A 72089-nucleotide genomic window follows, 5' to 3' on the forward strand; every position below is an offset into this window, starting at 1 on the left:
CATCTCCTTCATAATAATTTTATTATAGGCAGGGAAAGGCAAGGAAGGCTATTTTTTTATTTTTATTTTTTTTGGTGTCTCTTCTTTGTACGAAGCAATTTATTTTTATGGATAGTAAAAGGAAATAAATTTCTTTGAAATGGCTCCTTGGTGAATTGGGGTCTATGTCGCTCATTCTACATTTATAGATAAGCAAAAGGTCAATTGAATGTTATATCTTTTATTGCACAGCATGCTAAGTTGCCATATAACAGGAGGGAAATGATACAGCTGATCTACCCTTCCTCTCTAGGAGCTTGGTTTGAGGGGAGGCTTCTGCTTGTGAGGAATTACTGATCAGTCACCTGTGACCAGGTGTTTGTCTTGATTGTGAGTTTTGATAGAGTGTAAGGGTATGTTTACACTACAGCGCTAATTCGAACTAACTTAGTTCAAATTAGTTAATTCGAACTAAGCTAATTCGAACTAACGGATCCAGACTAAAAAACTAGTTCGAATTAGCGTTTTGCTAATTCGAACTAGCATGTCCACATTAAGTGGACCCTGAACCGGGGTTAAGGATGGCCGGAAGCAGCGCCGGCAGCGTATCAGAGGAGGACTTAGAGCGTGGAGCTGCTGTCTCAAGCTAGCCAAGGGCTGCGCTTAAAGGGACCCGACCCCCACCCCGGACAGACAGTTCTCAAGGGTGCCCCGCTTGCAAAGCAGTCCTGGCTTGGAGTGCCCTGAGTACCCACACTGGGCACATCACAGCACTCGGCCATCAGACCGGCTGCACTTGCCGCAGGCTGCCATCTGGGGAGAGGGGACAATTGGGGGGCTGCAGGAGAGCTTCCACCCCCAGAAGCCCGCAGAGCCAGCCCAGTCCTCCCCATCGGGGACTCGTGCCCCATTCCTCCCTCACCTCCTTCCACTTACTCCTCCCTAGCCCCCCTTCCTGATGTACAAAATAAAGGACATTATCTCCATAGTTAGGGATCAATGACTAACAAAGGGTAATAACACCAGCCTGCTAGAGATAGGGTGAAAACCTTTAAAGTACTTCCCCAGTAATGTTCAAGAGATTTAGGGCCTGCTCCTAAAGGAAACAACCGGAAAAATGTTATCTTCATTGGCTGCAAGACTAGACCCTTGTAGTGCAGATCAGTTCCAGCACAGTCTCTTGAGAATGCGTGCACTTTTGATGCTGCAGTCTTTTCTCCTAGACTTTGATTATCTTCCCTCCAAAGACAGGACAAAGGCCATGTCGTGCTGCAGATATACACAGGGCCTAGCCCAATGGGGGCATGATCTTGGCCGGCCTCCAATACAAATATTAATAATCAGACTACTATTGTATTCATCGTGTCGGAAAAGGTATGCGTTTCCTTGATCAGCGTCAATTTCTACAACCATCTCACAAAAAGAAAGGGGTCCTAAAAAGCAACAAGAAGCAGCACACTGTTGGCAATTAAATATTTAATACTGAGCCAAAACCTTAGTTAATCAAGCATAGTCACCATTCACTCCAATATAAATTCTCCCGTCTCCTTTCCTTACTAGCCCCTTGATATTCTTTCCCCATGCTACCCTCAATTTTTCAATCTCTCTCATATTCCTTTGTCCCAGTCTACCCCTTTCTCCATCTATAACCTAATGCACAGCAATAGGGGAGTATCCCTTTCAGTAGCCTTTCGTGTTGGGCACCGTGTGCTATGTTTTAGAATCTGCAGAAAACAAGTCAGAGGTGCTGGAAACAAAAAATCAGCCCAGTCAGTAACCATACCACGATTTCCATTCAGAACAAACTGTCCAAGTTGAACCAAGTTCTGCAGAACTTCCATGGCGGACTAACTTCTTTGGTAGATCAACGTTTACCTTTTATGTATGATCAAGCCAGTAGTGGCCTGCAGCCCGCACTATATTCCTGTCCCATTCAGTGTTCGACATGTGAATTGGCCACCATTTATTCTTCTGAATCATGATATGAAAAAAAATAACCTTTCCTCCCTCTAGTGAAGGAGCTGCAGGCCTTGGACATAACTCATTTAACCATCACCCCCAATGAGCTGCGCGTAATTGAAATGCATGTACTGAGCAGCAGCCTGGTGTGCTCTTCATTTATCTTTACATTAAAACCTAGCCTGGCCCTTTGATGTATTATAGATGATTTAATCAGACAGTACATGATGTAAATGAGGACTGGTAACTCAGAGGATGTTACAATTATCTCCTTACTGGCGCATGCCTTTAATTAAACCACAGCCACCTTGAAGGATTACCAGTCAGAGGGTAGCCCACATGTGGGTCTAGCTTGAAATGATTATTTCTGCATCTTCCGTGCATTTGACTGTGAAAACTATGATGCCCAGTAAGAGCTAGCTAAGAGATTGTATTTACCTGTCCATGCAGCTACAAGAGAATTGAGATGAGCCTGAAATTCTTAGCAGAACAGCAGATAGGGATTCCCACTGACTTTGCCAAGTTAGCTGTATTCAGTACAAAGGGCTGCCTAGATGTTCAAGCTTCACAGGTGTTTTTAAAAGTGTTACACAAGCAGCTGAGGTTTCACCACTTAGGGCCCTGGAAATTGTATTCCTGAGATAGTCAACTGTACTCCATAACACTCCATGACTACGTCTACACTGGCATGATTTTCCGAAAATGCTTTTAACGGAAAACTTTTCCGTTAAAAGCATTTTCGGAAAAATCGCATCTAGATTGGCAGGATGCTTTTCCGCAAAAGTACTTTTTACGGAAAAGCGTCTGTGGCCAATCTAGACGCGGTTTTCCGCAAAAAAGCCCCAATCACCATTTTCACGATCGGGACTTTTTTGCGGAAAACAGTACTATGTTGTCTACACTGGCCCTTTTGCACAAAAGACTTTCGGAAAAAGACTTTTGTCCAAATGGGAGCAGCATAGTATTTCCAGAAAAGCACTGATGATTTTACATGAGATCGTCAGTGCTTTTGCGGAAATTCAAGCGGCCAGTGTAGACAGCTGGCAAGTTTTTCCACAAAATCACATGATTTTGCGGAAAATCTGGCCAGTCTAGACACAGCCCATGTGTTTACAACCAACCTTATCTTGATAAAAAATGGCTCTGAGTCTAATAGGTCTGTTGGGGTGAGCCATTGTCCCTGGGTTGCCAGGTAGCAGCCAGGGCCATAGTATCTTTCTGTGTCTATGGACACCCTGGGGACTGCAGATTTTCTGCTCCCTAAGACAGGCCTCAGAACAATCACAATGACTTGGCCATGGGCAAGCTAGATTACCACAAAGCATAATACTTAGGCTACTCTCAAAGCCAACTGGAGGAAGCTTCATGAATCATGGAAGATGGGGTATGGAAGAGACCTCAAGAGGTCATTTAATTCAAACCCCTGCTCCAGGCAGGACCAACCACAACTAAATCACCCCGGCCAGGTCTTTGTCAGGCTTAGCCTTAAAAACCTCTCAAAATGGAGATTCCACCACCTCCCTAGGTAACCCATTCCAGTGCTCCACCACGCAGGAACTGCTTTCCAAGAGTGTGAGGAAGATACACACAACCCTGGTGCTCAGGGATCTGTTCTGGCTTCCTCTTCATTTCTGGGGTGCCTTTAAAGTTCCAAGTGGCCTAGGACACAGTTATTTAAGAGGTGCCTCTCATCCTATACTCTGTCATAGCAAAGAAGAAGCCAAGAAGCTCTCACTGTGGCATGTTTGGCCCTTCCCTTTCAAGAAGCTGGCGCAAGGTCCAGACATACCCAAAGCAGGTTGAAGGATACAGAGCTGTGTTTCAAGGTACCTTTCAGCTGCAGGGCTTTCAGTTGAGGGACCCTGGCTCTTGTCGGAGCAGCAGTGGTTGTGTTGCTCTGCAGGGAAGTTAACTTCAGAAACATACTCACTCATGGAGCCTGCAGGAGCCAATGCACTCATGCCTAACGGTTGGGGGGAAGACAGGGAGTATGTGACTCATGTGCACTCTCTGCCCAGTACTTAAAGGGGCATTGACAAACTTCCACAGAAGCTGAAGAATAAGAGGTGAGAGCTGTGGACACTTGCATAGCCACAGGAAATAACTGTGTGTCAGGCCCAGCCTCTATCTTGGCATTTGGCAAACAGGCAGTTCCTTGAAGTTCACCCTTTATGTCTGAGTTCTCACTGCCCATCCCCAGCCTATCACATTATCCAGAAGTGGCACATTCAATTATTCTTTTTATGATGGGTTTAATTCCATAAAAATTATTCTGTGGCAATAGGAAGTAATAAGAAATGTAATGCAGAAGTTATGGAAATACCATTCATTAACTGTATTAACTCACTGTGCATAAAATTCCATAAATGTGGTCATTGTCATTGCAACACACTAAAATAATTCTCAGAATCATAGAAAATGGAGAGAGGAAAGATGTATTTGATCATCCAAGACAACCTCCTGCCGCTATCGGATAAATTCTTCATCACTTTGTCCAGTCCACTTTTAAATGACTCATGAATAGGTCCCGGCCTAAGCAAGCATACATTTCTCTTCAGGCTCCGGAGAGTAGGGGCATGTCTACACAGCAGGGTTAAACACGAAATAAGCTACACAACTTCAGCTATGTCAATAGCTTATTTCGGCTTTTGGTGCTGTCTACAGAGCAGGAAGTCCGAGAAAGAGCACTCTTCCTCCGACTTCCCTTACTCCTCATAAAATGGGGGTTACAGGAGTAAGAGTAGGAAGTCCTCCAGCATAACATTATGTCGAAATAACTGCTTGCTGTGTGGATGCAGACTATGTTATTTCAGAGTAACATCAGCTATTCCGAAATAATGCTGCTGTGTAGACATAGCCTAGGAGAGTGAGCCCGGCAGATGGCCAGGACAAATCTGAGTGGTATCATGTCCTTATGTGCAAGGATGCCATGGCCCGGCCTGGGAGTTAAGTCCAGTCCTGGCAGAACAGTAGCTGCCACTGCAGGTAAGTTCAGGGAATGCTGGGATTTGAGTTGTGGTACCAGGGGCAGAGGGTGAATTGCGAAAACATCAACATCCAGTAGGTGGTTCACCTTAGCAAAATGTTTGGGAACCACTGTTTTAATATAAACCAATAAAACCACATATTACTTTAATTAGCCGTACTCCTGATTACTTTAGCCCTTCTAGCAAGGTATTGGCATCAGACCTTGCATTTTCCTCAGTTTCCCCTCATCCAATTTTTGGCTACTGAACAAGGTCACTTATCCCATCAGCTGTGTAACAGAAGAGTCCACCACTCTCTTCCAGAGTGAACCAGAAATCCAAACAATCCAAATCTTCCACCCTGATCTCACTTGGCACAGCCCTTCCTCTCCAAGGATCTTCCTTCTCTCAGCAGTATTCTAGCCTCCTGGGCAATAATGAGTCCCTTCTCCCTACCTTTGTTTGGAGGGGTCACTGTGCCCACAAGGTAAATAGTCTCTGTGCTCTCCCTATAAACATTGTCAGCTGAACCCTCCCTCACAGGATGGCAGCAGAGGGAGAACCTACTCTTATCCTCTGATGTAGGGTCTCAGCCTTGGGAATCTGGACAACCAGGCTATCTGCCTCCATAACCTCAATTTAATCTACTTTTTCTCTGAGCCCCTTATCCTCTCTCAGCCTAGGCCTCCTTCTAAGCCCTTTCCTGGCTAGTCTCCCAAGGGGCCTCTCCCTAATCCACCGCCCCTTTCCCCACAAACTGCTCTTACTCCCTCAGCAGGTCTGGCTTAGTAACAGCACAACTCTTAATTCCCTTCACCTGCTAAGCTTGGCCCAGATACAGATAAACCCAAGTCAGCTTAAAGAGCATGCTGTGACAGTCTCAATCCTGGGAAGGTTTATGCATCATAAGCAGTTCTAGTGAAGTCAATGGGACCACTTGCAGTGAGTAAAAAGAAGCATATGTGTGAGTCTTTTGCAGGGCTGGGACTTTTGCTTGTGTAAGAGGGGGAATGGTCCTGCTATTGTGGGGAACTTTCCTGGCTTCTATACTACCCCGGTGAATGGACCAGCGAAAGGATCTGAGTCCCCGCTCCCACTTCCTTTACCCCACGGTCTCCCTGATCCTGAGGGCTCCCCTTCCACTCTCCTGAGTAGCAGAGTCCTCGAAACCCAACAAGGCTGGGCCCAGGTTTCCTGGGGCTTAATCTCCGACCTTGTAGTCACTTGGGGCAGGGTTAGGGTGCCCCCACTCCGGGATGCTCTCTTCACACTGCATGCTTTCTTGGCCCAGTGATCATTTCATAAAGTTCAAAGCAAATACAATTTATTAAACATCAACTGATTAAAGAGAAAAGAAAAAATGAGAATGGTTAAATGAGAACACACAGCCCTGCTCTGCAGCATGGGGACATCAAAACAGCAGTCTGCAGAGTGTAAGGACAGTTCTCAGTCTGTTCCTTATAGGTCCCTTATAGATCCTGGCTGTGCTGTAGGGGGGGGCCGCAGGCTGGACACGCTTGCTCTGGCAGTGACCACACAGCCTCAGGCTCTAGGTAACAGGACACCTCTCCCAGTCTGGCCTGCAGTGCCTCTTGGCTGGTGGTGTCTCCCTGCCCAGAGCCTCTCCCCCCCACTTTTCTGGTCCCAGCTGCTCACCACACCCAGCTGAAGGCTGTGGTGCTTTGCCAGTCTCCAGCTCCTTTTATTGCTTCTCTGTCCCCTTTGGCTCTCTGATCTCTGCCAGTCTGCTGCTCAACACAGGGTCTGCGCTCCTTGGCCTGTGTGTACCTGGTTCTGTTGCTGCAGGACTGCCTCTGTACACGGCTTACTCCTCTTAGCTCTCTCTTCTTGCTCAGAGAGACCCAGAAAAATCCCAGCTCACACGGAGTACGAGGCCTGGCCTCTTACTTTCCTCACTAGCCTGTCCAACCTGTCAGTCGGGCCAAGCTAGAGTGTTGGCTGCTTTCCATTGTCTCTGGGGTCTGTCAGTCTCAGGGCCCTGATTTCTCATAGACCCTTCCCCTTTTGATACTGGGAGCTGGCAAACCAAAAACTCCCACAGCGTTTTAGTGAGGGGCTAACAGTCCCCTTACACTTGTACTTTGTATGCCTTCCCTCGGTCTCTCTAAGCTGTATGTTCTTTAGGTCGGGGCCTGTGCTTTCCTTTGTGTTTCAAAAGCTCCTCGAGCACCCTGCGTGTTGCTGTAATCTAAATAGACTGAGAACATCAAGGCTGTGTCTAGACTGGCCAGTTTTTCTGGAAAATCAGCTGCTTTTCCGGAAAAACTTGCCAGCTGTCTACACTGGCCGCTTGAATTTCCGCAAAAGCACTGACTTCCTACTGTAAGAAATCAGTGCTTTTTGCGGAAATACTATGCTGCTTCCATTCGGGCAAAAGTCTCTTTTGCGCAAAACTTTTGCGCAAAAGGGCCAGTGTAGACAGCTCAAATTTGTTTTGCGCAAAAAAGCTCTGATCGCGAAAATGGCGATCGGGGCTTTTTTGCGCAAAAGCGCGTCTAGATTGACACGGACGCTTTTCCGCAAAAAGTGCTTTTGCGGAAAAGTATCCCGTGCCAATCTAGACGCTCTTTTCCGAAAATGCTTTTAACGGAAAACTTTTCTGTTAAAAGCATTTCCGGAAAATCATGCCAGTCTAGATGTAGTCCAAGAGTAGTGACAACAACACAGGGAGGAAAGTGCTGCAGAGTACAGACTGAGATGAGGGTCTGGACTTCCAAGGGTTAGGCACCCAGATGAGGGCCAGATTTAAAAAAAAAAAAAAAAAAAACAGAAAACAGAAAACCCAGCTCCCATTTAGACTCCTAAATAAGGACTGGGTTTTCCAGAGCATCCAACCCACACCAACATGACAAGCTCTTGGGATGATTAGGCCCTAGCTGCGGAAGCCAGAAAATTGAAAATTCTGGCTGAAGACAAATGTTAAACTGAGTTGGGGAAGGAGGAGTGTGGATGGCTAGAGAGGAATTCCAAAGCAATAATAAATGCTGTTTATGTCCCATATACTCAGGGAACCTGTGAGCCTCAAGCCTGGTTTCTGAGAGGACTTTTCAGCTCCTCATGCACAGCACAAATCAAATAATTTCCTTGTTTTCAAAGTTCTGGCCTTATGGCAAAGGACCAGCTTATGTATGCTCTCGGGGACGTGGTATAGTCTATGTATTAGCAAACTGGGACTTTACTGAAGCAGAAGTGTGCCAGGTACCAACTTCTGCTTTGACCAGCTCAGGAATATGATCCCTGAATAGAACAGCAAAATGATCACTGCCTTTGGGTGTTTGGGACCAAAGTTTTCAGGTATGGAGAAGAGGTCCTACACCTACTGCTTGGTGAAAGAAGAGGGTCATTTTTACCTCAAACAAGCAGTAAGCAGAAGGAATGTTGGAGCTCCCAATTGGTTGCCTGTGAATTTACTTTCCTAATTCCTCATTGATATTGGTTGCACTGAAATATTATATAGTGCTATGCAAATGATACTAGAATCTTTTCCTTTACAGCCATTTTTCAAAAAAAAAGTCATCTACGTCCATGCTGCAATTGCATTCTTTTGAAAGAAAATCGAAAGAACGCAGGGGTTTTTCTGACATTGATAAGCCTCATTCTATGAGGAAGAATGCCTTTTCTGAAAGAGCTCTTTCAGAAAAGGGCGTGTGTGGATGCAGAAGAGGGAATTTTTTCGAAAGAAGAGACCACCAGGAAAAAACACAGGTGCCCTGGTGGCCATTCCGCCCAGAATAATCACAACTTACATGCGAGAGAGCATCCAATGAGTGTGGACGCTCTCTTTCAAAAAAGCAGATTGCTTTTTTGATGCGTTTTTGAATCGTGGATGCTCTCTTTCAGAAGTTTTTTTGGAAGATCTCTTCCAAAAAAGCTTCTTTTGAAAGAAGCCTGCGATCTAGGGGTATGTCTAAACTACATGGCTCCGTCGATGGAGCCATGTAGATTTGTTTGTTCGGCAAAGGGAAATGAAGCCGCAATTTAAATAATCGCGACTTCATTTAAATTTAAATGGCTGCCCCGCTCTGCTGATCAGCTGTTTGCCGGCAGATCGGGGCAGTCTGGAGGCTCCCCTGCTGACATGAAAGCCCTTTATCGACCTCCCCGGTAAACCTCATCCTACGAGGCATAACGGGGAGGTCGATAAAGGGCTTTCAGGTTGGCGCGGGAGCGTCCAGAGTAACACGCTGAGCCGACAAACAGCTGATCAGCTGTTTGTCGGCTCAGAGCGGCAGCCATTTAAATTTAAATGAAGCCGCAATTATTTAAATCGCGGCTTCATTTCCCTTTGCCGATCAGCCTAATCTACATGGCTCCATCAATGGAGCCATGTAGTTTAGACACACCCTTCACGTACCCGATAGGTTGGATTCTGTGCCACTGACAGAAATTAGAAATAACAGCACTGAAGTCAATGGATTTATTCTCACCAGTGTCACTGAGCTCAGAATCTGTTATCTTACAAGAGTGGACACTATGGGTGCGTCTATACTACAGAGGAAGATCAAAGCTGCCATGGTTGATCTTCCAGGGTTCAAATTAGCGGTCTATTTAAGACAGCTAATTCAAAGTGAGAGGGGCACACGTCAATGCCAGTAACCCTGCTTTCATGAGGAGTAAGAGAAGTCGAAGGAAGAGTGTTCTTCCTTCAACTTCCTGAACGTAGACAGCACCAAAAGTCAAGTTAAGCTACTTTGACATCAGCTATGCAATTAACATAGATGAAGTTGCTTTTCTTAATTTGACCTTGTCCTGTAGTGTAGACATACACTATGGGTGCGTCTAGACTAGCAAGTTTTTGCGCAAAAGCAGCTTCTTTTGTGCAAAAACTTGCCAGCTGTCTACACTGGCCACTTGAATTTGCGCAATAGCACTGACTTTGTAATGTACAAAATCAGTGCTTCTTGCGCAAATACTTTCATGCTCCCACTCAGGAAAAAGCCCTCTTCCGCAAGAATACTTGTGCAAGAGGACCAGTGTAAGCAAGGGAAGAACTGTTTTGCACAAAAAAGCCACGATGGCTAAAATGGCGTTCGGGGCTTTCTTGCACAAAATCGCATCTAGACTGGCCATGGATGCTTTTGCACAAAAGCACTTTTTGCTCAAAAGCATCCGTGCCAATCGAGACACGCTTTTGCGGAAATACTTTTAACGGAAAAACTTTTCCGTTAAAAGTATTTCCGCAAAATCATGCCAGTCTAGATGCAGCCTATGTGACTTAAACATGCCTCCGGGTAGCCCTTTTAAAAGTGTCTATTCCAAATGAAGAGCTCACATTTAAAAACTCTTCCCAGTGCCTTTCCATAACCAATTGCACACAGCTGAATAAGGAGACAAACCCCAGACTTTGCACATGACAAATCTATGTTGTGCAACTTGCACGTGCAACTTCACAGGATATTACGGTTCTTATATATAAAAAGCCACCAAAATTGTTTTTTCCTGCCTTACATAGTATTTTTTCCAGAGCAGAAGGAACATAAAAAGGAGAGGAACTGGAGACAAAAAATTATTTTGACAAAAAGCTCTATTACAGAGATTGCCAAGATTCAAGTCAGCAAATACTATACATAAACAAGTTGAATTTTCATCCACCTTCTTTAAGTAGACATCTGGACCCATATCATCTGAGACATTAGCATCGCCAGATGTGCACAATTCTTCTGGCTTAGAGAAGGATGTTTAATTCATTCGCTTTGCATAAAAAAACCTATGCAGGGAGAGTCAGGAAGTAGAGTGGTTGTCAAATGACCTGTATAAATCAAACTTGACAGGCAATGTACATTGTCCATGCCACTCTCAGCCAGCACAGATCTTTCCTCAGATCAATATAAGTTTCTAAACATTTAATGCAAATGTAAGTACAGTCTTTCCACTACTATGAACACTGCTATTGCTTTTTTTTTCCTGAGTCCATTTGGATGGCGCTATTGTGGAACCCCTCCCATTTGATACTCAACTTTCCAGAGTGTTCTGTCAATGCTTGATTAATGGTTTGGATTCTTTGCACATTTGCTGGCAATATGGAATACTCTGCTTGGCTCAGACTGTGCGAAGCACATTCTCTGTCTCCGATAAGCTGTTTGCAATTCCACAGGATAGTTTCATGCTTAGCTTTCTGAGAAACCTGTGAAATTTTACCCAGCAGTCAAACAACAAGTTGAGATATTTTTCATGGCAGGAAGCCCAACTTTGTTATTGTTAAATTGCATGATGTGAGTGGAACCATGTTGGTCATGATTCGGACTTGTGGGGGGAAAAGCTTGTTCCCATGGTGATGGAGTTTCACTTCAAAGTATGCACACAGAAAAGCACATGAGCCTATATTCGTCATTTATGTAACACCATCTTATCTTGGTATGGATTTATGTTGGTGCTCAAATTCTGTGGAGATACACTAGGGATGAATTTGGCCATAGGTCTATATTTTAATACTCAGACTATTAAATAAGATGAATCATTGCTTTTGTAAAGAAAAATAAAACAGAAAACAGCATTCAAAAGAACAATTTAGCACAGTTGTGCATGCATTATGCCTGCTGAGTCCTAAAATAAGCAAGAAGTTTGTTCTAGGTTCTCATGAGATGCCCAGGACTTTCTGATTTTGGTCAGGTCAGAAATACAGGGAGTAGGAATCACTTCTGAAGATTGTATCATGAGTTTCCATGGGCAAAACCTGCTCTGCTCATCTGGGGAAGTGGGTTTTGCCCACGAAAGTTCATGACATATATATATATATATATATTACCTCTAAGGTCGCTAAGGTACTACAGAACTATTAGTTTTTAAAGTTACAGACTAACATGGCTACCTCTCTGAGACTTCTATAGAGTGGTGTAGGTTCTTCTGGCTATGAGCAAAGGCATACAGCACCTTTCATTCAAGGATCTCAGATGGCTTTATAAACGAGTTCAGCTTTGCAACTGTGATGGATGCTCTCTTAGGTAACATAACGGATTGTACCAAGGAGCTCCAGAGTTAAAACCATGAACTTCTGCGACTTGAACACAGGAGTCATGTTTTGCTAGCCAGGCCTATAACAGACTCATATTCCCCGTGGATTGGCACAGAGTGGAACCTTTAACACACACTCCCCAGTGGGTTAAACAATACGCCTGGGCAGGAGAGAAACAGAAGTATTAGCCCTACATTCTGGTTGAAGTCAGAGAGAGAGTGTAGAAATAAAATCCAAAGCCCCTCTGTCCTGGTGGCCTCTTCTTTAAAAGTTACCTGGAGGAAAAGGGAAAACATACTTTTGTGGAGCTTCTTTTATTTGTGTAAAATTATCTTTAACTTACCCTTTATTGTTTACTATGAAAACATCAGAAACACCAGGTCTTGTCTCCTGTGTTTTTTGCTTTGATAATGAGAGAACTAGAGGAGGAGTTCTCAGTCCTGAATTGTGGTAGGTGTAGGATGCTGAATTTGTTCAAAATTAGCTTTTTTTCTTTTTTTTCTATATCCAACATGTTTTAGACAGCCTGACTACAAATCTGTTCTATTCTGATCTGCCTGGGTACTCATTAATGGATCTCAAAGTCACCATGTTGTTTCAGGACAATTCCACAAGCCAAATACACAGGGAAACTTAACGTCATTTACAAGTTTGATTCCTATCAGAGAGGAAAGAATAAAGACATTGGCTGGCTCTCACACTACCTTCCACATCCTAATAATTTAACCAACCAAACAATGGGTACTTATTGAGGAGCAAATTGTTCTTATCAGCTTCTTGTAACTTGAACAATCAAATTCACTATTTTTTAATCTTTTTTTTTTTCTTCCCCCGACCTCCCTTTGACTTCCCTTATTTATTCTTGGATCTGGACTTTCAATACTCCAGTTATCTGAAGAAGTGGGTTGTGCCCATGAAAGCTACATGTTTCGTTAGTCATTAAGGTGCTGCTAGACTATTCATTGTTTACGTTTTTTCTAGATATGTTTGTGAAGCTTTATCAGTTCTCCAGTCCTTCAAAGAGTCATCCAAAGAAAACAGATAAGTTAAGTCCCGATGTTTCTAAGGTTTAAAACCAAGTAGTATATTGAACAAAACACATACATTTCAGGCCTTCTTTATACATCCTAAAGAAGCATATAAGGACATGTATGTATATTGTTACTTTGAAAGTCATCTTTAATCAGGATGCAAACTTTCATGAGAACACTTACACTTCACAGAATGTTTCCTCACTTAATGGATCCACCAGTGCCTTTCCCCACTCTGTGTTATACTGAAATAGGTTTTTTTAGTCTCTGTTAACAGACAGAGATATATCTGACAGTTGTAATGTTATTTTTTAACTTTCAGGTGGTTTTGATTGTTGTGGTTGTTTCTGATGATTTTCTATTGATAGTCTTGGAATGGTGCAAGGCCCCAGTCATAACAAATCCTGCATTCTTTTCTTATTCCTTACTAATTAAAATCAATGGGGAGTTATCCTGAATAAGAATAAGTATTTAGGCACCTAACACATTAAATACCTTTAGAAAATACAGCAAGGCATGGCACTTCACCACCAAATAACATTTTTAAATGGTGTTTTGTTTTTGTTTTCTTAAACAAGTCTTATTCCAGAAATGTCCAGGTTTCTTCAGTTCAAACCTCTAATTTTTCCCATCCTACAATCCAGAAATTCACCTACAGTGAATGTTTCCAACATGAGAGCTGGGGGATATTTGTCAGCTGTCATCAGGGTGTGATTTACCAACCAGATTCACCTGGGTTTGCAGTCTGGTGAGACCTTCATGTCTGATAGTTTCAGCTTGAAGCATAACTCATCCCAGTTTTGCACAAAAGGCCCATGAACATTGGTGAAGGCTGGCTGAGAGTTCAGGATTTGTAATAAAAATTTTCTTGACCTCAGTAAATATTCCTAAATATTAATGACTGGCTTCAGGAGAAGGATTCAGACATGACAACCCCTAATCCTTGGAGTATAGAATTTGAACCTCAGTCTAAATCTGAATTGTCTCAGTAGTGTTTACCTCCACAAATTTGAACTTGCCCACACTCCAGAGCATTTGGAGAAGAGAGAGGTGGAAATCTGGAGCCAGATATAAGTCAGGCTCAACTCTTTTCAGAAATTAGATTCATAATAGAAATAGTAGCACCAGGTTCACTAGGGCCAATGGCACATGCTGTCCTAAGAATGCTATGGGATTCTGGTGCTGTAAAACTATTACCTAGAATGTAGGTAGGGCTGGACAAATAATTCAGACAAAAAATGAATGCAGGTCCAAAAAAAAAAAAAAGCCCAGTTTGAACACATTGAAGTGGTCTTGAAAGATGTAGTATGATAAGGGCCCTACCAAATTCACAGTCCATTTTTTGCCAATTTCACAATCATAGGATTTAAAAATTGTAATGTTCATTATTTCAGCCATTTAAATCTGAAATGTCACGGTGTTGTAATTGTAGTCCTCTTGATCCAAAAAGCTAGCTCTGTGTGTGTGTGTGTGTGTGTGTGTGTGTGTGTGTGTGTGTGTGTGTGTGTGGGAGGGAGGGAGGGGTTGCAAGGTCATTGTAGGGAGGGTTGTGAGACTCCAACCCTTATTTTTGTACTGGTACCTTCTAAGCTGAGGAGCTAGACAGTGGCAGCTGCTGGCAGGGAGCCCAGCTCTGAATGCAGAGCTACCACCAGCAACAGTGAAGAAGTAAGGATGGCATGGTACGGCATTGCCACCTTTACTTTTGTGCTGCTGCTGGCAGGTGGCTGCCTTCAGAGCTGGGCACCTGGCCAACAGCCACCTCTCTGTGGCCACCCAGCTCTGAAGGCAGCACAGAAGTAAGGATGACAATACCACAACTACCCAGCAACTCCCTTTCAGGTCAGGACCCCCAATTTGGACAACACTGTTCTCCCAAATAAAATCGGTATAGGTAGGGTAAAAACACACAAGACCAGATTTCACAGGGAGAGATCAGATTTCATAATCTGTGACATGTTTTTCATGGCTGTGAATTTGGTAGGGTTCTAATAATGACAAATATGATGATGACGTTTCAATTCAAATTCATCATTCCTGTTGAGAAACTGGCCTCAAAAGAACCCATATTCTGTGCCCCCAAAACACTGGAGCCCTAGGCCCTCTTCTGCCACATGCGCTCTATCTTTGGAGTGGGATCCCTACTGTTTTGGTACCCTGATGTGTACACACTTCATCATGTGGTCATCAGACTTTGCACAGTTCCTAGCACAACAGGTCTTGTCTTGGCATGCTACCATAACATTAATATGTAAGGGTATATCTACACTTGCTCCCTAGTTCGAGGTAGGGATGCAAATGTAGGAGACCGAAATTGCTAATGAAGTGGAGATTTAAATATCCCGCGCTTCATTAGCATGATCTCGCTGGTGCGTTACTCTGCTCAACAGCTGATTTGAACCAGGAAGTGCGTACCGGGACACATTAGTTTGAACCAAACCCCTTGATTCGAACTAACATTACTCCTCATTTTTGGGGAATATTTAAATCCCCGCTTCATTAGCAATTTTGGTTGCCTTCATTTGCATCCCTAGCTCGAACTAGGGAGCAAGCATTGATGTACCCTCATAGACTAATACTGAGTTGAGACAGTCCCTGGCCAAAGAGACCTAAGCAGATAAGACAAATGAGCCAGAGAAAAGTTAAATGTTATCACAGGATCATCTTTTTTTCTCAAACCCAAACTCTTCTAGTCCCCACCCCCTCCTCTAGTCATGATGTATAGAAAAGGCATTTCTCGGATGCACAGGGTTATAAATCATGGTAGGTAATTCAGCCCCACCTATAGTAATATGACCCTTTCATTTACGTTGGGGTAAGCTCATTGAAATCAAAGCAGATTGTTGCCGGCTGGCCAGCCGAAAGCAAGCAAGCAAGCAAGAAAGAACTGATGAGAATCTTGGTCTACAACTCAAATCAAATCCAAAGCAATTCTTTCTGGAAATTCAAAGGATTTCTGGTTAATTTGCTTGCCTCTTTTAATGTTCATGATCCTCTACACTTCCAAATTCCTTACAGAATCAGAAATAGAAATGCCATAAAATTGAGAGGGCTATTCTTGCAATCTGTATTTCTCACTTGTCTAGAAGCAGAAAGTGACAAATATCCTAAGATAGCCTCTTTGTAAGAAATCTCCCACTTACCCTTGATGATCCATTCAAATTTACATCCAAACTAGTAGGTATTTATCTAAACCAAACTATTAAACCTTGTGAAGTTTACTCATCCCTATGAAATAATACTATGTGAGTTTCTTGGTTTAACAGCAGAAAAATGAAATAGTGATGACAAAAATACTCTTCAAATTAAGGATCTATTAATATTCAAAAGACTTGACATTTGTGCAGAAATTTTGTGCTAAGCTAATAGAACATGATGAGATTTAACCTTGAGATTTTGTGCTTTTACTGTGTGAACAAGTTTAATGCTTTTAAACCCTTATCAGCCTCTTTTCCATGTTTGCGTTTAGAACGTAATCTCCATCAAATGCTGTGGAACACGTCCTCCAAGTGACCTTTTCGGCAATCAGAAATATGCATATGCTCAGATCTGAAGAGCACTACAACCCAGTTTATAGACTCAGAAGAAGATGGCCATTGAAACCAAACAGAATTATTGCTGAGGATCCCCAGGGAGCAAAATGTCTCAGTCATCTCACGGCTAAACAAAAACTTGATTAGATCTCATCTTTGAAAAAAAGAAAGTGCAGGCTTATCCATTTGAATAAGTGCCCTATTCCTGTTACTTTGAAGGGGGAAGCAACAAGAAGTGCTGCATGCATGAACATTAGAATTTGAAGAAAGCAGCTGTGAAGATTTTCAAGGACTAGGAGCCTCAGGGGGACTAGAAATAGAGTTGGATCCTCTCTTCTTGAGGTCCCCAGTGTAAATGCTGAAATATTTGAGGGATGGTTTATTACAATATCATGTGAGTTTACATTCACTAACCTTGTGTTCCAATCTATGGCTGGTTGGTAGTGTATATGAAATGAGTTGGAGGGTTCTCAGTCCCGTTCCTAATGGACAGAAGCCCAAATAATTAAAATAATCTACACAATTGGCACCCACTTGTTGACTGTTTCAGAAGTAGGACCAAGGATTGAATCAAGACAGAGCATCAAGAGGAATATAGCACTGCCACTGCCCTACCCCTGCACTGCACCTCTCCTGTGTGGGGGCAAAAGAGAATTCTGATCTCCAGAGCTGTCTGCTGACCACCTTTCACTAGAGAAGTCATCAACAAAGCAAAACCTCGGGCTATATATACATTAGCATCTTTTGAAAACTTTCTGAAGCTTGCTGTGGAGGGAAAGTAATATCCCTCCCTGCACTCCTCATCCAGCACTTATGCAAATAAACCCATCTTTGACATGAAGATCTCTCTAATCCTTTTTTTCTCCCTGCAGTCTTAAGATTCCCTTCCATCCTCCCCACCAGAGAAAATCAGTGATAGAACTATTTTCTTAAGTGGTCTTATTATTTACTTGACAAACCTTAGCTCGTGATTGAACAATGCTGATTTGGAGCATGGAGCTTCCATTCATATTCTGTTTAGATGGATGTTGTCTATCGTGGGAATGAAAATGATATTTGCTCATAGTCTTAAAGGTGATATGCAAAGGGAAAGTAAATGTCCCCTGTTTCATTATAAATTATAAGGCCTGGAAGGAAGTGCTTTCTGTTCTGTTTTCAGGTTGGAAATATTCTGTTTTTCTTGACACGGAAATAGCAGGAATATCATCTTGTCTCTCCTGTTTATACTTTAGAGGACTGGAAAGATGTACAGGAAAGGAAGCTCACTCCGCCCCCATAGACTGATTGATTTTAAGGCCAGAAGTGACATTTATTATAATCTGTGCTGACCTCCTGCATAACAGGAGGCCAAAGAATCTCAACCAGTAACTTCTGCACTGAGCCCATGATTTCAACTGGAGCCGCAGCATCACTTTTAGAAACTTTAGAAGATTCCAAGTGATGGAGAATCCACTGTGTCCCCAAGTAACTGTTCCAGTGTGTAAGTACCTTCCCTGTGGAAAAATGCCTGTGATTTCTAGTCTATATTTGTTCTAGCTTTACTGTGCAAACATTGGAACTCATTATGTGCCTTTTTCTTTTTTAAAAAAAGATTAGAGTGCTGTCTGCAGCCGGAAATCTCTTCCCCATCTAGATACTGTATTTTACTTTATGTGAAATCTTGTCTTTTGCATGCTTTTATCTTATAATCTACAGCCAAGGAGGCCATCAGGCGGGGGGGGGGGGGGGGAAGGGGTTAGAGGAAGGAGGGGGTTGATATGTACTCCCAGAAGGGGTGGGGCCTCAGGCAGAAGGGGTGGGGAAGGGCTCAGCCAGCAGATCACCCCCAATCCTCAGTGCCACGAATAGCATGCCACACCCCACTCCCTCCTCCCCCCGCCAGTCTTCAGAGCTGCCTGGAGCACCATGAGGCATTCGAGTGACAATTATAAGGGCCCAGGGCTCCTGCTGCCCCTGCTCCTATAGTAGCAATAGTGCTGGCCAGAAGTCCTGGGCCCTTTTAAATCACTGGGCCCCAGGGCAACTGTCACCTTTGCCCCACTGTCTCATTAGCAGGCCTGTCTTCAGCTGACAAAATGCATTTTTTAATCTTCACCAAAATTGACTGTGAATTTGGTAAGGCCCTATTGTAAGCCCTCAAAATAGGGCTGAAGGAAGGAAGTCTGACTAAAATTCCTCCCTTTCATAGTGTGCTGAGGTTTCATGCTTTTGACTCTTGGGATGTGACTCGCAGGGTGCGTCTACACAGCACCCTAAACTCGAAATAAGATACACAATTTGCGCTATGCAAATTGTGTATTTATTTCAAATCTATTTTGAAATTTGGTGCATCTACACAGCACCAAATTTCAAAATAACGTGCTATTTTTAGCCATTCCTTATCCTTTGTGCAACAAAGTTTACCAGGATGATGAAATATTTTGAAATAATGGGTGGCTAGTGTAGAAACAGGGTAGCTCTTTTGGGATACCTCCAGTATCCCAAAATAGACGTGCTGTGTAGACATGTGCTCAGGTTCTTCAGCTCTCCAAAGATACTTCCCACAAAAGCAGGAAAACCAAGACAACATATTTCTGTTGTTAAAAACACATGCCAAGAAGTGCTTTTTGGGAATTCTTTATTCAGCATTTTAAAAGATATGATATATAGAATCATAGAATACTAGAACTGGAAGGGACCCTGAGAGATCATCAAGTCCAGTCGACTGCCTGAATGGCAGGACCAAGCATCATTTAGATCATCCCTGATAGATATCTATTCAAACTGCTCTTAAATATCTCCAGTGATGGAGATCCCAAAACCTCCTTAGTCAATTTATTCCGGTGTTTAACCACCCAGACAGTTAGGAAGTTTTTCCTAATGTTCAACCTAAACCTCCTTTGCTCCAATTTGTAACACTTATTAGATATTTGAAAACTGCTGTCATGTCCCCTCATAGTCTTCTCTTTTTTTAAACTAAACAAGCCCAATTCTTTCAGACTTCCTTCATAGCTCATGTTTTCTAGGCCTTTAATCATTTTCGTTGCTCTTCTCTGGACCTTCTCCAATTTCTCCACATCTTTCTTGAAATGTGGTGCCCAGAATTGGACACAATACTCCAATTGAGGCCTAATCAGTGCAGAGTAGAACGGAAGAATGACTTCTTGTGTCTTGCTCACAACACTCCTGTTAATGCATCCAAGAATCATGTTGGCTTTTTTTGCAACAGCATCATACTGTTAACTTGTATTTAGCTTGTGGTTCACTATAACCCCTAGATTCCTTTCTGCCGTACTCCTTCCTAAATAGTCACTTCCCATTCTATATATGTGAAACTGATTGTTCCTTCCTAAGTAGATTACTTTGCATTTGTCCTTATTAAACTTCATCCTGTTTACCTCAGACCATTTCTCTAGTTTGTCTAGATCATTTTAAATTATGATCCTATCCTCCAAAGCACTTGCAGTCCCTCCCATATCATATATCATATTATATGAATTTCCTTTGAAGGTAACTTTTTAAACCATCTCAAGCCTTAGGATATGTCTACACTGCACTCTTATTTCAAAATAAGCTATTCTGGAATAGTTATTCTGAAAATACCTTATTTTGAAATAGCACCTCTACACTGCAGGGAAGCCTCAAAATTAGTCTAAGGCTGGCTTCCCTAATGTAGACATGCTATCTCGATTTAGAGCCCCAGGAGGTACGTGGGAGGAATAACTTAGAATGTCCCTGGTGAGGGGCTATTTGGAAATAGCAGCAGGGGAGCATCTACACACACCTTATTTTGGAATAGCTCTTTTGGAATAGGTTTGTATGAGGTTTACAGATTTCGGAATAAGCCGTCAATTATTTCAAAATTCTAACAGAATAGCTGTGTAGACCTTCACATTGTTATTTCAAAATAATGCTAGTTATCTCGAAATAACGATGCAGTGTAGACACACCCACCGAAAATTATTCCAAGTGCCTCACAACAGAGATGCAGTGTATGACATTGCATCCCCCCCCCCCCCCATTTCTGTATGGAAATATATCTAACTTGAATATGCTTTATGTAGAACGTGGCATGTACTCTGTCCCTAAAAAGCTTGTAGTCTGCTGAATGTGTATATTCTTTTTGTGTGCCTGTATCATTCCTATATTTGAGGTTAGAAACCTGTTTATATATCTAGATATGCTAATGAAGGAGTTTAATGGCCCAGTGCGCATGACAATGATTTGTGAATAGTCTTGTTTCTCCACTTTTTTTGTAAGCCTGAACTATGTTTGGTCCTGCCAAGACATGTTGCAAGGTCAACTGATGCTGGAGCCCATGTTGGATGCTGTACTTGTCTGGCTCAACAGGACAGGATGTTAGGTGGACTCAGTGGCATGATCTGGCCATTAGGTGACAGTCTCAAATGGATCTCTGTGACCAAACCCATCACATTGTGTGCCTGCTCAGAGATGTTCCAATACAACCAGTGTCACTTGAAACTCCAATGGGCTGAAATCTGCTTTTTCTGACTGACCAAAACATTAAGCAGTCTGATATGTTGTGAGCCATCTGGAGTTTCACTTGTAAGTGAAACTATCCATATATGTTGGATATGTATTCCTGTGCTCAGACAAATATATTCACAAATCTTCCAGGTATTCAAAATGAAATTACAGAGGAGAGAAAAATCCTCTGAACACAATATGCCATTTACATATTTGCAAGTGACTTCAGGGTGCCAGGTATTTTATTATTATTTTGGGTAGTGGTGAACAATGGCTGGTTTATCACAACTGCCTTCTATTGTCACCTGAAAGACAGCTGTCAGATTTAGAACAAACCCAACAATTTAACCTGAGTTGCAAGATCTTGCTATCACCACGTGAGAACCACAGTTTATCCTAGAAAATCAGGGTTCCAGCATATGGATATTCATGTTGATGGAGTTGTGTGAATATTTTAATGTTCTGTCAAATTACTGGTCTTCAGAACATTCCTGGCAGCAAGCCTGGTCGTTTGAGTATTTGCAGAAAGTGAACACAAAAGGATTGTGAATATAGTTGGGGCAAATCCATTTAAAAATGCATCAGTGTGTTGACCAACTCATTTGGAGCAACCTGGAGTTATTTATCCCTTTCCTTGACTTGGGCTTTACAAAAACTGAAGATGAGGAGTTGCTTCCAGAATGAAAAAAAGTTATGCATAGGGTGAGATGATTCGATGGCTCCCTTACTTTAATGAGTGCACACTGCTCCAAGAAGAGACTCCTTTCATTATAGCTACCTGTCACATTGCCATTTATCACACAAAAGCCCTTGGCATGGGGCTTGTGTACACCAGCAGGCAGAGTGAATTACTCATGGGGTGCGGTGGAGAACAATCATCCATTGTAGCGGCAGTTGTCTGAAAAGAGTTGCTTTTGACAAGGTCACTGAATACCATCAGTAAATAAATAATACTGGGGTGGTGGAATGATCAGGACGAGGAGGAGGCACTGTGGGGACAGGGTGGGCTAAGCCTGAATCAGCTCCTTGTATTGCCCATCTCAACTTCCCACTCCACAGAGAGCATGCATGTGTCACCTTGTGGCTGGGAGGTGGTTAAACTACGGTAGGTGGTTTTGGCTGGTGCTGCTGGCATAGCAGAGAGAAGAACTGAGGAAAGAGATCGGAAACCCGCCCACAAATAACATATTCCAGGTAACACATGTAGGTGATTATAGATCTGCTCTGGGCAATGGAGGAGCCATGGTCATGTGCAGCATGATAGGCAAGCTGAAAGTGGGGATTGCAGTGGAACCTTCTAACTTCACCTGCATCCAAGTCTTATCTGGTTTCTGTGGGTTGAGACTACACTAAAAACCTGGTGCTTTTACCTCTCCAAGTGTAAATCACTGGTGAGATGCTTGGAGAATCTCAAGAAAAAAAATCTTTACACATGAAAAGTATCAATTCATGATTAATAAACTAGTGTATTCTTTGTCTCTTTCAGCAATCGCTACCTGGACTTGGTGTGCATCAAACACTCCTGGCTAAAAGCTGCTGTCCATTCCTTTTCTAGGCAGGTTATAGCCAGACCAAGACCATCTTCAGAGATTATTGTGTGTTGCAGTGTTTTCTTCTATTGAATACATCTTGGGACCATAATAATACATTGTACCAATACAGAGCCTTCTGAATTTTTCAGCTAAAATTAGGAAGCAAGGTCAGATCACATTTCAGTTTAATCCATACTGCTCATTCCATGAATGGGAGGTAGGGTCTTAACTAGACATAAGCAAAGAAATACAAACATTTGTTTGAACAGAAGCTACGGACCCACTTTGACAGAACTTGAGACTTTTTTTTCACGTTCCATGAATGCTGTATTTTGTGAAACCTTGGAAACATTTCTGCAAGTGTATTTGCATGAACAGTGACATGACAAGAGTTCAGATAGCCATCTGCAAATATTTTTCTAGGTTGAGGAATCATCCAGTCTAGGACTAGGAACACAAACAAGTGTTGTTCATGTGACAGCAATAATCATGAGGAATAGTTTGCCAGATTTATGTGTTCATGTAAAATCCTGGGTACATGAGTATTGCTCTAATGGACCCTGATCCAGTAAAGCACGTAAGTACATTTTTGCTTAAAGCATGTTCTGAAGTTTTCACCCATTCATCAAAGCATATGTTTGAATTTAAGCACAAAGATTTTAATGAGATTTAAGTGCTATTGGAATTTGGTGAATCAAGATCCTCCATAAATATATAGTCATAAAAGTGTGAAGCACTGGGATCGCTCATCTGCTTAAAGTTACTCATCTGCTTCAATGCTTTACTGGACTGGGCCCTTAAAGACTTCAACATGTAGCTCTATATAATTTAAGAATAAAATTAACATTTTTTAAAATGCATCCAAAAAGACTGACCACTTTGAAAGGCTAAAGTTGAAACTAGATAAGTTCAAAGATCTGCAGCCTCTTTGAATCTGAAAAAAATCAAATTATCTTTTGCATTTATCAGATAAATAATTCTGTCAAGTCTCCTACATCAGTAGCATCCCCAGCAGTCTTTGCAGACTAGTTGCCGAATAAGTGGTTAAATAAATCTGTTACAATTATTCTGATAACAAAAAACTAAAGTGACATTATGTCTTCTCCAATGTAAAGTAAAATCCTCTTTCTTGCTGCTTTTTTGGTGATATTGTATTTCGATACTAGCCAAGAATTTATTTGTGGGGTGTAATTGCAGGGCCCAAAATAGTTCTAGCTTCTTTTCAGAGATAGGATCTTAAAAAGCCAACATTCATATGACAGTGTCTTATCATAATGTGACATTTCACTTAAGGAAATACAAGACTCAATCATCCCTAAATTTATAGACTCTTTGTGCACTAAGAAACAGACATGAGCTCAGACTTTGTCTATAATGAATAGGAGCAGGAGTTTGAACACCCAGCTATTTATAAGAAGGTCTTGTCTCCACAAAAGACTGCAAGGTCTTTGGGTCAAGCTCTCTACCAGCTGACAATAATGTCTCTTTGCCTTCTATTAGAAATAGGATTAAACCACAGCAAGGTGCAAAATACAGCAATGAAACTCAACTGTTCAGTAGCCCCATGACATGCAACACATTCCAGACAGCCTCCAACCAATTGTTTGAAAGAGGAAGAAATGTTAGAATGTCCAGAAGGAAGAGAAAAAAACATAGGAATTCCAATATTATACAATGTAGGCTGTTCCATCAGAGTACCCAGGCTAATGAGAAGAGTTAGGCACAGATATCTTTCGCTTGGGTATCAAATTTCAAATCTTGGCTACTTGAATAAAACCTCACCGCAAAGCCATTGTGACTAGATCGGGGACTGAAATCTGCCCAAAAAAAAGTATTTGTTGAACATTTTTGGATAATAAACAACCACAAAAAATTGTGATCTGCTCATGGACAATTCACAGGGTGAGAAAAGAGTTCTAAATCCCATGGATGAATATCTGTGCTGTCACAGACAAAGGCTACTGTCCCATGAACAGCTTTACTTGAACTGGAAGTCTCTTGAAGTGCTCTAGTTAGGGTCTCGCAGTAATCCAGGAACACAAGGTTTTTGCATAGTAATGCCTATCTACACTAACCTTTGCAGTCAATCTAATCTACATGACTCCAGGTACATAAATAGCGCAGCTGAAGTCGACATATTTACTGTGGCATCTTGTGTGTAATAAGGTTGCCGGAAGCTGTTCTCCTATCAATGCCAGTCACTCTTCTCATCCTGGTGGAGTACCAGCATTGACAGGAGAGCACTCAGAGATCGATTTATCATGTCTAAGCAGCTGTGATAAGTCAACGGCCAGTGGATTGATAATTTCAGTGTCAATCCCAGGTATAGTGGAAACAAGCCTAGAGGGTGATATCCTGGCCCTATTCAAGCCAATAGCAAAACTTCCATCAACTTCTTTGGGGCCTGGATGCCATGGAGATCCAGCAAAAGGTTTATGAATATCTGATAAAATATTTTCAGATGCTGAAAAGAGATGGTAAATTGATCAAAGGAGAGTCTTGGCTATAAGGGGTTTGTGGGGGGTGGGTTTCCATCTTTTGTCTTCTGGAGGAAAGGCAGAGCTGGAGATCTTACTGCAGAGTATAAATACACTAACAAGCACATTCTCTTCATGCATAGGGTAAGGATCTGCTTAAATTCAGTGTAAAGATCCTTAGATGGTTAAAACAAAACAAGCCTAAGTTTGGGGAAATTGGCAATGGAGGTTTTTTTTTATTGTCTTTTTTCCCCTTCTTCCAAAGGTAATCGATGTCAATGTGGTGGGGTGGGAACTAGTCCTGATGTAAATTAAAATACGAACACAATATTCTATACAGGAAACTCTGAAACTATTGTAAATGAATTGAGGGGTTAGAGACATCATTTGTTGTGAATGGATAATGTAAAGCTGAGGGGAAGAGGAAAGAATAGAGTTTGTACATTTGCCAGAATACGGAAGGGGCACAATATGAAAATGTAACTAGATAGATTTGAAAGGTAGCAGAATTCCACTCTGGAGGTGGCTGAATTTCTCTGAGGAATGAACTAATTATTGTATACATACACACACACACACACACACACACACACACACACGCTACAGTACACTCACATAAGATGCACAGAGACACGCACAGTTTCTAAATCCCTTTGTAATAAAAGGCACTGTCTATAAATATAACATTGTTATTGTGTATGCAAGATTTAATTCATGAATGGTTTTGCAAATAGAGCTAATTCCCACAAAGATGCAACTTCATTTCAAGAAGAGCTTCCTGATGAAATTTCAAACAAAAGCTTCTGAGAGGATAACATCACCTCAGTTGGCATCGTGTTGAAACACATCCTTTTCAGAAAAAGAGAAATCAAAGCAAGTGCCCAGCCCCAGAGGAGGTAGCAGATATCAGTGAACGGCACACTGCTGGTGATATAAAATGGTGTATAAAATGTCACCCAGCACTGAATGCCCCAAAGTGTTCTTGTGTAGAGAGAAAGACATGGAGGGCAAAATGTCTCAAATTGTGAGAAAATTTCTGTTCGGACTGAAAGCCAATGTCACCTTCCAAAGAAAAGGTATGGAAAGATGCTTTTCTTTTTTCTAACGGGAGGCAAAGTTTTCCTGTGATCACAGTGAGGCTCTGGGACACAAGTGACATGATCTTGATTCTGCTGCTGATTTAGTTTGTGAGTTTAGCAAGACACTTGCTTCTCCATTGCTCAGTTTCCCCATCTTTAGAATAGCCATCCAGTTCCACAAATGAGAGGGATAAAAAATAAGCAAGACCTTTTATTATGCTGTATGCATAATTATATCACACTCCTAGGAGCTCGTCCAAAGTGCACTGAAATCAGTGGATAGACTCTCCCTGAATTCGACATTGCCTCAAACCTCTAATCTATGTATTTTGAAATGACTAAAATGAAATGCAGATAGATGGCTCCATAATCATAGTGAAGATATTAATGACCCTTTTCAAGCTGAGTATGTTACACTAGTGGACAGCCACTAATTTGGACTATTGCAGGTCTAATGCCTAGTAACAAGCAGAAAAGTGGGCTGTATTTTATTCACTAGCAGCAGTTGTAGTGGGATACTAAACTATTATTCAGTGCAACCAATAGGGCAACATCTACACTGCAGGCTTTTTGCGCTTTCATAAAAACTTGCAGAGTGTCTACACTGCACGCGTGTTTTTGTGTAAGTAAATTTACAGTATAGCGTAGGAAAACAGGGCTTCTTCTGGAAGAGTTATTCCTCTCCCCCACGAGGAATATGCCCTCTTGCGCAAGAGCTCTTCCACAAGAAGGCAGTATAGACAGGCAACATGAATTTCTCGCGTAAGAAAGCCCTATGGCTAAAATGGCCATCAGAGCTTTCTTGCGCAAGAGAGCATCCACACTACCATGGACACCCTTGCACAAAAGCACATTTCTTGCGCAAAAGCACTTGGAAGTATGGACACACTCTTGTGGAAGACCTTCTGCACAAGAACTCTTGTGCAAAACAGTTCTTGCTCAAGAAGCCTGCAGTGTAGACATAGCCTAGGTGTGTAAAATGCCTTATTTACATTAACCTCAGCCATGAGGTAGAGCACTAAAGGATCTTATGATTACTTTTGGTGTGTATAATAAACAATCCTTTAGAGTAGTCCATATCTGACACAGAAATGCATGACATGGTGTCAGGAATAAACAAAGAAGAAAAACAGAAGGAAAACAGAAAAGGGCTCCTAGGATGATCGAGGAATGAAAATCCAAACTTCTAAAAGGAAACCTAAAGAGCTTAGCTTGCTCAGCCAAGCCAAAACAAGGCTGAAGGGAGATATGATTGCTGTTGATAAATAGATCCAAAGGGAGGGAGAGGAGTTATTTAAATTAAACCTGTTGATGGTCAGTTGATAGCCATCTGTTCTTGTGTGCACACTAGCACTTAAGTTGAACATTAGGCAAAGTTTTCTAACCACTAGAGGAATGAAGATTTGGACCAGACTTCTAAGGAGAGTAGTGTGGGCTAAAAACCTAACTGGCTTCAGAACTGAGCTTGATAGCTTTATGGAGAGGATAGTATGATGAGACTGCCCACAATGGCATGTATTCAATCTGTGACTTCTAGCAGCAAATATCTCCAAAAGCCAGTGATGGAACACTAGATGAGGAGAGCTCTGAGTTACTACCAAGAATTCTTCTCCAGGCATCTGGCTGGTGGGGCTTGCCCATGTGCTCAGGGTCTAACTGATCACCATATGTAGATCTGGTAGGAATTTTCCCCTTGTTCAGACTGGCAGAGATCCTGTGGTTTTTTGTTTGTTTGTTTGTTTGTTTTCATCTGTAGCATGGGGCAGAGGTCACTTGCAAGTTTAAACTAGTGCAAGTGGTGGGTTCTCTGTAATTTGAAGTTTTTAAATGAAGTTTTGAGGACTTCAGTGACTCAGCCAGAGGTTATGGGTCTATTATATGAGTGGGTGGGTGAAGTTCTATTGCCTGCAACCAGCAAGGGGTCAGACTAAATGATCATAATAATCCCTTCTAGCCCAAATGTCTCTGAGGTCTATGAATTGCATTAATGGTTGCAGACACAAGAAATGACAACAGACGTTGCAGGATCTCACCAACATGCCACTCTTAATACCCCCAAAGACCTTCAGCTTTGACAAACTTTTAGAATGGACAGATTGGAAACAGAATCTTGCAAGATTTTGCATAGCTATCAAGCTGCACAAAGAAACTAGAGATATGCAGACATTGCTTTAATTTATTCTGTGGAGAAGCAAGCACAGCATATCTTTAAATCTTTTGACTTTACTGAAGACTGTCGCAAAGATGACTGTGCAATGGCTATGTTTGATACATAATTTATACCTCAGAAAAATTTGGTTTATGAAAATGCATGTCTCCACCACAGAATTCAAGAACCAGGGGAAAATATTAAATGCTTTATAAACACTCTGCATATGCTGGCTGAACACACTGATTTTTGGAAAAGCAAAACATGAAGGCTGTGTCTAGACTGCATCCCTTTTCCGTAAAAGGGATGCAAATTAGACATATCACAATTACAAATGAAGCGGGGATTAAAATCTCCCCCCTTCATTAGCATAAAAATGGCTGCCGCTTTTTTCCGGCTCAGAGCTTTGCCAGAAAAAAGCACCAGTCTAGACACGGATCTTTTGGAAAATAAAGCCTTTTCCGAAAGATCCCTTATCCCTCTTAAAATAATTAAAGATTTAAATCCCCGCTTCATTTGCAATTGCGATATGTCTAATTTGCATCCCTTTTACGGAAAAGGGATGCAGTCTAGACACAGCCAAAATTATTAGACAGGTGGGTTATTGGATTAACAGATTAAAAACCTTTCACAGCAGCTACAACCAAAAAGAGCTTTAACCTGAGCTACAGATATACAGATACCAAATAGAATTAGTTAACAGGAAAAAGGCAGGGGCAATTGAAACTAGCTTAGAAGCTATATGCAAGGTAGTAGTAGCTGTGTTGGTCCCAGGACATTAGCGTAACAAGGCAGATGAGGTAATATCTCTCCACCAACAGAAATTGATCTAATAAAGGATATTACCTCACCCACCTTGTCTCTTCAGAGGCTATAAACAGACATTAGAGTGTTAAAAATCATTATTATAAAACTCTGAGGGAAGGGGAGAGAAATCCCAGGGAATTCCAGCCTGCATGCCCAAGGTGTGGAAAAAGTTACATCCACAAAATGATGTATGTCCCGCCAGAAACACACTGTGTAATACATGCAAAAAATATGCACATTTTGCAGCTGTTTGCCGCACCAAAGAAGTCAGGGAATTGACTCATATTACAGACAATCAAGAGCCATTGTTTCTGGGATCTATCACTTGGGATGAGATAGAATCTGTCTGGAGAGTGAAATTGAATATTCATGGCAAGGCTATTGACTTTAAAATTGATTCAGAAGCTGATGTCACAGTCATCTTGGAAGGGATTTACAGTCATCTTCATCCATCCAAGAGCTGAAGTCACCTGAGATAGCTCCGACTAGCCCTAGAGATACTCTGAACTACATGGATCATTCATCACAGAAACATATTACAAAGACAAAAGCTATGCATTCAGAGTGCATGTGATCAAAGGATTAAAGACCAACAACTTTCTCAGAAGCAGCATGGTAACCATGATGGAGCTGTGAGAAAGGTGGAAGAACTCAAGGGACGACTTGATGATAGAGCACGTTTTAGAGGTAATCCAGAAGAAATTACAGCCGGTCCCCAAGTTGCGAATGGTCGACTTACAACCGTTCACAGTTACAACCAAAGTGGTCGTAAATGGCGAATCCTGAGTTACGAACGCAATCCGCACTTACGAAAAGTGCGGTCGAGTGTAACTTAATGGGGTCCGACTTACGAACGAACTGAGTTTCGACCAATTGCATGGTGCGTAACCAGTTTGTAAGTTGGGAACAGGCTGTAATTTAAGAGACAATGCTGAATCATGCCGTGTTCACACACTTTTACCAGACAGGCTTTGGAAGAGACCAACAGCAGATGTATGTGAAATCAGAGGACATTGTTACCTGGCCATCATGAACTGGTTTCCCATGTATATAGAAATAATATATTTGACAGACATGACACCATTTCAGTGGTATGAAGAAACTGAAGGGCACTTTGCACATTTCAGCATTCCAGAAAAATTACTGATGGACAACCGACCACAATTCACTACAGCAGAATTTAAGTCATCTCAAATGAAATCTGATTTTGATCATATTACTAGCAATCCACATTATCCACACGTGAAAAAGAGAGATGGAGGCAGCTGTACAAACAGCCAATAAAATCCTGTAGCAGGAAGATCCATTCCTTGCTCTTCTGAGTTACAGAGCAACACCATTAGCGGCCACTGGATACAGTCTAGCAAACCTCCAAACCACTTTACCAGTTTTGGAAAGGGAACAGTCTCTGAAGCAGCCACAGATGAAGACAGTATAAAAAATGAATCAAAAGACTAAAAGAGTTTATGGCCATTTTTACAAGAGACGTCACTCCACTAGGGAACTGCTACATCTAGAACCTAGTGACCAAGTTTATCTCAAATTGGATGGAGAAAAAAGGATAGACGGCTCTAGCTGTTGTAGGAAAAAAAAAATCAGTGTCCAAATCAGATGTGATCAAGTCTGACAGTGGAGAGTTCAACAGAAGCCGTTGATATCTACAATGTGTTTTTCAGAAAGAACAATGACTGGAGCAAACTCTAAGATGACTGATGAAGAAGACAACTCCAGGATTCCAAAATAACCCCAGCCGGTCTTTGCAGTGAATGGACAATTAGATGACCAAGTGTTACATGTTCTGGTCATGTAATTAGAAAACTAATACAACTCAGAGACACTTAACAGACTGATACATACTGAACTTCAAAGACAGCATGCTAGTGTACTATTGTAAATGGTAGGAATGTAGGTTTTAAAGGGGGAGATGCAGTGGGATGCTAAATTGCTTTATACTGTTAAGCCACTAAGCGGCACTGTGTAAAATACCTTATTTAAAAGAACCTCAGTTATACCTGGCAGGCCATGAAAGGATTTTACAATAAGCGCAGCTGGTGTATACAAAGAGGCTTTGTGACCAGTCCATATCTGGTACAGAAGTACATGACAGCAGCAGCAATGCTTTAATATAAGGTGGTTTCTTTGCTCAGTCATAGCATAAATTTAGTCCTTGTCAAAATGGACAATTACATAATCTCATGTTACTTCTTGCGGTAATTCCCTCACACACAGCATTAATATTTCTGGGTAAATATAGCAAAATGCAATCCATTCCTAGAAATACGTTGTTCTTCGGTTTTCATTTCCTGGATAAAGATTTTTGCAGTTTAACCACCTAGGCAAACTATCTGGCTTGATGACCTTTTGTCTTTTGCCTGTAAGATAGTAAGCAACAGAAAGGATCACAAACACTGATTAATACTGTGGTTTCATTTAAATATTTGGAGGAAACCAGAGCTTATTAGAACAGACATGGCTCTGATGAAAGTTCCATTTGTTGCCTTTTCCAAGCATGCTATTTTAAATTTATCATCAACAATGTTTGGCTGCTTTATTTCCCCTGTCTGCTGAGTCATAATTAAATTGCCCACATCAGAGACTATTAAATGAGTGCAGCTTTCCCTGATTTCCTAATAATCTTTCAGAATTGTCAGCTTTCAAATTGAACAGTCTCTTTCTGTCCACCACCTGCTACCATCATTACCTTCTTCCTTCTCCAGACTATTTCGCTGACTCTAAATAGCTACAACTCTAAGGTACATCTACATTGCAAGCTTATTTTGGAAAAAGCTATTCTGGAAGATAACTTCCAGAATAGCTTATTTCGAAATAGAGCGTCCACACTACAGAGAAGCCTCATAATTAGTCTGAGGCAGGCACCTCCAATGTGAATGTGCTATCTCGATATAGAATCCCAGGAGGCACTGGGGAGGAATAACTTTAGAATGGCCCTGGTGAGGAGCTATTTCAACATAGCAGCAGTGGAGTGTCCACACACCCCCTTTTCCAAAAGCTTTTTTGGAAGAGGCATTATTCCTCACGGAATGAGGTTTACCAACGTCAGAAAAAGCCCTCGTTATTTTGATTTTCTTTCGTAATAACGCAATTGCTGTGTAGACACTAGTATTGTTTTTCCAGAATAATGGTCGTTATTCTGGAAAAATGATGCAGTGTAGACGCACCCTCACTCCACTTGCAAAAGGGTCATTATTCCTAAAGCTTTGTAAGGAAGCACACCACAGAATAGAACATAACACTTGAAGGAACTTTGAGAGGTCATCAAGTCCAAACCCATGCACTCATGGCAGAACCAAGTACCATCTATACAAGGGGTGGGGAACCTTTTCAGTCAGAGACCACTGACATACAGGAAAATCAGTTGGGTAAAAAACCCCTTTACTACTCATCTGCTCCCAAGTGAGAAGCAAAATAAAAATAAAAAAGACAACAACTGACTCTTACTACTTATCTGCTCCTGATGCTTCTAAGATGGGAAAGAAAATGACACAACACCCCCTAGTCACATGTGACTTGGAGTATACCACACTTCAACCCCACAGAGTGTGAGAGGGGCATCAAAGCTCATGGCTTCTGGTGATGCAGTGACTGGCCACCAGCCAAACTAAATTGAGCTGGCAGCCAGATCAGGCCTGTGGGCTTTAAGTTCCCCACCCCTGATCTAGAGCATCCCTGACAGGTATTTGTCTAACCTGCTCTTAAAATTTTCCAATCATAGAGATTGTACAACCTCCCTAGGCAATATATTTCAGTGCTTATTCACCCTGACAGGAAGTTTTTCCTAATATCCAACCTAAACTTCCCTTGCTTCTTTTCCTATCCTCCCTCTTCCTCGTAAAAACCTTTTAGGTATTTGAAAACTCTTATGTCCCATCTCAGTCTTTTCTTATGTAGACTAAACAAACCCAGTCCTTTCAATCTGTCCTCATAAGTCATGTTTTCTAGACCTTTAATCATTTTTGTTGCTCTTCTCAGGACTTTCTTCAGTTTCTCCACATCTTTTCTGATATGTAGTGTTCTGAACTGGACACAGTACTCCAGCTGAGGCCTAATCAATGTGGAGTAGAGTAGAAGAATTGCGTCTCATGTGTTGCTTACAACACTCCTGCTAATATGGTACAATCCTTCTAGCTTTTCTGTTATGCCAAATGATGATATCTTCTGGCAGCTCTTGAACTGGGAAAGAGAATTTAGATAAATAATGGAAGCATTGACAGTAGGGTAGATCGTTCATATGTCATAAACCTATATTAGGCCTGATTTGGCAGCGCATTGCTTCAGTTTTACTCGGGTATAACTTATGATTCGGGTGTAAAACTGGAGTGAAAGAGTAGTGAATCAAGTCCATTGTTTCTTAAAAGCTAACCTTTTCCACAAAAGGAAGAGCTGGTGAAGACCTACAGTGTTAGATACTGGATCAACTCTCAACTGTTTATTTCTACTGCTCAGAGTGTAACTAAATTGTAAACAAAAGGGGCATTTATTGATTGGTTTAAAATATTTCCCCAGGAAAGCAGCTCATTTCCAAGTCTGTCATCCCGGGAGACTTGCAAACCAGACTACAGCGATCAATCAGTTTACAATTCTATAAGCTGCTGTGCACATCCACAACACACAACACCTTCAAAGAGTGGGATCTGTCAGGATGGGCAGAGCCGTTCTGGAAATTCAAAACCAAGTTAAATCTTGGCCCATTCCTGAAACTTTTGAATCTGAATCTTTTTGAGATCCAAGTAAATTCTTTCCCCCTTTTATTATGCTTCAATGCAGCCTTTGAAATTCCCATTTCCTGTTTCCATCAGGGAAAAAAAGGCAAAGTTGTTGTCATCTCTTATTAGCAATGTGGTAGCAAATAGAGGCTCCAAAATCAAAGATCCGGCATTGAACGCATAACAAAAAGATGGTCCCCATGCTCCAAAGAGCATGCAAGCCAAACATGAGGCAAAGCCAAAAGCTGGATGGAACAAATAGACCAAAAGGAACATTGTATAATAGAGGTGACAGTGGTTAGAGCAGTAAGCAGTGGCCATTGTGCCAAATACCATGAGGTTTCTGATTCCAATTAGACCAGTGATGTGTTGAGACGTCTCATGAGGAAGTCCTGCTATTCAGACCCAGGAGGATTGACAGGCCTGAGAAGAACCTAAAGGTTTAGCCATTTTCCAGCATTGAAGCAGGTTCTCCATAGCAGCCTCTCTCATCTCAGTGACTTTTCCCTTTCATGTGGCCGCTTTCCTACAGTTCAATTAGTTTAAACTAGAGACAGGCACATTACCCACTATTTTATTCATCGTATTTACAGCTGTGGTCATTTCAGATAAGTTCAGGATTAGCAGTCTGGTTAAGAGTCAACAGTTGCAAAAATGATCATTGTGAGATTCTGATTTTGTTTTCTCTTTGGATTGTAGGGTTGCCAGTTTGGATTGGACATACTGCCGGAGGTTTCATCACATGACATATTTCTTGATTAAAAATTAATCTTTAATTCCTGGAGACTCTCGGGCAATCCTGGAGGTTTGGCAACACAAACAGGTTGTACTCAGTAATTCTTTGTATCACCCTACTGCTCACACCAGGAACATGGTACAACACCTACTTGTTTGCTAGCTTCTGGAACTCCAGACTGCATCTTTACAGGATCCCACCCTTTGGACTACAACACTAATGGCTACCAGTCTAGAGACCTCTAGCACCACTTCCCACTAGGCTCAGCGTTAGGAACTGGGACAGAATGGGCCAGAAACTCCTGCTGAAGCTTATGGATGGACTTGATATGGCCAATGGACTTGATATGGCTGAGCCAATGATCAGACTGGGCTGCTTAGCCCCTTAGTGGAGGGATCAACCTGATCCACAGACAAGGAGACTAGTTTAGTTTCAGTGCTGAGCTTTGGTTTTGGAACTGAAATCAAAGTAAGCCTCCTCCCCACAAAGAGATTCAATGAACTGGTCTGGAATCTAGTGCATGGGCCATGCAGCCCCAGCTCTGCAGGGACCAGCATCTGGAGTGGCAGAGATCCAACCCAAGAGCCAACCGAGACCTCCATGGGACTCCGAGCCAGGAGAGAGTGATGACGCAATCGGGGGCATTTTAAATTAAGATGGCCAACCTTACAAGTGCTGAAGCACTCATCTCAGGGCTCGGCCCGAGCATACCATTTCTCTGGGAAGATGCCAGGAAGCATGTTGGGCTAGAGTCAAAAGCTCACTCTAATGCAGTCAGTAATAATCTAAAAAGTCTCTTTGGTTTTGAGACATATTCATCTTTACTGTCCACATGTTCCATGAGAAGGTGGCCATGGATCAAAACAACCTCTTTCCTTGGTTGTATTTTACATCTGCTCTCTCTTTCTGCGTCAACAAGTCCCATATTGCTGTCAACCAAAAGATGACGGCCATTTGACCAGGGTTCATCCAGTATGCGCTTGTGATGGGGCACTTTGCTTCCACATGCTAATTCATTTTCCCTGTCTGAGATTCTCAGACCATGCTGCTGCCTAAAGGCCATAGAGAGCCTGAGATTTTAATGTTGCATGGGAGACATTTAAAAAAATGGTGTATAGGACAATCTGAAGGCCTGTAATCCATGATTATAAACTTTTCATGGGTATGGTCCAAACACCATTAAAATCAGTAGGCACCTTGACATTGATTTCAGTAGATTTTGGATTAGGCTTCCACTGAGAAATGCATATTAATTTGCATAAGGGCAGAGATGAAAATATTGAGGGCAAGGAGATAGTTGAATCCCAAATTTGTAGGCTCCCAAATGTATAGAAAAGCCAAGAAAGATGACATGGTAGTGGATTATTTATTAACAATAGGACATGAGCTATTTTAGGAGCATATATTTAGCCACCATTAATGAGAGTAATTTACTCTCCAAAGTGCCTTTTCAGGAAACAGTAGGAGCTAAGTAAACCCCATATATCACTTAGAGGCAGGAACCATTTTCATTGTTTTCTTTCCTAAAAATATTTCCTTCCTTTGTCACTACATCATCAATGTGGAAGCAAAGTAACAGATCTGATTGCTAATTAAAAAAAAAAGTCTAACTGTGGGAGCTGTGCCAAAGTAGTGACATTCGGCAGTCACCTAATTAGGAGAAACTGTTTGCCATCTTATCCAATGAGAAAATAGAAAGGAGACACTGCACATGCATTCTAATGAATAAGGGACATCACAGAAATGAGATCTAGGGGTAAAAAAATCAAGCCTCCATTTCTGCCTTGTGCTTGCCATTTTACTGACTCTTGTACCTCTGTTTGATTCCTCAGCTCCAGTTTCTTACACCACACAAGGCAGCAAGCACTATGCAATATATGTAGATTTTCAGGAAGCCAGAATAATATTTCATTTATGGTTTGTTATTATGGAGCATGTCATACTTGCTGTAGACAAAGAGCAACTGTATGCTTGAATGGCTTGCTCTGGATGAAAGGCACACTATACAAGAAAGAACAAAAGTAAAGTCTCAGGAAAGGTGATCACCGAGTCTGGGAAGGGGTGAGTGTGGGGTGAGTGTGTGTCTGTATGCATGTTTATTCTGTGACAGGCGGTATTTGAACTGGAAACCAAGTGAAGTGTTTGGCCTGCACTGAACCACTGGAAATGGAAACATACAATAAAGGGAAAACAATGCAGACACCAGGGCATGCATTTATTTTTGAAATATTATTTTATTCTAAATACCCCTGAATCCCACCCAGCTAACACCCACCAGATTTTTTTTCAGAACTAACATGATCACATTATTCTCCTGTTTATTCTAGCCCATTCCCCTGCCACTGTCTGCCTTGAGATTGTGAACTGTTTGATGCAGAGACTACCTACTGTTCTGTGTTGGTACAGCACCTAACGAAATGGGGCAATGGTCCCGAGGCATGTAATAAACATGATTAACTATAATGTATCTAGGGTAGAATTTACCCCAGTGCAAAGGCCACACACATGATCTCCAAATCATTTGGCTCCTCAAAATGGGACTTTATCCAGATTTAAGCAGTGCATAGACCTTGTGCTGTACAGGAGTGAACGTTATCCAAATAAAATTGGGCTAGTTTACTATATAAATCAAAACAGTTACTGTCTCCAACCTTCCACTCATGAGGCAGCATCCATTTCATTTCCCCCTACTCCTTCCCTCCACATACCCTCCCTAGTTAGACCCAAGACCTAGGTATAGTTTAAATGGGTATGGGCTACGGAGGTGCAGAACTGTACTGTGAAACTCAAGATCATTTGAAATGGTAAAACTCCTTTTTATCATTTATAACTTAGCAGCTGATTGATTTTATTTCTACTTTTGTAGGAGATGCAAAAAATTACTGCATGGGCTGAGGCTTTATAAAATGGAAATGCCGCACACCACCTTCACGGCTGCATGCCAAACAGCCCTGCTATAATTCCTGGAGACTGCAGAGAAATGTAATGGAGAAGTAAAAACCCTAAGAAAACCAGGGAGTGTGAATCAACAGCACGTGGAAATAGAAGATATAAAACTAATGGAATCAGCAGAGGAATGGCATTGCTGCAGCGTTACAATTGACTCCTCAAGCAACATAAACCCACCAAACTGTTACTAACGGGTCTTGTGCTAACTTTTGTCTCTCTTGGGTCCCTCGAGCCTGAGTTCACTTGCATTTTTCAGATTCTGGGTCTCCCACCGCTCCTTGTGCTTCTCGCATGGACTGAGTCTGAATCAACACGCTCTCTGCTGCCGCCTCCAGCCATGGTAGCTTGGGAGAAGCCCTGTTGCAAGTGGAAGAATCGACCTTTTTTATTTGTAATGTCAAATGAGTGTACACAGGATGACTGCTCCACTAGTGATTGATCGTTTGGTCCCCTGCAAAGGCTGATTGTCTGCCCAGAGGTGATGAGTATCCTGTATTCCCACTGACATAAATCCACCGGCTCCTGCCCTCCAACCCAGGGCTTCCTAGTAGCAAACAGCAGGGCTCCCCCCAAGTGGTAGCTCTAGGAACTTCCTTTCTAATCCCCACCAAGAGGGTGAGAGTCTAGGTCTGAATTAACTTTCTGGGAAGAAAGACAAAACGTTTAGATTTTAGTTTACATGTAGCTTTATTAATGCCAGCTCAAATTAGAGCAACACTTACTTTGCACTGAGCATCTTCTAAGCACTGCGTTAAATGTTAGCTAAGTCCTAAAGTAAGATGAGTGTTTCCCATAGACTAAGCATTATAGGGGGTCCCAGTACAAGAGCCTACTCTCCGTGAATAAGTTCAGATTCGGAATCTTAAAACACAATGGGATTAGTCAACTGACATTTAAAAAAATAACTTTGAAAGATTTCATTTCTATTGTGGCCATTTAACAACTCTTTTTCATTGTAATTCATTTACAATTCTAAGTAAAAAAACCTGCTTCCGGACCCGAAAACCAGAATTTCTCGTGTTGAAATGAAACTTTGGCTATCTGGAAATTTTGTTTTCAAAAATGTAAGTAAGCGATTTTGTCAAAACTGACCTTTTCCTATGGACAGTTTCAATGAATCATCATTTTCTAACCAAAAATACCCGTTTCGTTGGACATTTCCCTCACAGCTCTACTTTTCATCCTGAGTAATTCCATTGAGACCAACCACCAGTCAGAGTCCCAGACTGTAAGCTGAATTATAACTGCTTTGTGTTGTACCATGGTGCAAAGTTGCTCTAGAGTCAGTGCAGCCAGTCGTAGCAAATCAACCTATTTCAGAGCCGTGCCTCGGTATTAGTCCCTTGAGGTTTCAGGCTGCACCAAGATATTTTAGGGATCTGACTTGGTACATAGCTGGCATTATGTTGGGGGTGTTCAATAGCGGCTTTACAAGCTACTATTGTACATGCCCTTCACTCTTGAATTGCACTGTATCCTCCTTCATTATGGTCAATGATCTGGGGCTAGTGTTTACAGAACTGCAGATTGGTCCTATTATGTGTAGATTTGGTTTGCTTTATCAATCCCATATTCAATGCAAGTAAGGAGCAGAGATGTCACAGTTTGAACTATCAAGGAGCTTCCAAGCAAAAGGGAATGTGCATATCTTATAAAATAATAGGTCAGGCAAGGCCAAGTAAGAACTGAACTGACCTGAACCTTCATTCAAACGTCCACTTTTTTTAAATAGTAAAATTCAGCGGGGTTTTTTTATGATATTTGTTAATTTTTGTCCTTTCCAAGTTGGAACTTTGGATTTCCTACTGAGGTTAGAACCACAAATCCTGCTATACCTGGGAAGATGTTGTTTTTGCAATATTCTTTAGCTTAGGCCATGTCTATACTTACCTATGTATTGGCACTCTGGAGAGCAATCTTTTGGCATTTGATTTAGCAGGTCTAGTGAAGACCCACTAAATCAAATACTGAGAGTGCCCCCGTCGCAAGGAGTAAGTGAAGTTGATGGAGCATTTCTCCTGTCAACCGCCCACTGTGGGGATGGTGCCAAAGTTCGAATCAAGGTACATCAACTTTAGCTACACAATTAAAGTAGCTGGAATTGCGTATCTTAATTTAAACTTTCAGGTAAGTATAGATGTGGTCTTAGTCAGACCCAGAAAATACCAGAAATCTCCCTGAAGAAAGCCTAATCCTGTGACATTTCCAGCCCACTTGCTCAACCAAAGAGACTGGAGAGAGACATCTGAATTGATCCCTGATGCTTATCAAAGATGGAGATTTTGAAGTTCATCCATCACATCCCTGCTTGATGGCAGAAAGGTATGAAGTAGCTCAGCTTTCCCTAACTCATTCTACCTCCATCCATTATTTTGTTGATGAAATCTAACTCTTCTCAGAGGCTGTAAACAAACGCACTATTAAGTAATGCCGGCTTGACAATGCAGGCTTAATAAAACTCACGTGTCACTTTGGGTTTGGATTGATTTTCTTACTCGAGGGCTACTTTAGCTCACAAATCAAAAGTGCCTGGGCTTCATTCAGAAACAGATTGATGGGACAAGGTTTGTGTTGGGTCAGTATCTAGTGGCCCCCACTCGGCAGCCTGAATTATTCATGAGTGCTGTGGTGGTTCATGGTTTTTGATGAACAATTCCAATGGAGGGAATGGCAATCCCAGACTTTTCTTCTTGACAGAATTGGCCTGGAAAAATGCAGTTCCCCTTGTAAATGGAGATGGGCTTATTTTGGTGCTGCTCCATGCTTTCCGAATGGCAGGTCTGCTCTGGAAGGATGACAACAGCAAAGTTGCTTAGTTGATGGAGTTTAAAGTTGGACTTTAACATGTCTTCCCACTTACCTTGTATCTTTCATCTAAGGGTCTCAAAGTATATGCACCCACTAAAAAATTAAGCCTGACATGTTTAATGCCCATTGTTATGGGAGTTTTGAAAAAGACTTTACCAGATCACAAACTAAGTCTGTAACTGATACAGAAATAAAAACCAGGAGTCCCTAGGCCCAACAGTCTGCTCTTAACACTAGTAATGCTTCCTCCCGTTTAGCCTATCTTTGGAATTTTGCTCATTTGATTCTCATATATTTCCTGCAGCATATAAAAAAGTTGGAAGGTTGATCTTTAAACTAACCAGATCTCTGATTTGGATTTTCTGTGTGACTACGAGGGAGGCATTTATTCGTCTCTCAGGTGAAATGGGAATAATAGATAAAGCACTTTGGGATCCTCGGATGTAAGGATCTTGCTGTCAAAAACACTAGGGGTGTGTCTAGACTACATGCCTCCTTCGATGGAGGCATGTAGATTAGCCAGATCGGAAGAGGGAAATGAAGCCGCGATTAAAATAATCGCGGCTTCATTTAAATTTAAATGGCTGCCCCGATCTGCCGATCAGCTGTTTGTCGGCAGATCGGGGCAGTCTGGACGCGACGCGCCGACAAAGAAGCCTTTCTTCATCGGCACAGGTAAGCCTCGTGAAACCAGGTTTACCTGTGCCGATGAAGAAAGGCTTCTTTGTCGGCGCATCGCGTCCAGACTGCCCCGATCTGCCGACAAACAGCTGATCGGCAGATCGGGGCAACCATTTAAATTTAAATGAAGCCGCGATTATTTTAATCGCGGCTTCATTTCCCTCTTCCGATCTGGCTAATCTACATGCCTCCGTCGAAGGAGGCATGTAGTCTAGACACACCCTAGGAAACTTCCTTGCACAGATGATTTTTCCCATATCAATGATGCAACTTCTTCTCTTAGAATCATAGAATACTAGAAATGGAAGAGACTTTGAGAGATCATCAAGTCCAGTCCCCTACCCACATGGCAGGGCCAAGCAGCATCTAAATCATCCCTGATAGATGTCTATCTAACCTGCTCTTAAATAACTCTAGTGATGGAGATTCTACAACCTCCCTAGGCAATTTATTCCAGTGTTTAATCTCCCTGACAGACAGGAAGTTTTTCCTAATGTCCAACCTCAATCTCCCTTGCTGCAATTTAAGCCCATTGCTTCTTGTCCTATCCACAGAAGCCAAGAATAATAATTTTTCTCCCTCTTCTTTGTAACAGCTTTTTAGATACTTGAAAACTGCTATCATGCCCCTTCCCCAGCCTTCTCTTTTCTAAACTAAACAAACCCAGTTCCTTCAGTCTTCCCTCATAGGTCCTGATTTCTAGACCTTTAATTAGCTGCAATCCCAAACTCTTTTCTCCAAGCTTTTCTTATGAGAGCTACCTTTGTGCTTTGGGGACATAAATGGTGCAGTTTCATGGGAGGTCCTATAGAAAAGAATAACTAGAACTGGCCCGAGATGTGCTGACGTGTTCTGAATAAAGAATGTCCAAAAATTCCAGCAATGGGTTGGGAAAGGCAATCAAAGTTCCATTAAGCTTAAGTACCCTCCGCACAGCACTGATGGAATGTACCAGGCTGAACTCCATTTTTACTGAATGACCATTAAAGAGCCAGATATTAAATTCTATTGAAGTGCCTGGGAATTACGTGCCTGAAATATCTTTAAATAGCTGGCTTATAGAGCCTCATTCTCCGTTGCCTTGCATATTGTAATGCCATTTGCACCTGAACAAATTGGGAGTCAAAAGCCACCAGCTATAGGAGAGAAGACTTCCGGTGTGATAGCCACTCAGTTACAGCCACACAAGGAGCACAGCAGCAGGGTAGCAGGCCCACAATGTGCTCCAAATGCCTCCTAAATCTTGGCTTAAAGTTCAGGGCAATGTGGATGAGCAGCACCTTCCAAGAGGTGCTGGCATTTTGCAGGATCTGGCCCGGAGCTGCTATGCAGTTGGGGGCATTGGTAGAGGGCATCCAATCAGTGTCTAATTGTGTGTTTTTCAGAGGTGCTAAATTCCTGACACTCCCCTGCAGTAGCAGGTGTGTGACAGTTGTGAAAAATCAGAGCCGCAGGCCAGCGTGCTGTGACACCTCCTGTCACAGCTAGACATCACTCTCTAAGGCAATGTGATAAAAGACCCAAGGTGACACACGACAATGCAGATGGCATCAAGCAAGCAATGTCACAGATAAACTCAAAATTCCAGCTTTTCTTTCCAGGTCGAACCCGCAGCTCCATTAGCTCCAAAATCACTTAAATAAGCAGAGCCATCATGACTAAAATCAAATCAATTTTTAATGCTATTAATTATAACAGTCATCTTATGTAATTGGAAAAAAGCAAATGGCTGGAGAGAAAGGAAGGATTAATGCTCGAGTCTGGCGAGCCACACTGAATTTCTAAACAACGGACCAATTATGTATGTAGCTGCCGCACAGTTGATGGGGTTTCCACAGGCAGGGGTGGCAGATTTGTGGAAATTTTGGTGGTGCCTTCATTGCCCAGAGCCTGCACCTGTTCCCCCATTCCCTCCTCCCCTCCTGCCTAAGACTCTGGGAGGGTGCTTGAGCTGGGAAAGGGGTTTAGGCTCTGGGAAGCAGTTTGGGGGCAGGCACTGGGCTGAGCCAGGGTATTGAGGTGCAAGAGGAGGTGCAGGCTCAGGGTGAGAGTTTGGGTGCAGAAGGGGTGAAGAGTCAGGCTCTGGGAGGGAGTTAGGATGCAAGCTCTGGGTGAGGGCAGGGGGAAGAGGTTCAGCGGTGGGGGGGTGAGGAATGCAGGCTCAGGGAGAGGGTGAAGGTGTGAGAGGAGAGGGTAGGGGTGAGGTGCTAAAGCAGGACAACCTCTCTGGCAGTAGCTCCTAGGCAGGAAGGGGATAGGGAATCCCCAGGGGTTTCTAAACAATCAGCAACTTGGAAGGCCACTATTCCAGCAGCAACAGCAAGCAGCAAGAGGAGAACGTGGAAGGGTGGATAAAAAGAACTTCTCCATTTGCCAACTTTCCCTGCGGCAGTCACAGAAAGTGCTGATACAACACATTTGTCAATTCCTTTATCTGCTTTGTTCTTCATCCATCTTGTAGAAGACATTTGGAAGACAGGGAGAGAATTATGTCTCATTAAGGTTCAATGTATTTAACCCATAATGGAGGGGGAAGTGTGAAAAAAAAGAAAATACCATGACTGAGGCTGTATTGGTTCATAATCTCCCTCAGTAACATCTCAATTTCATATCGTACATAATAGGGGAATGGTTATCAAGCCTCTGCACATAAATATCTATTGGAAACATTTGAAGGCTAAGAGAATTAAATTCATCCCTGTGCAGAACAACATACAATAGGTGGCTCTTGGGCCCTGTAGGGCCCTCACAATGTTCCTTGTAAGTTGTGTGCTTGTGTGGCCACTCAAGAGAGATTCAGATGCTGCCCAGGTGATTAGCAGAGCACCTTCAGGTGTTTTTTTTTTATACTAGTGGTGCACATTCACACATGCCTCAGTGCACGTAAAAATGTATTCCGCATATGGATGGTAAAAATTAGAGGGAACATTGACCATCAGGACAGGAAATAAATCACTAAGAATCCATAAATAGACACAATAGCAACAATTACAAAGAAATTCCATGATGTAATAAGTCTAAAAAAAACGGTTAGATGAGACTCTTTCAGGATGGGACTGTTCCTTCAGGAGAAGTGCAGCAACTCTGTATATGGTGCTGAGTTGTTAGCACATTCTAAAGCTCTGGTTTAACAAGCCAAGCTGAAATTCTTTGACATACGTTCTCCAGCAGGATGACTGGAGACAGCCTACCCCTTTAATGGAAGTACGGACGTCAGCCTGTCCTTTTATAGTGGGTGAGCTTTGTATGTGGGAGCGCTGAGGAAAGTCCCTGTGATGGCGTGACCCAGCTGAAGCCAGGAGAACTTGAAGCAGGTACTCTGTAAGCTTCACCAAACTCCTGCACAGACTTTCTATCCCAATTTTCCAGGTGCATCTGTGTCATGATCTCTAGCCAATCCAATCTGGGACGTAGGCCAAGCTGAGCACCCCACCCTTCACTCCATTATTCCTGATAATGTTGCACTTCTTTGATTAGTATGCTTGATATGTAATTTTTTTCTGTACATAAAAGTGAGGGAACTATGGTAAATAAAGTCCCTACTCCAAAGAACTGACTAGCCCATCTATTGGGTCACATGGGTAAATCTAAATTTTATCTTAAACTGGTGATAATACTGTGCAATGGGCTTTGAGCTCTTTATGTGGAAAATGCTACAGCAGGACCAACACTAGTTCAGCCTTCTACCATGCTTGCATAGTAAGCTTATCCCCATTTTGGAGATAGAGAAAACAAGGCATACAGTGCCCTGCCCAAGGTCAAGCTACAAGTCCATAGTAGGGCAGAGAATGGAACTCAGCTCTCCAAACTGTCAGTCATACTTTTTAGTTCCAGCCCCACAACCACACTTGCCTGATGATGATTAATTAGGCTTAGCAGAAATCAATGTTTTAATAATGTTGACAGACAATATCAAGGTTTATTTGTAAGCACTCTTTTAGATTTTTATCAGTTTAAGTTTCACAATGGTACAAAACTGAGGGAGGTGGATCAACATTCAGTTTCAAAATATGCAAAGCAAATATCCTTAAATCAAACGCTAACAAGATCTCAAGCACCATAATTTCAGTTCTTATCGGTGGAAATATTTTTAATTGGTTTATGCGTGTATGGTGAAATTTACATTTACCAACAAGTACTGATAAAAATCCAATTCTTCCAAGCCTGCCTAATATTGTAGCAGCTATCTGTCATCTGTGTAATCTCAACATCAATCTCATTAGCTATTCGTTTTTCATTATTTCTAAGTTTCAGTTGATCATATCTATAGTTCACCATCTATTCACTGGACCTGCTCCAGGAATCCATGAATAGATACAAAGACTTAGGCTCATCATTAGTCTCTATTTTCTTTTTTCCTTCTTTGCTTTTCATAGATTATTAATCCCACCCTCTCTCATAAATCCACTCCACAAAACAGGTAAATTACAGATTAAGTCATTCAGAGAATTAACGTTTAAAAAATCAAACTCTGATTCAGGAAAACACACAGGCACATGCTTACCTTTAACCATGTGCTTTAGTCTCAAACATCATTCAAGTCTAAACGCCTTTTCTTGCATTTGCATAAATATGCAGTAGTTGGCCGTCGCCTGCTGAGTTTGTAAGAGCTGAATATGTCCAGACTGGAAAGGATGCAGCATATTAATTTGCTTTGCACTTTTGTGTTTGTTTGCTCTTACACATTAAAAAATACTTACTATGTACAAATATATGACAGATTTTACATCTGTTGTTCTGCCAAATGTTACAACAACAAAAAATCTGGCAATGCAAAAAACAGATTAACCAATGCACATGTCCATTTCTTACAATGTTTACTTTGTCACATTGATCTATCTTACTTCAATGTACCAGAGATTGGTCCTTTTTTCTCCCTCTCCAGTGATCTTAATCAAGTCGCCTTAGCAAGTTCACTCTAATGCATGTTCTCTAGTATGGATTCAAAATATTACCAAAATACATAAATTTAATTAATTAAAAATGTTTAAAAGACAGATACAGATTTTCTAATACTAAGAACACACCACTAAGAACTGAATTTAAAAAAAAACTATAATGGGATCAAATGAAACATCTAAGAGGATTGGCATGAAGGAAGCAGCAGCAACATGTATAATGAAACAAAGAAGGCAAAGGAGGAGACACGTAAAGAAAGATGGAAATACAAGAAGAAATATGGTTGTATCTGTTGGGTCATGAAAGTCCCTGATGAGGAAAAGAACATAAGGAAAAAACCAAACCCTTATGTCACTGTGAAAGACACACCACAGAAGAAAGTAGAAGCTGCAAGAAGATCACAACAAGAGTGATAAGAAATGGTCTCCTGAAGGACAACGATGGGACCATAATTACTTCAATGAAGAAAAGGAAAGATTTATCCATGTCTCTACAAGACAGGGTTTAAAATTGCATGATGAGCATCACCATGATCCATACAATTGAAGCCAAGGAACCGTAGGGCAGATTAATGAAAATCCTGTAGAGATTGAGTCAGCAGAAGGGAAAAGAGAACATATAGTGAAGAAAGTCACTGCCATAGATGGACCCAACCCATTTGGGAAGCTTAGATACCTCCTATGCCCTGCACTCTTCTCTTCCCCATCCCCAAGCTTATATAAATCCTAAATATGGCCTCAATTCTGCAACTCTATCCACACAGCAAACCCTGATCAACTCAACAGGGCTTCACATGGAGTACATCCAGGTGTGTGCAGGGTCTATATTTGTATGGAAAGCAATCAGGCTCTTCAGGATGGAAGCAGGCTAAGTCCGGACATTAAATCTGAGATGGCGTGGAATAAAATCAGAAACAATAGATGACACTGGGGTTGGAGGTCAAGATAATAATGAGAAGGCAAGTAGGCCAAGAAGAATTTTAAAGGGTGCCAAACCCTGGATCAGAACCTCGTGATTTCCAGATATCCATAAAAAAGACAAGACTGACAGATATACAGATGTATTTGCAGATTTCTGTGATGTTTTTTAAAAAGAAGGGATTATTACAGAGAGATCTCTTTGTTCTCTGTGGTGTGGTAAACCTCAAAGATTACAGAGAATGAGAGAGCAAAGCAAAGGCAAAAAGAACATTGACTAAAAGAAAGGTTTATTGTAGCTGGCTGGAGAGATTTTCCTTTGATTTCCTCAACTGAAGGATGTCTGGGTATCTGGGCTTTTATTTTGTTGTTATCATGCTCCATCTCTATGAATTGCAGATTATTGTTTGCCTGCCTTCAGCATACAACAAATATCTCAGTACAACAGGAAAGTTGCATCACACTGTATTCTCGGTGCACTGAACAGGAATATTCATTTCATATATTATTCACATCACAGCTTGCTGCAGTAATCCCAAGAAGACATGAGAAGAACCTACACTCACAAATGGGGAAAACAAAATATGATTTCCCATAGGGTCTGTCAAGAAAATGGAAAGTCAAAGACCCCCTGTCCTACCCTCTCCCCAACACACACACAGAGTGTGTTGTGCTAATACAGCAAAATCCAGGTGGTAGCTGCAGCTGAGAAGTTAATTCACCCCAAAATGACCTAAAATAAAGATCAAACACAGACAAGCATTTGGAAAGCCAGCTGCTCTCTAAGGTATTCCCATGCAAGGTATAATTACCACCTTTAATAAAATCTTTCTTTAAAGTATAATCATTCTTTAAGTACTAATTATTAGATTAGGGCTGGGCATATTTTTATAAGACTCAGGAAAGGAACTGGAGCATGAGAACACAGCACTCCATAAGGATGATGAGTCATGCGATAAAATGATTACTTCATCACTAAGCAATATCCTGATGGGAATCTGTGTTCTGATGTCACTTGCTATTAGGTATCAGCATTAATAATTCTATTACTGATGGGGAGTAGCTAAATTTGTCTCAATTGTCTCAGTGCATCTTCTCTTCACTTTAAATAAACTTGTATGCAAATATTGTAAATATCACTTAAAATATTATTTATTTGTGTTGTAGTGATGCCTGTAAGTCCCAGCTGAAATCTGAGCCCTACTGTGCAGGGCCCTGGAGATACACCTGGCAAGGGCTGTTCCAAAGAGCTTTCAGTTTACATAGACAAGGCAGAAAAAAAAGATGTAGCCCCACTGAGATCTGAGGTGCAGTTAAGTGACTAGCCCAAGATAACACAGGAAATGTGTAGCAGAATTAGGAATTGATCTCAAATCTCTCGAGTCCTAGTCTAATGCTTTTCGCATATGACCATCCTTCTCACTTGCAAAGGTGTTTTCCTGACTTGTCCAAAACCTGTTACCCCGGAATCAACCCATCCTTTTCTTCCCCTTCTATTTGTGTTGGAATTAGTTCTGTTCTCACTGAAGGCAAAAACAAACTCTCACTGGCTTTAAACCCAAGACTCTTGGGTTTATTTATATAAATTAAAAAATGTGGGTTGTTTAAATGATATTTTCATTTTATTTGACTTGGTCTTCTTATTTTGCCATTTCCCTAGGTAGGAATGGGCATAAATGTGTAAAAGTATGGCACCAAATGTATCCCTAATTCTGCTGGGATGAGTTTGACCCATTGTTATGCATAGCAAAATAACCGCCAAAAAAAAAAAAAAAACCCTTGGAAACTATGCAACAATAAGGATAGAGATCCCTTAGAACATTATGTAATCTAGCTCAGTTCAGTCATATTCATGGGTGTCATTTACACTGTTTACACTTCATGATTATAAGAATAATCAAAACTATTTTCAATACAAAAAAACCCGTACAAGTCAAGGGAAAATCCCCAAAGATAGGAGGAATCAAGAATATTTGCATGAGCCTGATGGGTGGTGAGAAACATCAGCAAATAACATTATTATGATCGAAATGTAGCCGTGTTAGTCTGATGTAGCTGAAACAAAATACAGGACTATGTAGCACTTTGAAGACTAACAAGATAGTTTATTAGATCATGAGCTTTCATGGGCCAGACCTCAGATCAAATAGTGGAAGAAAATTGTCACAACCATATATACCAAAGGATACAATTAAAAAAATGAACACATATGAAAAGGACAAATGGTCCTTTTTTTAAAATTGTATCCTTTGGTATATATGGTTGTGACAATTTTCTTCCACTATTTGATCTGCGGAAGTGGGTCTGGCCCATGAAAGCTCATCATCTAATAAACCATCTTGTTAGTCTTCAAAGTGCTACATAGTCCTGTATTTTATTATTATGATCGGGGCTCTATTGTGCTAAGCATTGTACCAAATAGCAAATGGCATTCCCTGCAAAGCTTACAATCTACAAAGGCAGGAGAGAGAGAATGGGTGGGAAAAGGAAGAAGCTGTGGCACAAAAAGCTAGTACCCTAGCTCCCAGGGAAGGGTTCTTTCCACTAGATAACACAGTTTCTGCCAAAGTCAAGTCAGTAGGGAGCCTTAATTAAGCACTGGTGACAAGAGAACTAACATCCACCTTGCTGTTGATTCTCAAGCAGTGAATTATTATAGGACCTGATTCAGCCAAGGCAGGACTCATGGAATGCTAGCTCTCACACACACCTCATTGGGCATGCAAATCTGTTTTACTGAGAGGTGCAATGTTGAACAGGACAAGAGGTTTTACTCATCTCACTTCCTTCCTGAGGTTCTTTAACTGACCCCTGGCGACAGGAGCAAGTGTCTCTTTTTAACAGTAGCAGCCCCTCTAACAATGCAGCACCTCCACCCACCTCCTGTAGCAATGCAACTTCAACACTGGTGTGAGATAACATCAGACACAAGATATTTGAACACTCCAGCCTGGAAGTGAGAGCACAAACAAGTAGAAACTGAGGTAGGCCCATTCCGAAGCTCACTAGATTAACTCTCAGAAGTATATGGCAGGAAGGGGGAAATCTCCCTGTGCCTAGTTATCAGAAAACAGGCTTCTTTCCAATGTTGTATTTTAGGACATTCATGGAACTTTCATTAAAAGGAAATATGAGGCTTCTAATGAGGTTGCAGATGAAAACGAATGACCAATTTTCCACCAAATAGAACACATCCCATCAGACATACATTTTTTATTATCTCAGCAGTGACAGATTGATTCATTGTACAGGACTTGGCGATATTTGAATTTAGGAACGTGGCATTAAAGTTTGCAAACTGATTAACATAATTACCATTCATTTGATCTTGATTGCTTTAGCAGGGGCTCCAAATTAAGTCTGTCTGCCCCGGCAATTTCTACTGATTTTTGCCATGTTTGGAATTTCATGGACTCAATATTTCAGCATAGTTTTGTATTTTCTGTCACTAGCCTCATTCCTTTGCTTCTTGGCTGGGTGAAATCTTCAACATTCAGCTTTGATTTAACCCATTACATGAAGGGTTATTCTCATTCTGAAAGGACAGACACTGATACACATCAAATTCCTATTTGATTAAGTGGGTAAATGTTTTACCTAGAGAACATACATTTTATAATCATGCTGGAAGGGCATAAAAAACAGGAATCAGTTTTTGGACTGGTATGTTCACTATCTTCATCGACGATTTAGATAATGGCATAGATTGTATGCATATAACACTCTGTGGATGATACCAGACTGGGAGGGGTTGCTTTCAAGAATAGGATTATAATACCAAATGATCTAGACAAACTGGAGAAATGGTCTGAGGTAAGTAGAATGAAATTCAACAAGGACAAATGCAAAGTACTCCACTTCAGAAGGAACAATCTGTTTCACACATACAAAATGGGAAGCGACTGTCTAGGAAGGAGTACGGCGGAAAGGGATCTAGGGATCATAATGGACCACAAGCTAAATACGAGTCAATGGTGTGATGCTGTTGAAAAAAAGCAAACATCATTCTGGGATGTATTAACAGGATTATTGTAAGCAACATGAGAAGTCATTCTTCCACTCTACTCTGTGCTGATTAGGCCTCAACCGGAGTATTGCGTCTAGTTCTGGGTACTATATTTCAGGAAAAATGTGGACAAACTGGAGAAAGTTCAGAAAACATCAACAACAAAAATAATTAAAAGTCTAGAAAATATGACCTATGAAGGAAGATTGAAAAAATGGGGTTTATGTAGTCTAGAAAAGAGAAGACTAAGAGGGGGACATGATAACAGTTTTCAAGAACCTAAAAGGGTGTTACAAGGAGGAATGAGAAAAAATTATACTCCTTAATCTATGATGATAGGGCAAGAAGCAAAGGAGGCTTAGGTTGGACATTAGGAAAAACTTCTCAACTGTGGTTAAACACTGGGACAAATTGCCTAGCGAAATTGTGGACTCTCAGTCATTAGAGATTTTAAAAATCAGGTTGTTGAACACCTGTCAGGGATAGTTTAGATCAGTGGTGGGCAGCCTGTGGCCCACAGAACTCCTGGCTGTCCTCCACCCCACATACCTATCATGCACCAGGGCCCCGCACTTCCTAACTCTTCCCCCCTCCCTCCTAGCATGTTCGGAGGAGCTGTAAATAAGCTGCTCACAGTGTTCCAGCTCTGGCATGGGGAGAGAGGAGGGAGAGGAGAGGCAGAAGAGGGATAAAACGCGAAACAGGTGATTCGCAGGCTCCAAAAGTGCTGGGAGGGAGGCAACTAAGGGTACGTCTAAACTACATGGCTCCGTCGATGGAGCCATGTAGATTTGTTGTTTTGGCAAGGGGAAATGAAGCCGCGATTTAAATGATCGCGGCTTCATTTAAGTTTACATGGCTGCCACGCTGAGCTGACAAACAGTTGATCAGCTGTTTGTCCGCTCAGCGCGCTAGTCTGGACGCTCCCCTGCCGACATCAAAGCCCTTTGTCGGCAGCCCCGGTAAACCTCATCTCACGAGGAATAACAGGGCTGCCGACAAAGGGCTTTGATGTCAGCAGGGGAGTGTCCAGACTAGTGCGCTGAGCGGACAAACAGCTGATCAACTGTTTGTCGGCTCAGCGCGGCAGCCATGTAAATTTAAATGAAGCCGCGATCATTTAAATCGCGGCTTCATTTACCTTTGCCTCTGTATCTAATCTACATGCCTCTGACGACAGAGGCATGTAGTCTAGACACAGACCCAGTGTGGTGCTCTTGTGCCTCAGTGAGTGAGATACATGGGGCAGAGGGGCAAAATGGGGGGGAACGGACACAGGCTACAGATAGAACCCCAGTGGGCCGCAGGCTGCTGCAGCCCACTGAGGTGAAGGAGACCCACTTAAGTGGCCCACCCACCACTCCTAGTTGCCCATCCTTGGTCTAGATGGTGAATGGTCCTGCCATGAGTGCAGGTCTTGACGACTTCTTAAGATTCCTTCTAGTTCTATGATTTTCTGGGTCTTAATACCATGACCCTGCTCTGAGCTACTTGTAAAGGCTCAAGAGTCACATTGATCTCATGGTCATCATCATCGGGGTAAATGTCAGGGTTTTCTACTCAACAATAATTCTCATTGTACCACACTCTAAAGGACCAGCCTTTAGAGGACAACATGCTCATATAGAACTAATAGTCTCAGAGGGGTAGTGGTGTTAGTCTGTAACTTTAAACCAAAAGAGCAGTCCTGTGGCACCTTAGGCTATGTCTAAACTACATCCCTTTCTCGAAAAAGAAATGTAAATTAGACACTTCGAAATTGCAAATGAAGCCGGGATTTAAATTTCCCATGCTTCATTTGCATAATTTTTTCAGGAGTACAGGAACTTTTGATAAAGGGCTTTATTTTTGAACGATCCCCATCTAAACAGCCACTGTTCTTTTCGAAAAAAACTGCGGCTGCCATTATGCAAAGGAAGCACGGGAAATATAAATCCCGGCTTCATCTGCAATTTCGAAATGTCTAATTTACATCCTTTTTTGAGAAAAGGGATGTAATCTAGACATACCCTTAGAGACTAACAAAAATATATAAAGTATCATGAGCTTTTGTGGGCAAAACCCACTTCTTCAGATGAGTTCAAGTGGAGAAAAAAAGGGAACTCTCAGAACTATAAAGAAAAGTAAGGGGGGGGTATCTAAAATATGGTGTCCCCCCTCCTTATTTTTCTTTTATAAATTTGAGAGTCACCCTTTTTTCTCCACTCAAACTCACCTGAAGAAGTGAGTTTTTCCATGAAAGCTCATGGTACTATACATATTTTTGTTAGTCTCTAAGACTATGTCTATACTACCAGGTTATTTTGAAATAATAACTCCCGAAATAACTATTTTGAAATAAGCTTATTCCTCTTCACAAAAGAACAAGCCCATTATTTCGAAATAACAGGTTTGGAAGTGAAGCACACAGCACATCACACTCTGGCGGGAGGTCCTCCTCAGGAGCATCCCAGTGAAGCATTGGGGGAAGGGGATCACCTGGGATTATGTGCCACTACTCCACCCCACCCCATTTCTGCAAGCTAAGAGCTGCCCAGCTGAAGGAGGCTGTGTCTGGGCTACGCTGACTAATGTGGAGCTGAAAGCTGCCTCCTGCATCATAGTGCTAGCAGTGCATGGCTTCTATGTGCTGTTTTCTGTAGGACACAGTGAGTGCCCGTGGTGGGGCTGGGTAAGAGTGCAGGGAAGGAGGGGGAGGAGTGGGGAAGTAGGTGTAATAGGGGATGGGGAAGGGAATGTGGGAGTGAGGGGAGAGGTATGAAGAAGAAAAGGGGACAAGGAAAAGGAAGCCCGGCATGCAGGTTCCCATTGGCAACGGTTGAAGCTCCTTCATTTAGCAGACCCATCAAACAAACCCTCACCCTGACAAGCCGTACCCCTCCTATACCTGGACCCCTCCAACAAGGCCCCCACTCCTACCTTCTCACCCCACTGCTCCCCAAGCAGCTGCACCAGTACCCCCCTCCACATCAAGCTGTGTCAAGCAGCTTCCAAACAGAGACCATGGGGAGCTTGGCTCATGTCCTTGAACAGCTGATCTTAATCCCCTAGTCAAAGGAACCAGCAAGGCTATCATGTGGCATTTTAATTAGATTTTCTTTGCACAACCATCATAATGACTAGTTTCATAAGCTAATTAATTTCTCATCACTGGAGCAGTCAGCTTACTGAGCCTACCTTAGATGAAGTACAGATTCATGTGACTGATGCTATTAATATCTGATTATTTAAGCTCTCAGTAAGCTCCAGGAGTTGAGCTCTTTAAGATTGGAAGCACGGTGGTATGCAGATATTTAAATGATGGTCATAATACTCTCTTAACCTCCACGTTAACCTATTTGATGCTAGACTTTCAACAAACCTGCTGTCATGATCATTTACCGGTGAATTCAACAGAATGTTAGACATGTGCAGCTACCCAGTACATTCAGCAACAGAGGAGGGGTATTTAACTAAAATGCTCCAGCAGAAGTGAAGTGGCTGCTATATAAAGGCAAGACAAAATTTGGCCTTTAGTGTTTCAGCTGACGAAGTTTGCAGTGCTAATATATATGCTGTACCTATTGGCTATGTCTAGACTGCAAGCCTCTTTCGAAAGAGGCTCTTTCGAAAGATACTTTCGAAAGAGCCTCTTTCGAAAGAGAGCGTCTAGACTGCACGTGGAATTTCGAAAAAGCAAGCCGCTTTTTCGAAAGAAAGCACCCAGTGAGTCTGGATGCTCTCTTTCTAAAAAGCCTGTTTGCTTTCAAGAACGCCTTCTTTCGAAAGAGCACTTTCGAAAGAAGGCGTTCTTCCTCGTGGAATTAGGTTTACCACCGTCGAAAGAAAAGCCGCATTCTTTCGATTTAATTTCGAAAGAACGCGGCTGCAGTCTAGACGCAGGTGAAGTTTTTTTGAAAAAAGGCTACTTTTTTCGAAAAAAACCCTGAGTCTGGACACAGCCATTTAGTGTAACAGGGCTTTTAATTACTATTCTTCATTATTATTATAAATTTATTTTCACATGTTATTACAGGTTGAACCTTTTTAGTCTGCCACTTTCTGGTCTGGCAACATTCATTGTCCAGCATGATTTTAGTTAGCCAGATGTCTACTTCTCATGGGTGTGGTCCTGACTCTCCATGTTCTGTGCTGTTATTTAGCTCTAATTTACCCCGACCTGTCTTTTAAGAGCCCAGTAAGCAGTGGAAGTGTTGGTAATGTTGTTAGACAATACTGACCAGCCGTGATTCAGCAAATTCTCTGGTTTGTCATCAGTGGGGTCCCGAGGGTGCTGGACTAGAGAGCTCCAGCCTGTACTAGCCTTTTGCATTCCTTCCAAATTCTTGCACTTATGAGACACGGAAGTTCATTCTCCCGGAGACAAGTAATAAAGTATTCGTTTGTGCCCAGGTAGAAACTGTTACTGCTTGCATGATAATTAGATCTACCTGCAACACGTCCATTGGAAGCAAATCCTCACAAGATAATTTCCCCTTATCAACTTTTCCTTTTACGAGGTAAATCATGTAGCTTATCAAACCATTTCTGTGATCTTTTCCTTAACAATGCATTGCAAGGCAAGATCAAAAAGCCTGCTGCTGGTGTTATAGATATTACAGTAAGCCCTTGATAGCAGCTGTTAATGTGTTTTATGATTGGGAATGCTGTCTCAAGATAAACAGGCAGTCTGCAGGAACTGGCAAAAGCTCCTTAATGTCACTCATGTATAGCTACTAACGGCTGTGCAATGAAAATAGTTGATGCCCCGGTGGGCAAACTTAGCAAAACTTTCTCCTGTAATTAGTTTACACAGGGGATTTACAAAGAATAAGTGTACCGGGCCACGAGCAAACAGTGGCTCATTGGGTGGAGACACATTTGCTTAGACTCAGCTTCACCATTACAATAAGGTAAAAATTGTGTACATGCACTTGGTTGGCAGATTTATAACTATTGTTTTAGTGTGGTTAGACAACTTAACTGAAGCTTCCTATGGCACTCAAACTGTCTTTCCAGCTTTGTGGTGTTTCCCATTTATTCACAGAACTGTAGGACTGGAAGAGACCTTGAGATGTCATCTAGCCCAGACCTTGTGCTCAAGGCAGGACTAAGTATTATCTAGACTGTCCCTGAAATAATTTTGTCTAACTTGCTCTTGAAAATTACCAGTGATGGAGATTCTACCACCTCGCAAAGCAATTTATTCCAGTGCTTAACCACCTCAGAGTTAGGATGTTTTTCCCAATCTCCAATCTAATCCACCCTTGCTACAGTTTAAGACCATATCTTCTCCTATCCTCTGGAGCTATGGAGAAAAAAATTCCCTCTCCTTCTTGTAACAATGTTTTATGTACCTGAAAACAGTTATCAGGTCCCCCTTCAGTGTTCTCTTCTCCAGACTAAAAAAAAAACCCAACATTTTTTTCAATCTTCCTTCATAGGTCCTGTTTTCTGTTTTTATCATTTTTGTTGCTTTTCTCTGAATGTTCTCCAATTTGTATGCGTCTTTCTGAAATGAGATGCCCAGAATTGAACACGAAATACTCTGGCTGAGGCCTATTCAGCACAGAGTAGAATGAAAGAATCATTTTTTATGTCTTGCTCAGAGTGCGGTTGCTAATGCAGTTCAGAATAAGGTTTGCATTTTTGTTTGTTTGCAATGGTGTTAAACTGTTAACTCATAATTTGCTTGTGATCTAATATGAACCCTCTCCTCCCGCCCAGCTCTTTCTAGGTGCCTTCACATGGATTGTTTAATTATTTGCTCCATTATGTTTCTGGATGAAGTTAAGATGACTGATCTTTAATTCTCTGGGTTGCCCTTTTTGCAGACTGGCACTATATTTGCCTTTTTCCAGTCCTCTGGAATCTCAACGATCTTTCATGACCTTCCAAAGATAATTGCAAATGACTCAGTTATTTCCCCAGTCAGCTTCGTAAGTATTCTAGGATACAATACATCAGGCCCTGATGACTTGAAGGTATCTAATTTATCTAAGTAATTTTTAACTTGTTCTTTCCCTTTTTTTAGCATCTGATCCTACCTCATTTTAGACATCTAACACGGTGAATGCCAGTGAACAACCACCACGTTTCTTGGTGAAAACCGAAACAAAGTGATTTGCCATTTTCACATTGTCTGTTATTTTTTCCCCTCATTGAGTACCAGTCTTACTCTGTCCTTGGTCTTCCTCTTGTTTCTAATATATGTGTATTATGTATATTTCCTTGTTACTCTTTATGTCGGTAGCTAGTTTGATTTTTTTTTTTTTTTTTTTTTTTTTTGCCTATGTGTTTCTAAATTTGTCCCTACCTAGTTGGTTATTTGTTTACATTCATCCTTTTGTAATTTGACCTACTTGCCACTTTTGTAGGATTCTTGTCTGAGTTTCAGATCAATGACAATCTCCTGTTTAAGCCAGGGTGGTCTCTTGCCATACTTCCTATCTTGCCTTGGCAGTGATATAATTTGCTCTTATGCCCTTAATAATGCCTCTTTGAAAAGCTGCCAATCTCTTGTACTGTTTTCCCCTTAGACTTGCTTCCCAAGGGATCTTGTCTACCAGGTTCTTGAATCTGCTAACGTCTTCTTGAGATTCGCTTTCTTTATTTAGCTGTTCTCCCTCCTACCATTTCTTAGAATCATGAACTCTAACGTTTCATGATCACTTTCAGCCATGCTACCCTTCACTTTCAATTTCTCAACCAGTTCCTCCCTATTTGTCAAAATCAAATCTAAAACAGCCTCCCCCCAATAGCTTTCTCCACCTTTTGAAATAAAAAAATGGTCTCTAATACATTTCAATAACTTGTTCAATAACCTGCGCCCTTCGGTGTTATTTTCCCAAGAGATGTCTGTGTAGCTGAAGTCCCCCATCGTCATCATCAAATGCTGTATTCCCTTCCTCTTCCTGGTCAGGGGTCGGTAGTGGTTCCTCCCATTACATCACCCTCATTTTTTACTCCTTTCATCCTTGTCCAGAGTCTTTCAACAAGTCTATGTCCTATGAGTCCTATGTCCTAACAAGTCCTATGTCCGCCTCGATCTCAGTCCAAGTGTATCCATTTTAATATCTAAGGCAACCCCACTTCTCTATTTCCTGCCTGTCCTTCCTGAGCAAGCTGTGCCCTAATGGTCTGCCTCTTCTTCCAAGAGCATGTTTCCTGAAGAAAAGGTCCAGTCCAGAGCGTCCAGTCATTTCACTCTGTATTCACTCACTTGAGCTAATATTCTATGCCTATAAGTAGCTTCCAGCTCTCTATTCCCAACCTCTGGTTTCCAACAGGCTCACTCCTGATGGAGTGGGCCTGACTCTTCACTGCTTTGTGTTTAACACAAGCTTGCAGGACTCACTCCAGCTCCCACTGAGGCACACAGATGTTTGTTTGTTTTTCTCTTCACTTCAGAGAGAGCTGAATTGGGCCTGTGCACTAAGACAAAGTAGATGTAAAATACTACTATCCAAAGTCGGGCATATGTGACTACACAAAGTCCAAGGTGCTGGTGGCTCAGAGCTTGCAGTGAATAATTTTCACTAAATTGCACAACAATCACACAATCCGTTCCCATAAAGGATGTAAAATTTAGAGATAGATGCTTCCACTGCTCAAGCTACTGATGCCTTAGAAAGGTCAATGGGTAGAGCGTGAAAGATGCTGTGCAGCACTATAAAAGAATCCACTATGAATGAATCCCTGCCTTCCCTACTCAGAAGTGGCTAGCCAATTTAAAAGCTTGGTTGTTTGAAAAGGGCCAGTGTTTCTTTCCACAAGCAAATGTCCCATGGGTAGACTAAAGCTCCCACCACTGAAATACCGTCTAGTCACCACTGCAGCTATAGGGTAATTATAGCTTCCACTCCACAGCAAAACACCTGTTGGACAATGAGAATCATATCAAATTATGTTTTGTTTACTCCTGATAAAGTACTATGGGAGGAATTGGATTTTATTTTATAAACAGTGCACAGTTGCTTTTCTTAGTGGGCAGATAAGGTCCTGAGAAAAATGGGAGGGCTCTTCTTCAGCCACAGCTTTGGGGCCAGAAAGGTCGTTTTCTTTCTGACAAACAGCCAAACCGTTACTGCTGTCCTTACTCAGGAAAAATCCGCACTGATGTCAATAAGACATTTTGCCTGAGTAATGACAGCTGGATTCGGCCTCAGAAATGTCTTAAGCATTCTACAGATGATTAACTACCTGACAACTTCATAATTGCACCAGTGCACTGATCAATAACAACTAGTCTCATACATATTTTAACTATTAGAGAACCTCAGAGGAGCTAACATTTGCTATTAGCATTCTTTAGAAACCCCATATTTAGAGTAATACTGCGCTTCTACATGCTGCGCTTTTAAAATGATCTCAAGCCAAATTACCAAAAAAATGGCTTATTATAGAACCCCCCACTCACACACCCACACTTTTAATTGTATTTTAAGTGGTGTGGTAGTAAACCAGAGTCTATCTGTAAGATACTGGGATATTAATTGCACATTATATATACACACTTCCCAGTAAATTAGTCTCTGATGTACACTAAAATCCATTTTTATTATTGCAAGTTACAGAGCTAAGCACCATGGGAAAGAGTATGCAAATTAGTAACATAAATGTGCCAGTTAAGAGCTGCCTCACTGAACTCATGAGGGTGATACAGAAACTACACTGATTTGTTTTGATTTTCTTTAAGAACTAATTAAATCAAACTCATTGCCCCAACCAAAGAGAGCATTGCCCCCGCCCCTTGGATACTCAGGTGTAATTAAGTTAGCATAACTTCCCCCCAAAAGGTGTTATACGCTAATAGAAAGCATCCTGCTCAACCTTTGGAATCTCTGGAACAAGTGTGAAAAGTATTTCCTTTGGAAATGTTGACATCCAGAGAGTGTCAGCTGAGGAAATATTGATCAGGTCCAGGCAGGGCATAACCAAAGTGAATTCTTCACGCTAAAGCAGAATGAGGCTTGTGACTATAGGACATTCAAAGTAGGAAAATGAAAGTGGTGACCCAATTTGTGCAAGGATGGGTGCAGAAAGAGAAGGGGAGTCTACAGCCTGAGGTAAATTATACTGAAAACAAACACTGAGAATTATCTAAGTCCAGAAATGGGGGAAGGGGTAAGGAGGGGGTAAGTTTAAACCACAGCACCACATTAGAACTTCTGAAATCAGCATTTGGAGATTCAAAGGTGGCACCAAGGACTGTGAAAGAGCTATTACACTCCTAGAGGATCATTTCAGGATTTGTAGGTACCAGCCAGTTAAGGAGCCCTAGAAGGGGAATTAAAAAGTCCTAAACCCACCCGAAATGACAGAAGAATTTCTCTTAATTTTCTTTTCTTTTACCTCCTGTAATGGACAGGGGGAGAGCTGACCAGCACCCACTAACTAAGGGTATGTCTACACTACAGCACTAATTCAAACTTACTTAGTTAATTCGAACTAAGCTAATTCGAATTAGCGCATCTAGACTTAAAAACTAGTTTGAATTAGCAGTTTGCTAATTCGAACTAGCATGTCCACACTAGCATGTCCACACTGAGTGGACCCTGAACCGAGGTTAAGGATGGCCAGAAGCAGTGCCGGCAGGGCATCAGATTAGGACTTAGAGCATGGAACTGCTGTCTCAAGCTAGCCGAGGGTTGTGCTTAAAGGGACCCGACCCCCACCCCGGACAGACAGTTCTCAGGGGTTCCCCGCTTGCAAAGCAGTCCTGGCTTGGAATGCCCTGAATGCCCACACTCGGCACATCACAGCACTCGGCCATCAGCCCGGCTGCACTTGCCACAGGCTGCCATCTGGAGGGGGGGGTCAATCGAGGGGCTGCAGGAGAGCTTCCACCCTGAGGAGCCCCGCAGAGCCACCCCAGTCCTCCCCAACGGGGGCTCGTACCCTATTCCTCCCTCACCTCCTTCCACTTACCCCTCCCTAGCCCTCCTTCCTGATGTACAAAATAAAGGACACGTGTGCTCAAAAATAGAAACTCTCTTTATTGAACAAAACTCGGGGAGACTGGGAAAAGGAGGTGGGAGAGGAGAAGAGAGAGGGTGGGAGAGGGGAGGGCAACTAAAATGATCAGGGGTTTGGAACAGGTCCCATATGAGGAGAGGCTAAAGAAACTGGGACTTTTCAGCTTAGAAAAGAGGAGACTGAGGGGGGATATGATAGAGTCTATAAAAGCATGAGTGGTGTGGAGAGGGTGCATAAAGAAAAGTTCTTCATTAGTTCCCATAATAGAAGGACTAGAGGACACCAAATGAAATGAATGGGTAGCAGGCTTCAAACTAACAACAGAAAGTTCTTCTTCACAAAGCAAATAGTCAACCTGTGTAACTCCTTGCTGCAGGGCTAGAAGGCTAGAACTATAACAGAGTTTAAAGAGAAGTGAGATAAAGTTATGGAGGTTGGGTCCCTGGAGTGCCATTAGCCATGGGGTAGAAATGGTGTCCCTGGCTTCTGTTTGTGGAAGGCTGGAGATGGATGGCATGAGACAAATGGCTTGGTCATTGTCTTCGATCCACCCCCTCCAGGGTCCCTAGTGTTGGCCGCTGTCGGCAGACAGGCTACTGGGCTAGATCGACCTTTGGTCTGACCCAGTACGGCCATTCTAAGCTCAGGGCTCAGGGTCGGGGGTCTCAGTGGACCACCTTGATTTTCATGCCAACCTGCTCCTGGGTGGCCAGGCTGGCAGCTCTCCTGCCCTAGACGGCCACTTTCCTGTGCCTAGTGCGGAGGTCGTGGATGAGGTCCACGATGTCTGCACTAGACCAGGTGGGCGCCCGCCTCTCGCGGACCAGGGAAGGCTCTAGGGAGCCGCCAGCCTGGTCCCAGGAAGAGGGGGAGGGCTGGGGGACATCGGGTGGGTGGCTCAAGCCGTGCTAGGTGCAGGGTCTGCTGGCTGGGTGCTGGCAGGCTTGCACCTGGCACGGGCACCGTAGCCAGCCCGTACCCCTTTAAGGGCTCCGGGACCGGGAGAAGGGCAGAAGAATTTCCCTGGTGTTGGCCAGAGTGGCCACCAGGGAAAGCTGGGGAGGGCTAGCCTCCCACTAGTTCGAATTAAGGGGCTACACAGCCCTTAATTCGAACTACTTAATTCGAACTAGGCGTTAGTCCTGCAATGACATTTGCCAACTCCCTCAGTACCCTCGGATGCATTAAATCCAGACCCATGGATTTGTTTATGTTTAGCTTTTCTAAAAAGTTCTTATCCTGTTCTTTCTCCACCGAGGGCTGTCACCTTCTTCTCATACCGTGTTGCCTAGGGCAGTAGTCTGGGAGCTGACCTTGTCTGTGAGGACAGAGGCAAAAAAAGCATTGAGTACTTCAGCTTTTCCCACATCATCTGTCACTAGGTTACCTCCCTCATCCAGTAAGGTCCCCACACCCTCTCTGATCACCCTCTTATTGCTAACATGCCTGTAGAAACCTTTCTTGTTACCCTTCACATCCCTTGCTAGCTGCAATTCCAATTGCACTTTCGCCTTCCTGATTACACCCTGCATTCTTGAGCAATATATTTATACTCCTCCCTAGTCACCTGTCCAAGTTTCCACTTCTTATAAGCTTCCTTTTTGTGTTTAAGCTCACCAAGGATTTCCTCAGTAAGCCAATCTGGTTGCCTACCATATTTGCTTTTCTTCTACCATATTTGGTTTTCTCTGGGTTTTTAATTTGTTTTCCTTAATTGCTCTGTAACATCTAGAAATCAAGTATCCTTTATCAAGCATATCTTTTGTTTTGTAATAAAAATCACTTTTTTTAAGGTGAAGATTTGATTCTTGTGTCTTGGAAGGTCTGTGTGTGTGTGTGTGTGTGTGTGTCTGCAGGCCTCTCTGACTGAGAGGTCAGCTACAGAGACTGCAGCTTGTTTTTCTCTTCTTCTTTTTTTAACTCTTTTGGGGGTGATTTCAGTGTTTGTCCTGGTTTTTTAGGGATCAAAAAGCACTTTATGGTGGCAGCAATTCTCCAAAATCTGTGTATTATGATTCTGGGAGGAAGTTTTTTGTAACCAGTACTTGTAGAGCAAGGTTTTGAAGCTCTCTTTTGGACCCTCATCTTCTGCAGTCGGAATGCCAGAGTGGGGAACAACCCTGATACCTCCATTTCCCCTTGAGCAACAAGCTAGCTGGAGAGCTGGTTCAGAAGATTTCCCCCTGTGCAAATCCCAGCTAAATAACTCAGCAAGTTAAGACTATCTAAAAGGTTGAGGTTTTATAAGACACAGGAGCCTAATGAAGTCAGACCTGTCCTCTTTGGGGGTAGCTATTGTCACTGTTAGCATTAGCTTTGACCAATCCACATGCTTCCTGAGGGACTGATTAACTCTTGCATGTGGGAATTGGGAAGGTGAAAAATCTATTGAATCACAGAAACATACAATGGTTTGCCCAGGTCTCACTGCAAGTTCTGAGCCAGACGTGAGAAAGATGAAATGTCTACCTTACCGTGCTTTTCTTTGGTCACAAATCAGTCTTCTTCACCACCCTATTAAAAGTACTGTGCAAATTTCCCTCTTATACCATTGCTAATTTACTTCCAGCCTGGCCCCTGTATTCCTCTGCTCTTCCAGCTCTTGTCCACCAACATAGCTCCACAAGTTCTTTATTGCTTGTATTATGGTAACATTGCAAGAAAGATCAGGATTCCACAGCAGTAGAGACAGTACACACAGACCAAGTGATGTCACTGGTACTGAAGAACTGAAGTGAAAAACTCAATGTCACACTGTGATCCTGGAAGAGGCCAGGAACTGAATTCATGCCTCTGGAGTCCCAGGTCTTAATCTCAAAACCATCAAAAAAAACCTCTGAAACCCTCCATGTTATGTTAGCCTTGAATCTCTTGAATTGCAGTTGCCGGGTGCATTGGCCTATTGTGTCAGTGCACCAAGTAGCTCCGAGTATAATTTTTAAAGTGACAGAGCGTCTTTTCCACATAGCTTTATTTCCTACTTTGTACTCACACTAGATGCTGACACAGATGAATGGCTCTTGTCGGGGACAGAGTACTGCAGTTTAAAGATTCTGGGTCAGATTCTTTTTTAAACATTCAGGCATCTAAAGGTGCAGATGGGCATTTTTTAATATACCACTAGGTGCTTATGTGCTTAAATCCCATTGACTTTAATGGGAGTTAGGGCCTTTTGAAAAATCCCACTAGCAGCCTATCTGCATCTTCAGGCATGTACGTGCCTTTAAAAAGCTGGGCCTTTGTTCTAAAAGATTTGGCATCCAGACAATGCTCCTTCTGCCCATGGTGGTAGGCAGAAAAGAGGATGGAGAATTCATGGGGACAAAGGGGAGTCCAGCATGTGGCATCCCCTTGGCAGCAGCTGGGGCTCTCCTGTTAAAGCAGGCTCATGAAATTCTCACCCTAACAAGCCCTACCCCCCAATTCTTGGACCCCTCTGACAAGCCCCCCACCCACCCCAAAGCCCTACCCCACCAAGTATAATGTTTACTATTAACATGACCAAGTTCTATTATTTTTAGGTCCTAAGACCTAAGACTCGGGCATATTACACTGCATCACAGCTGGCAGTTAAAGTGGAAGATCAAGTTACCAAGACACTCCTAGTAACATATCCTCAGCCCTTCCCCCCCCAACACTACCACCACCACCACCAGCAGCAGCAGCTTTCTGGAAAAGCAACAGGTTCTTCTTCTCCAAGCCTGTAGATGAATTGCTGATGAAAACAGCTCCATTATCCACTCTGCCAGTATGTGAACGGATCATGGTTAAAAGCTGTGGGACCTTATTGGAATCATGACATTTACTATTTACATGACCAAATTGTATTATGTTTAGGTCCTAAGATCATATCGTGTGGGCATATTACCCTTCATCAGGGCTGGCAGAATCATGGAGTGGGAAATTCAATCTTACAGTCACTTACTGCCAAATATATCAGGGCTTTTCTCACATTTGCACACAGCCCTTGCCTGATTCCATCTCTGTGCCCAGGTGTCATAGCAAAGATTGTAAAGCGATTAAGGAAAAGATACATTACAAACCCTACTGGGGAAAAACCACGTTTGGAATATAATCCATTTGCACCTTATTCAAACCAAGCCATGATTGCTTGTGGTTTTATATGCTGATGTAGGCTATAAAAGTCTATGTTGGGGCAAACCTATTATATAAAAAGAGATTCAATAGACAGAAGGGAAAAAAAGAAAGAGACCCAATGATTGTCCCTTCTTATCTTGTACCTTTATCCACAACAAACAAATGAGTCAATTTCAGAGGAAAGAAACTCAATCAGCAAAGCCAAAGCCAAGGAGCATGGCTTGAATATTTTATTGGTTCCGTGATCTTATCAGTCTGGTGCTGGCTGTCCAGTCCTGTGAAAAGCTCATAATTGTTTTTATCCCCCCTGAAAACAAGCCTGTTAGCAGCAGAATTAATTGATTTGTGAACAATGTTTACATTTTTTCTGTCATCTAGCAGACAACCAATTAATGACATTAAAGATTAATTAACATGGAAGCTTGTGCACCACCTGCGAAAGAAATGATTAAACTTGGTATCACGTGTTCTTTCCCCAATTGAGCAAAGACAAGGCAATTAAAGATTTTTTTTTTTTTTGCTGAAGCTTCTGTTTTGGGTATCTAGATTGCTGTAAATATGTGAAACAGTTGAAAAAAGTAACAAGTATGAGAGGAATTGGGATGCTGGCTGTTTTAGACACCTTTGTTAGCTTCTCACTGCAGGGAATGGTGCAGATGATTAGGTAACTTATGAAGCATCTAATGGTGGCAAGAACAGTGTGTGTGTCCATGCAGATTTAAGAGAGAAAGCATATATTATATAAATTACATGCATACTGATCTCAAAGCTTTCAGATTTTTTTTTCACGCAAGGGAATCATATGTAATTTTTAAACATTATCTACATTCTATAATGAGAATAGAAATGGAAAATTCAAATACTGTGAAATATCTGCATCTACATACACACAAACGAGATTATACACACACACATATGCACACACAAAATCTAGACCTATACGTGCAGTTTTGTATGTGTGTATGTATATATAAATGTACACACACAAACGTTATATGTACAAACATACATATTTATGCACACACGTAAAGGTATTTAATAATATTTGAATTTTCCCAGTTCTCGGAAGCTGCAGAAGAAGCTTCTCTTCTCTCCCCAGGGAATGAGACTGTTAATTATATTTCCTGACATTCCTTGAATATCAAACTATCCTCTTTCTTCACATGCCTGTGGAGAGATTTGAGAATAGAGTCAGTGGAAAGAAAAACTTCCTTTTTAAATTAGGTTTGGAGGGGGAAAACTACCCCAAAAATTGCAAACAAGGCAGCCAATTCATATGGGAGATGGCATCTTTGTTTACATACCTATTTAGATCATCTGACTGTGGGAAAAGGGGCTTAAATTGCAGAAAGAGAGGTTTAGGTTGGACATTAGGAAAAGCTTCCTACCTGTCAGAGTGGTGAAGCACTGGAATAAATTGCTCCTGGAGATTGTGAAATCTCCATCACTGGAGATTTTAAAGATCAGGCTAGACAAACAGCTGTAAGGGATGATCTAGAATATGGGTTCCCAAGCTGGGGGGCGTGAAGAAATTCCGGGGGGGGGGGCAGGAATTTCAGTTCAGTTCCTTTTTTTTTTTTTTTTTACTCTACTCAACAAGTTTTGCTGCTATTGGGGTTGGGGGACATGAGGGTTTTTCAAAAATCAAAAAGGGGGGTGTGATGCCAAAAAGTTTGGGAGCCACTGATCTAGAAGGTGCTTGGTCCTGTCATGAGGGCAGGGGACTGGACTTGATGACCTCTTGAGGTCCATTCCAGTTCTAGTGTTCTGTGTCTCCCCATACATTGGGCTTAGGGCAGAGATGTGCTCTGTGACTCCTTCAGGTTGAGTGATACAGAATTTTGAATCTTTATTCCTACCTCCTCTCCCTCGTTCCTGTTAAATATGGCTTCAGCCCAACCCCCGCTCACACAGAGCTGTTTCCAGGTGTATCCAGACCAGTCTTTACAATTATTTTGAAATGTTTATAAATACAATATTGAGCAGCTTCTGGCTTCTGTCTGCATTACTGCAGCTGTCTGGCTGAGCCAGAGGTGAGAAGGTGAGGATGAGGTTGCATAGGAATATAGAAAATGAGGAAGAGTAGGCAAGGCTGCTGACAAAGGGGCATGAAGGGAATAGTTGCTCCTGTACCCAGTGATTTAAAATGCTTGGGGCTCCAAGCCACCACCACTGGTACCACAGCAACAGCAGCTGGGAACCCCAAGCTCTTTAAATTGCTACCAGAACCCCAAATAGTGTTGAGGGATGGCTGGGGAAGGTACAGTATGGTCCAGGCAGTACTGAAGGCTGGCTGCTCCTAGTCCCACCACTTTCACCCAAGCCCCTGGAGCCAAGTTCCCCCCACCTCACATACACACACACATTGTCCAGTACTCAGTGAAGTTTGTCACCAGCCCTGAGGGTAAGGGAATCTTAGGCCAAGTCCATACTAACAGGAAAGGTTGAATCCAGATTCACCACTCCAGCTACATTAATTATGTAGCTGGAATCAACATATCCTTGATTTGAGTTTCCCCACCATCCTCACAGCAAGAGGTCAACAGGAGAAAATGTTCCTGTAAGCTTCCCTTACTCCTTGCAGGAGCAGGACTACCAGCCACCGATGGAGGCACACTCTGAGTTCAATTTAGCGGGTCTTAACCAGACCCGCTAAATCAAACTCCAGAAGATCAATTGTGGCAGCGCCAACCTTCTTCAGAGTGAAGCCATGGCCTTAGATGAGCTACAAAAGAAAAGTAGAATCTGAGCAGTTGGAGCTGAAGTAATATGACAGGGAAGAATATATTCTATTAAGGCTATAGCCCTGCAAATCCTCAGGAATCCACATCTACAGAAATTGACATGGATATCTGCAGCTCATTTTTGCAGATAAAGATGTGGATATTAATTTTGTATCTGTGCAGGGCTCTAGTTATGGTGGTGTGCTCTCTGATCATTTTAATTAAAAGACACGCTTCAGTTCAGACACAAGCTACTGGACCTGATCCAGAAAGCGCAGGTTGGCAATTCAGCTCTGCTCCAGCCCCAACGTGGCATCACAATGCTTGTATGGCAGAACCTAGCCATCCATGCCTCAGTTTTCTCATCTGTAAAGTGGGAACATTTTTCAACCTTCTGCCCCTTCTTTGAATTCCTCAGAGGAAAGGTCCTGTATATGTGCATGTGTTGTTATTAATTAGTATGAGCCTTCCAGGTCATTGTTGCGGCCCAAAGAAATTCAAATAAGAATCCCAGGCTGCTGAATTTTTAAGCATGAGGGTCACAGAAGGCCAACAGGACCTTATATTATTTTCTCTCTTTCCTCCAGAAAGAGTGAATAAAGAGCACAGCTTCTAATTTAAGCTTATTAAAATGCTCCGTTATCAGTTTCAGCATGGATAATTTAATCAGGGATGTTAAATATTTATGAGGCTGCATTTTATTGTAGATGAAAGATAAAAATTTTCTTTAAGTGCTATGCAGAGGAAGAATTATGATGATGATTTAAAAAGCCACTGGTAGTGGCACTTGATATTATTATTGCTAGCTACTAGGATTACTGGGCCAGCAGAAGGGACTGCAAACGAGAGACAGGCAGCTGGAAGTGAAATACTTGTTAGACCCAGGTCTTGCAACCAGACCAAGGACAAGTGAATCACCCAATCTGCCTGTTACCCATACTTGTGTAGTGCGTGTTCATAGTGTTAAGCCAGAATCTCACAGTAAGAATGAGTTTGACAATTTTTTTAAACAAAGAGGGGAAAAACCTGCTCTGGGGAAGGGCTGGAAATGAAGGGTTCAGTATGCAGGCTGCTCTGGGAAGAGAAGACGACTACAGCTCTCTCTCACCGCAGTAGCTTGGGGCCAAGTGAGAAGCACCAATCCACGGCTGCTGCAATGGGCACAGCCAGGGGAGGTACTTGTGTTCGCTGGTTGGGGGGCAGACACACAAACAAATTCTCTGAAATGTAGCTAGCTGTATATTTCTCCATCCCTGTCCCCTACTGGCCAAATCAGGTTATAGATGTTCTAGCCCCTATCTCTGGCCCCTTGTGATCATTCTATAGTATAAAGCTAGGTCTACATTGCAGGCTTCTTGCTCAAGAACTTTTTGCACAAGAGTTCTTACGCAAAAAGTTCTTGCGCAAGAGCGCATCCACACTGCCATGTGCTTTTGCGCAAAAGATGTGCTTTTGCGCAAGAGCGTCCACGGTAGTGTGGACACTCTCTTGTGCAAGAAAGCTTGGATGGGCATTTTAGCCATAGGGGTTTCTTGCATAAGAAATCCCTGTTGCCCATCCACACATGCCTTTTTGCGCAAGAGCTCTTGAGCAAAAAGGCTTATTCTTCATAGAAAAAGGAATAACTCTTGCACAAAAAGCCCTGTGTTCCTACGACTTATTGTACTTTTTCTTTCACAAGAATGTGCTTGTAGTGTGGACGCTCCACACATTTTTGCGCAAAACCAGCCATTTTTGCATAAAAACTCTGCAGTGTAGTTGTAGTCTAAGTGTCCCTCCTACCTGATCCCTCCCTTTCCATTTTAGGAGAGACAATCACATTTCAGGCACAGCGCATTGTCCTGACACAACCAAACCCTGACCTTGCTTTGAAGCAGCATACCAAATTTGCTGGTCCTAGCTCTTATCATTTAAGAGGAGTTCTTGAACAAACAGACTCACAGATGGATGGGCGGATAGAAAGACAGAGAGATGCAGAAACTCTTTAATATATATAGTAGAACATATTAGGGATGAGCTGAAGTGCTTTGTTGAATTGGGGTCAGATATTGCAAGCCAAATATTTATTGGTCATGAACAAAATAGCTGAGGGGGAAAAAGCCCACCCCCCTTTCTACCTGTCTGGATTTCAGTTTTTCCTTTTCTTGGTCACCATTAAAGGAGTGCTCTAAGACACTGAAGGGAGATATCCATGCACATATATCTGAGATCAAGCATGAAGATATTGCAAAAGTTCAGTTTGCTGTGGCTATAACTTGGTCATGTTGCATGTATAGTACTTTGTATTTCTCTTACACGTTTCAATCTGAAGGCGTTAGTCTTTTGTTATGAATAAAACATGACAATAGGCAGCAAAGATGAATTATCATTGAACAACCTTCTTTTGGGGTCTTTCCTGAGTTTTCACTTCCTAAGCTCTCAACGTTAATGTTGTGCTGCTAATTTTTTGCCATGTAGCTTTTTATCAGCATGCGTGTGTGCATGTGTGTAGTTAGAAAAAACATGGAAGGGAGATCAAATTTTACCACCACAGCATCCTCACCATTAATAGTAATAAGTGCTAGTTCAGGGGTTAGGAAACAGATAAATAACCCAAAACCAAGAGAGCTGGTTCAAAAATTAGGGTTCCATGAAACATATTTTAATAGATGAAAAACAATTTTGTCTAAATTATATATGGATAAATATTTCTGCAGAAATTTGAATATTAAAAAGTTTCAGTTGAAAAGCTGAAATTTTTCACCATTCAGACCTTTGGGGAAAAAAAATCAAACTTTTCTGTGGGCAGCTAGAAAAAAATATGTTTAGTCAATAACTTAGTTGTCCGTTGAAAAATAGTTTTTATTTAATTTTTTCAACCATCTCCAAACCCAATTTTGTGCATGTTTACAGATTGCATCAGGAGTGGCGTGAATGTTAGGGTAGGTTGAGCCTTTAGGAAGTTTAATTGTGAGGGGAAAGTTTGTCTTTTATGTGTGTAGGATTAGACTGATCAGATGAGAAATCATCCACCTGTGAGGATAAAAGTGTTCATTTCTCAAGACTAAAAGCTTTAACTCATTTTCCAATCAATCATCTTAGATAACAAGTGTCTTGTGCAAAGCTGCTGCCTTGGAAAAACCATTCAATGTGTTAAGGTTTTTCTTTTCTTACAGTCTACCCACTCTTTCATCAAGGCTTCTCCTTCAATCATGTGCCATCTACAGAACATAGCCCTCCCTTCCCTGTAGACATGCTCCATTTTGCCCTTCCAATAAAGATTTCAGAACCATGTCCACTATAACTGTAAAGGCTAACTTTAAGCAAACCATTTAGAAGGCAGTGTCAAGATATCAAAGCAATTATTCGACTGAATCGCGTTAAGATAAAATAAGAACTGATCCAAAATTTGCCAAAAGATTGTATTTGCAGCTGGTCAGCCTATCTACAATGAGTTGCGTGAAAAATCCATAATGAGTCATATTAATCAGGAGTTTAACTCATTCTTCTATTTGCCAGTCATTTGCAAAAGGCTCCTGATTTCTATGAGTGTATTTGTAAGTATCTGCCAAGAAGAGTGTCAATGAATTTTCAGGCTATGGGTTGGGGTTTTTTCACAAACTGTCCACCTATTCATATTTGTGGTTTGATTAGCTACCTAACTCACATGGCATTGTTCCGGATTCCTAACTGGATGGCTATTTTTCTAAAAGTGAACAACTAATAACCAGTAATGAATTTCTGAATAGAGTATTGATGCTTAAGGCTTGAAACATAACATTTTGTTTGCTTTTTGCTACAAGTTAATGGCTTCACTGGATTTTTTTTCCAAAAACCTTCTCCTGATCAAGGTGCTGGTTTAATGTTCTCTTAAGCACATTTGCCCTCAGCAGTTGGTTTCTTGCTCCCCTAGAAATTTTTTACATTCATCGACATTGAACTAACTGGGGTGGCCATCTGTTGCCCCTGCTTCCTATACAATCTAAATCGGGTCACTTTGTTCCTCCCTGTTTGCTCTGCCTCTGATCTTAGTGCCTTCTACGAACTTGGATTGTGTGGGGAGGACAGGGTCAAAAGGAACAAAGAGTAATTCAGCACTCAGCTCCAAACCACTGGGAGCTGGGCTCATATCTCCCATTCGTAGCTTTGAAAATCTCCAATTAGAGATCTGATTTTCAGAATCCTCATCCAGATGACATATCTATGACCACAGCCTTAGCACATGTAAATCAGAGCTCTGATGATTTACACCAGCTGAGGATCTGACCCACTGAAAACAAGTGAGATCTGAAAGCTGGGCCATGTTTCCTCATCTTAACTCCTTTCCAAATTAAAACATTGCCACGTCTGTCCTCTCTTTAGATCCTGCTGTTTGCTGATTTTCTCTCCAGCTGCTTTTCCCATTCTATGGGCTCTTTGCTTAAGCTGTAACTCTCTGATGTGGAACTGAAGGCTGCAAAGCTTTAGGCAGCTCCCATGCTTTTTTAATTTTCTGAGTACACAGCATCCACTCATCTTCTGCATTTCCATCGTCGTGTTAGCAATATCTTCAAAGAACTCCAACAGGTTAGTTAAGCATGATCGCTCTGACTCAAATCCACAGTAGCTCCATCATCCTTAAATTGCACCGTTCCACATGCCGCCTTGTGACTGATGTGAA

At 42.0% G+C, this 72089-nt stretch overlaps 1 long non-coding RNA gene across 1 annotated transcript; it reads left to right on the forward strand.

Moving 5' to 3' along the window:
• The first annotated feature begins 16383 nt into the window (after positions 1 to 16383).
• Positions 16384 to 24334, forward strand: LOC142818267 (uncharacterized). The gene is made up of 2 exons (XR_012895652.1): positions 16384 to 17921; positions 22395 to 24334. It is a non-coding gene; the product is annotated as an uncharacterized LOC142818267 (long non-coding RNA).
• Positions 24335 to 72089: the final 47755 nt, after the last annotated feature.

Source organism: Pelodiscus sinensis, chromosome 14, assembly GCF_049634645.1.
Source record: "Pelodiscus sinensis isolate JC-2024 chromosome 14, ASM4963464v1, whole genome shotgun sequence".
Lineage (NCBI taxonomy): Eukaryota > Metazoa > Chordata > Testudines > Trionychidae > Pelodiscus > Pelodiscus sinensis.